This window comes from Ambystoma mexicanum, chromosome 1q (assembly GCF_040938575.1).
Source record: "Ambystoma mexicanum isolate Mex_15411 chromosome 1q, UKY_AmexF1_1, whole genome shotgun sequence".
NCBI classification, from domain to species: domain Eukaryota; kingdom Metazoa; phylum Chordata; class Amphibia; order Caudata; family Ambystomatidae; genus Ambystoma; species Ambystoma mexicanum.
In genome coordinates, this window is record NC_090922.1 from 344,651,028 (window position 1) to 344,723,116 (window position 72,089).

Below are 72,089 nucleotides of genomic sequence, written 5' to 3' on the forward strand. Positions count from 1 at the left end.
TTGGGTCAGTAGGGGCTGGAGTAGTGGTGGACTGGACCATGGCATCAGCCACTGATGGAACGACAGTAAGCTGGCTTGCAGGTATCCGTACCAGGGTGCTGGTGCCAGTAGCTTTCTCTGCACGTCCCTTGCCCTCACAGACAGGAAAATCTGCACCTGAGTCACTCAGGTCCTGGGCTGGGACCACTACAGTCCGGGCTGGGTGACCCTGAGCCTGGGTGGTGGTAGCCGCAGCTGCCCCTGAAGCTTCCACACCCTGGCAGCTCTGGACAACAGATGATACTGCTGGTCCGGGACCCTGGGTGCTGGGGATGTGAGAATCAGTTGCATCTCCCTGACCCTGTTGGGTGGGGGGCATAGCTCCCCCTGCATGGGCCTGAACACCTTGCCCACCTCACCTACCTCATCCACCTCCACCACCTCACCCACCTTGGCCACCTCTGCCAGGTCACCCACCTTTGCCTCCCTTCCCACTTGTTGCCTCCCAGTCATGGCACTGATGGACTAGCGCAATGGGAGGTGCAGCTAACAAATGTGTTGGGCAATTGGAGTGAGGGGGCAGGGTACGTGATGGAAAACGTACCACTGTGCTCCAGCAAGGCTCTATGTAACCCCGTAATGCTCAGGCACCCCAAAAACAAAAATGTACGTGTACGCAACCGCTCGGTAGCCCATGTGTAAAGGAAAAACACCACGCAGTACACTGTGGCAACCAGCTACGCAAAAAATGCATACGCGAGGAACACATAGGGTACTATGACATCAAAAATGGGGTACGCGACACACAGGGGCAACCACAGTATGAAAAAAGTGTGTGCGACTCACTGTCTGCCGCGTAGGCAACTCCCCCGCCAAAAGACAAAGTACGCACTCGAACAGTAGTGAACAATTTGCGTGGGACCCCAAAATACTTCGAAGTCCATGCGTCCATCCACAATGAAATGCACGTGCATTGTAATATTGTCTGATGCACACCTTTAACCCGATACTGGACGGCAATTCCCAATGTTCACCACATGTAACGTAACTTACGCGCTTAGGGCCTTTCCTCTGATTACACGCTAATGTGCTGTTTCCGCACGTCCAGAGTCACTCTGTTTCCGGCTGGCCATGCGAAGAACACAGAAGACCCACACTCCTGCCTTCCAGCCAATTTACCTGCCTCCAATTGCCCCGAGCTGCCTCCTACAAGCCATCTGCTGCTGCCAGCCCACTCTGTGTGCCTGCTGCCCACGTGCCGTGCATTTTCGTGCCTCCTCATCAGCCATTGCCAGTAATCCTGTCTTTATGACCACCTTTGCTGATCCTGAAGACTCCCGACTGCCATACCACCGCTCCACAGCCCAGCCCCAGGACCACCTTGCCCGCCCACACCTGCCTCGGGGGTTGCCATTTCTGACCCAACACCATCTTAGGCAAGAGGCGACCCCCCTGGCAGAGAGGCAGATGGCTGTCAGCTTCTCACCCAGGGAAGTTGGCATCCTGGTGGAGCAAGTCCTGAGGCATCATGATGCCCTCGTCCCCGGACCATCGCAAGTCGGTAATGAAGGATGGAAGAAGATCTGGGCGGACATCGTGGGTGCCATCAACATGGAGGGGGTGGCACCCCGCAACTACCGACATGTCCATAAGCGCTGGGAAGACTACAAGTCCAGGACCCTCAACAAGCCACAGCGCTTTGTCAAGCCTGGTTATGACCAAAGGGGCGCCAGGGCCGGTTGACCACCGACGAGATCAGGGTCCTGGAGCACATCAACCCAGCGCTGCACGCCCAGGTCTTGGAGTTGGTGCTCCGCCTGGTGTCCATGTTTTCTTGTCCACCTTAGTGCATGTGCATGCTGACGTGTGGTTGGAGTGTGCACCTTGGCCTTATGTCTGGCATGCCTCCTGTACAGATGTCTGTGTGCATGTCCCAGTCACAGCTGCATGTGAGTCCATTGAAGTGTGTGCAAAATCAATGCTGTCTGTGTTGCAATGCGTGATGTGCGCCAGCATGTAACGACGTACACATGTTTGCATCCCTGAGTCTGGACTGGGGCATGCCAGGGATGTGACACATGGGTGCTTTGGGCGACATCATGGACATGCATGGCGTACATGTGCATGTGTCTGAGTAGTGAGTGTGTGACTGGACAACACTCTGTGATGTTTGTTACTAGGGCTTTGGATTGTGTGATTGCCTCATGCTGCCAATTTGACCTCGATTGCACTCTGACGTGATAGCTCCATGGCCTGCCACATGACTGTCAGGTGATGTGTGTGAATGAGATGTGTATTTCCCATGATGCGTGTGAGCTGAATGCACAATTGATTGGCTGGCAGTGCCTTATCCAAGGATGTGAATGTTTGTTGTGAATGTCAGACATGATTGTGCATGTGTGTGAATGACACTTGCCTGTGTGTTGTGGACAGTGATGATGGATGTGACCTTTGACAGTGCCACTGATGTACATTTGCATTGTGACAAACACACATATGTCCAGTACCCTAATATATGTGTTCTATGTTTTCCTATCCACAGTGATGATGGAAGCAGAGGGCGAAGTAGGCACTGTGGAGCATGGCATCAGGGATGCCTCCACCAGGCGTAGACGCAAGGCCCAGTCATCCTCCCAGGGTGTAACGCTCACCTGATTCTCGCAGAGGCGCCGGTCTTGACTGGGCGACTACCGTATCTTCAAAGGTGATGTGTAGCACCCGGTTGGCTCTTTGGGCTGGACCTCTGTGCACTGTATGCCTGACGTGTAGAGTAAGATGTCTGCAGATAGAAAATATGGGGTTAATGAACTGGGGTTATTGGGGTGTCCCTATCTCTTTCCTCTTCTCCTCTCCTGTAGACCCCCAAAGGTTAACGCTCTCACCTTAGGTAAGTGAATGCCGAGCTCTCCATCTGCCTCGGGGCAGGGTGCTGTAACCAGTTTCTTCACTGGATAGGTAGCGCAGGCCTCTTGACTTCAGAGGACTGCTGTCCGTCGTTTACTGCACGAACGGTAAGTTTCGAGTCATTCAAATGTCTTTAAAGTCTTTAGTAATGATGTCTCTTGTTTTGCAGGGTTCCGGCGATGGCGGATGACGGGCTGAAGTGAGTTGAAGATGGAGCCCGTGTGATGAATAGAAGCGCCTGGAAGCACGTAAGTAAGCGCTTGTTGCCTGCTTCACGATGCGCTCTAACTGTCTTTTTATTTTGCAGGTACGAGTTTGGAGCGGCTGCAGGGTGCCGGAATACCCACTGGATTAGATGTGGAAAGGAGTAATGGCACGTGAGTATTAAAGTTCCCCAATGTCTTTAAACACACCTTGTTTTGTCTTTCAGATGCGGGATGCAGCGCCGAAGGCCTCCGGAGCGTGCGAAGAGTTGGTAAGCTTTTGTCTTTCAGATGCCGGAATGCAGTATGAAGACCTCCGGAGCGCACGAAGAGTAGGTAAGCCTTTGCCTTTCAGATGCCGGAATGCTAACCTGTTCTTTCTTGTCTTTATAGGTGTTGCTGAAGACTGGATTCAGGATGGTAAGCCTTTTTCCTTAGGCCCAGGACCGGATGCAGAAGACACGATGAGCGTTCTGCTGCAGAGGGTGCAGAATAACGCAAAGCAAGATTCATCCACCGGGTGTGGTTTAAATAGCCTCCTGTAGTGCTTAGATGTCTCCTTCCACAGCCACGCCTAAGTAAGAAAAGAGTTCCTGGTAAGAAAAGAGTTCCTGCCTTCCAGAAGAGTTCCAGTGTTCTGAATCTAGGGAGTGGCTCCAGCCCCACCCAACAGGAAAAGTAGTTCCAAACAGAAGAGGATCAGAGGCTCAACTGGCAGGCAAGTAAGCAGCATGGTCTGCTGCAGGTAAGTCCACCCAAGCATTATGAGCCCGGCGCTTCCAGCGCTGGGACTGGGCATATTTATGAGCCTGGTGCCACTGGCGCCAGGACTGGGTCCAAAAGGTCCCAATTGGGACTGGTTGGCACTCGGAACCTGGGTTATGGATCTGCTTCCAAGGGAGTTGGGAAAACCCTGACCTTTTGGAAGCAGAGATCCTGACAGTACCCCCCTCAAGGCCCCTCCCAAACCGGGCTTCTCCAGGGGTTTTGGCTTGTCAGGAAATGTTCGGTGAAATCTTTTGATTAGGCGAGGAGCGTGGACATATTCAGCAGGTTCCCAGGATCTCTCTTGGGGGCCGTAGCCTTTCCAGTCAATTAGGTAGAATAGTTTAGATTTGGAGATCTTGGAGTCCAGAATGCTTTTGACTTCAAACTCGAGTTCTCCATCAACTAGGATAGGTTTTGGAGATTTGGTTAGTCGGGTTTGAGGTTGCACGGGTTTTAATAGAGAGACGTGGAAGACCGGATGTATCTTCATGTGCGGGGGCAAGTCCAACTTGACCGCTACTGGGTTTACTATGGTAGTGATGGAATAGGGACCAAGGTATCTTGGGTTGAATGTGCGTGGCCCTTTTAGAGATAGATATTTGGTGGATAACCAGACTTGATCCCCTACTTGATAGTGAGGGGCTTCCTTCCGATGTTGATCTGCTCCTTTCTTGTATTGTTCTTTAGCCCTTTGAAGGTGAGAAACAGCTTCCTTAAAGGCTTGGGTGATTGTAGAATGCAGGTAGTCTACTGCTGGTGTTTCAAGATCTTGGAGGGGATCCAACTCCGAGGTTCGAGGGTGACTGCCGTACAAAAGAAAAAACGGGGTTTTCCCAGTTCCCGAATGGACAGAGTTATTGTAGGCATACTCGGCTAGCCAAAGGATATCTTTCCAAGTTTTTTCAGTTTGTTGCAGCATGCAGCGTAAATACTGTTCCAGAGTTTGATTGGTCCTCTCGGTTTGTCCGTCGGTCTGAGGGTGGTGACTGGTCGATAGTCTCACATCAATTTGAGCCGACCGACAGCAACTTCGCCAAAAATGAGAAATAAATTGACTACCTCGATCCGAAATTAGAACCGAAGGAAAACCGTGCAGTCGGACGATGTTTTTGAGAAATTCTCGGGCCAGAGTTGCTGCTGTTGGCAAGCCTTTGAGCGGAATGAAATGCGCCATCTTGGAGAATAAGTCCACGATTACTAGAATCGTATTGTATCCGGAGCATGGAGGTAGATCGGTGATGAAGTCCATAGAAAGCGTATGCCAAGGGCGAGGTGGGATGTCAATAGGGCGTAAGAGGCCTGCTGGTCTTTCCTTTTGACTCTTGTTTTGGGCGCATACTCCACAGGACATTATAAAGTCTCTGATATCTTTTTTCCAAGACGGCCACCAGAAGTAGCGCTTGATCTTTTCTGAGGTCTTGGCTATACCGGGATGACCTTCCATTAAAGAGTCGTGATAACAAGAGATTACTTTTTTCTGTAAATCTGTGCTGGGTAGGTATAATCATTCTTGGAAATACAATAAGTTGTCCTTTACTGCAAAGTCCTTTCGCTGCAGATGCCAATTCTGTATGTCTGCTGGAGTTACAAGTTGCCTGGCTTTATCCTTAACTTCCTCTATGGATTCTGTGGCGATTACACCCAGAATTCTTTGTTCGGGAATGATTGGTACAGGTTTAGGGTTGATCAAGTGTTCTTCCACTCCCATCCGAGAAAGGGCATCGGCTTTACCGTTCTTTGTACCAGGTCGATAGGTAATTATGAAGTCAAACTCGGCAAAGAATAATGCCCAACGGAGTTGTCTAGAGGATTGGGCTTTTGCGGTTTTCAAATATTGCAGGTTTCGGTGATCCGTAATCACAGTAACGGTGTGTCGGGCCCCCAGCAGATAATGCCGCCAAGCCTTAAAGGCAGACTTGATAGCCAGAAGTTCCTTGTCAGTAATCGTGTAATTGATTTCAGGAGGCGAGAATTTGCGGGACCAAAATGCCACGGGATGCAACTGATTGGTTACCGGGTCCTTTTGTGATAGAACTGCCCCCATGGCAAGGCTTGAAGCATCAGTTTCCACGATGTAGGGGAGTTCGGGGCGAGGGTGTTTTAAGATTGGTGCAGAGATAAATTTAGTCTTCAAATCCTGGAAAGCTTGTTCCGCCTCGGTAGACCATTCAAAACGTTTGTTTTTCTTTAACAAGGCAGTGATGGGCTGGACTATTCGAGAGAACTCGGGGATAAACCTGCGGTAAAAGTTAGCGAAGCCTAACATGCTTTGCACACCTTTTACGGAGGATGGTGATGGCCATTTGAGAACTGCATCGACCTTCTTTGAATCCATACGCACTCCGCCAGGTGATAATATGAATCCCAAGAATTCAACTTCAGTCACGTTGAAAACACATTTTTCCAATTTAGCGAAAAGTTTGTGTTGACGCAATCTTTCGAGGACCATTTTCACGTGTTTCCGATGTTCAGATTCCGATGAAGAATAAACGAGGATGTCGTCAATGTAAACAACAACACATACATCTATGAGCTCTCTGAGGACATCGTTCATAAAATATTGAAAGGCGGCCGGGTCATTGCAAAGTCCGAAGAGCATGACCTGATATTCAAATAGCCCATACTTGGTGCGGAAGGCCGTCTTCCATTCATCGCCCTCTTTTACTCGTACCAAGTGATAAGCTCCTCTAAGATCCAGCTTTGTATATATGCATGCTTTTCTGACTTGGTCCAGGAGTTCAGGGATCAAAGGTAACGGATATCTATTCTTAACGGTGATCTGGTTCAGGGAGCGATAATCGATACAAGTTCTAAGGTCTCCTTCCTTTTTTGGAACGAAGAACAAAGCTGAAGAAGCAGGGGACTTGGAAGGACGAATAAACCCATTTGCCAGGTATTGATCCAGGTATTGTCGAAGGTGAAGGTTCTCAGGCTCGGTGAGGGCATAAATTCTACTACAAGGAGGAGTAGATCCAGGTATCAGGTCTATCTGGCAGTCATAAGACCTATGAGGAGGTAGAGAGTTAGCCTGATCCTTCCGGAAAACATCTTGGTATTCTAGGTATTCGGGAGGTAACTGGGGAGTCTCTGAAGAAATTGCGGCCAGTGCAACACCAGGTGGAGGGTGACAAGTAGAGACACATTCTGGAAACTGGACCGTTCTTGCTCGCCAATCGATCAGAGGATTGTGTTTCTCTAACCAAGGTATTCCTAGAATAATCTGAAACTGAGGGGCCTTGATCACATCGAACACGATCTTCTCATGGTGTCCATCTTGACTTACTAGCGTCACCTCTTGAGTGGTATGCGTTATTGGCCCGGAGGCTATCTCCGTACCATCCACCGTAGTAATGACGTCCTTTACAGCCTTGGGACAAAGAGTTAGATTCATCCTCAAAACCATTTCATGATCCACATAATTGCCGATGGCACCGCTGTCGACGTAAGCTTCAATTGCATGTAATCGATCCGGATTATCAGGGCTAATGAGGACCATAGGTATCACGAAATGCGAGGTCACGGAACTGGTTTTCACGCTCGGCAAGAGGACCTCTATTCTTGTCGGGCGAGGTCGTTTCCCTGCTCAGAGTTTGTAACTTTGGTAACTGCAGCTCCTACTGCCTTCTTGGCAGGTTTCACCGGACAGTCTCGAAGAAAGTGCCCTGAGTTTCCGCAATATAGGCATAATTGCAACTGTTTCCTCCTTTCCCGCTCCCTTTGTGTTAGAGGACCTTTCAGACCCCCTATTTGCATGGGTTCCCCGGAGTCTACTCCTTTGGAAGGAGTTGGCGGTTTGGAAAATACTCGAGCATCAAACTTGGAACGATCGGCCTTCCTGTTCTGCAGCCTGTGATCTATTTGAACGACCAAGTCTATATAATCCGAACAGTCTTGTGGGGGATTCACTACTTGGGCTAAAACGTCTTTGAGCTCTCCACGTAGACCTCTATGAAACAGCGTAATCCTTTTGTCCTCAGGCCATTGAGTTTCCACTATTAGTCTATTGAAAGATGCAATATAAGCCAAAAGGTCTTGATTACCCTGTCGCAACGAAAGAAGCTCATTGTCCAAGGCCTGCCCCTGTGAATGTCTTGCGAACAGTTTTTCCATACTAAGCTGAAAGGCTTGAAAATCATGGAGAACCGGATCATCTTGATGAACTAGAGGGATCGACCAGTCTGCCGCATTGCCACTAAGGTACAAAAGTACAAAAGCTACTTTAGCTTGATCAGTTGGAAAGGCTGCCGGCCGGCATAAGAAGTGCAACCGGCACTGATTGATAAATACTGCAAACCTCTTTGGGTCACCAGAAAATCGTTCGGGCGGAGCCAGAGGTACATTCCCAGGTAGGTTGATCTGCACTGGATTCATAGAGGATGTTGAAGAAAGATTTGCCCCTGATGCGGGTAACGGGGTCTGTCCGGCTTGTGACTGTAGCACTTCTCTAGCAAGATTGTCTGTTCTCTCCTTGGAAATAATTAGTTCCCTTCTTAGAGCATTCGTTTCCTGACGAGCTGCATGCACTTCTGCCCTTAGTTCCCCAAGTAACCGGGCTAGGGGGTCAGTATCCGAGGTTTCCATAGCGCCTGGGCGAGAGTTTTGCGGTAGGCTTTGCGTTCTGTAACGCTCACCTGATTCTCGCAGAGGCGCCGGTCTTGACTGGGCGACTACCGTATCTTCAAAGGTGATGTGTAGCACCCGGTTGGCTCTTTGGGCTGGACCTCTGTGCACTGTATGCCTGACGTGTAGAGTAAGATGTCTGCAGATAGAAAATATGGGGTTAATGAACTGGGGTTATTGGGGTGTCCCTATCTCTTTCCTCTTCTCCTCTCCTGTAGACCCCCAAAGGTTAACGCTCTCACCTTAGGTAAGTGAATGCCGAGCTCTCCATCTGCCTCGGGGCAGGGTGCTGTAACCAGTTTCTTCACTGGATAGGTAGCGCAGGCCTCTTGACTTCAGAGGACTGCTGTCCGTCGTTTACTGCACGAACGGTAAGTTTCGAGTCATTCAAATGTCTTTAAAGTCTTTAGTAATGATGTCTCTTGTTTTGCAGGGTTCCGGCGATGGCGGATGACGGGCTGAAGTGAGTTGAAGATGGAGCCTGTGTGATGAATAGAAGCGCCTGGAAGCACGTAAGTAAGCGCTTGTTGCCTGCTTCACGATGCGCTCTAACTGTCTTTTTATTTTGCAGGTACGAGTTCGGAGCGGCTGCAGGGTGCCGGAATACCCACTGGATTAGATGTGGAAAGGAGTAATGGCACGTGAGTATTAAAGTTCCCCAATGTCTTTAAACGCACCTTGTTTTGTCTTTCAGATGCGGGATGCAGCGCCGAAGGCCTCCGGAGCGTGCGAAGAGTTGGTAAGCTTTTGTCTTTCAGATGCCGGAATGCAGTATGAAGACCTCCGGAGCGCACGAAGAGTAGGTAAGCCTTTGCCTTTCAGATGCCGGAATGCTAACCTGTTCTTTCTTGTCTTTATAGGTGTTGCTGAAGACTGGATTCAGGATGGTAAGCCTTTTTCCTTAGGCCCAGGACCGGATGCAGAAGACACGATGAGCGTTCTGCTGCAGAGGGTGCAGAATAACGCAAAGCAAGATTCATCCACCGGGTGTGGTTTAAATAGCCTCCTGTAGTGCTTAGATGTCTCCTTCCACAGCCACGCCTAAGTAAGAAAAGAGTTCCTGGTAAGAAAAGAGTTCCTGCCTTCCAGAAGAGTTCCAGTGTTCTGAATCTAGGGAGTGGCTCCAGCCCCACCCAACAGGAAAAGTAGTTCCAAACAGAAGAGGATCAGAGGCTCAACTGGCAGGCAAGTAAGCAGCATGGTCTGCTGCAGGTAAGTCCACCCAAGCATTATGAGCCCGGCGCTTCCAGCGCTGGGACTGGGCATATTTATGAGCCTGGTGCCACTGGCGCCAGGACTGGGTCCAAAAGGTCCCAATTGGGACTGGTTGGCACTCGGAACCTGGGTTATGGATCTGCTTCCAAGGGAGTTGGGAAAACCCTGACCTTTTGGAAGCAGAGATCCTGACACAGGGACTGTCATCTTCTGGGAGCGACGAGACTGGTGCTGTGTCAGAGTCAACGGCCACAGCTGCTGAAGGTATGTCCAAGAGGGTGAAGGTGGTGGAGGACTCCTCAGCAGTGGGAGGGACAAGTCAGCCCGCACAGGGGCAAGACACTGCAGAAGAAAGTGGGGAGGCATCCAGGTTGACGTGGGAGGGAGAGGAGGAGGAGAAGGCCACATCAGCCCAGCCCATGAGGCTGGTGGTGATGACGTAGGTGTGAGGGCCGGAGGCAGTGCAGGTCGCTGTGGAAGGGGCTGTGCCTAATCCTGTCCCTGGTACTGTGACTGCAGCAGTACGCACCTGCGGGCATGCCCCACGCCGGACCCGTCCACAGGTGGCGGTCGTTTCCACCCAGACGGAAAGACCAATGCCTGTGGATGTCACCATTTGGTACAGGGTGGAACCTGCGCTAGCCGGTATCATGGGGCAGGTAGACTCCGATTGTGATGATGTGCAGGCTTCCAATCGGGCGCTTGCACGTCATCACAAGGAAGTCTGCCATCTCGTGAACTGGCTGGTGCATTTCCTGGTATAGCAATGGTTGCATGGGCTGGCCACTTATGTGACCCCCCTCCTCGTCTGCCTCCTTTGTGCACCAGTCATCCTTCCTGCCGTTTTCCAGTCCAGATACCACCAGGGCCCCCTGTGCACTTGTCCTAACCCCAGCTGCCAGTCTGGTGGATACCACATCCCTGCCAGGATCGGGAGTCGACAGAGGACCAGCAGAGGTGATCACCACGGACAGGACATGTGGCAATGGTGGATGAGCAGGCAACAAGCAGCAGGGCACATGCATGACAGCCCCAGGGGTTTTCATCATCCCGGTGGCTGTCCCGGAGGCGCAGGCACCAGGCTTTTCGGCAGCGGCAGGCTCGGCGTAGGAGGCGACAGGACTCAGGGCGTCCAACGGAGGTGAGGCAGGTATCGGCCATCGGGCAGGAGGCCCACTTGGACCTTTCTACAATGATGTCTTGGCCAGCAGATCGGAGCAGAGCGGTAGCGGGCACAGGGGGTATGACTCACCATCACCAGGGCAGAGAATACCCTGCGTTGGGCAGAGAGGCGGGCAGGGTTCCTCGAGGAGACTTGCAGGGAGTTTGTGAGGAGCACGTTGGAATCCCTGCAAGCCCTCGAGGGGAGAGCACAGGCCCGCCTAGGCGAAATCGACACAGAGTTCGACGATGCCCTGGCCGAGACTTTGGGGGGAAATGGTGAGTCACAGGACTAGCCCGCTGCCACTGTACATAGTTCTTTAGGTTTAAGTTTCCTTTTGTTATTCTTTTCTTTGGAGTTTTTGGACTTTCCCCCACATATTGTATATAGTTCTTCGTTGTTTTTCTTCTTCTCCATATTTGGACATGGTTTTGGACAATGGACCCTGGATTTTTGTAAATAGTTCTCTTTTTGACCTATATTTCTAATTTTGCCATGGAGTAATGGTTTAATTTTTATTTTTGATTTCATTTTGAGTTACTTCATGGACATGGACCACATCTTTGCTTTCATCTTAATTTGTTTGACTTGGAATTATATTTTCTTTTTGACTATCTTTTCTTTATTTGCTCATTTGATGATGGTTTACTTATTTTGTTTCATATGAGTATGACTTGAATACTGTTATTAATATTTTTTTTATTCAAAATAAAGTGGTGTCTGGTCTCCATGGTTTAGGGCAAGTTACACTCTTGCTTACTTTGTTCTATGTCCATGATGCTGGCCTATGTTGTTTATGTGTATGCACAAATGCATGCATGTGACATGTTTCACTTCCAATGGCATGTGGCATGTTGTGCTGTGCATGAACAATGGATGGGTGTTTAAGGTGCACTTGGAGTGTGGTGGCATTTCATTTCACATCCGCGAAATTGATGTCTATCAGTCCACAGCGTGTTGGGTGTTGGGGGTGTCCCGTGAGGTGTTGCTTACCTGCAGGTTGCGGTCACTGGTGGTGGTGGGGAACATGAGGCGGGGCCTGCCTGCAGGTTGCGGTCACTGGTGGTGTTGGGGGACATGAGACGGGGCCTGCCTACAGGTTGCCATCACTGGTGTGGTGGGGTCATGAGGCGGAGCCTGCCTGCAGGTTCCTGTCACAGATGGGGGCTGGGAACATGAGGCGGGGCATGACTGCGGAGTATGGTCATGGGTGATGGGGGGTCCCATGTGGTGTGGGCTGCTTGCGGGGTATGGTCAAGGGTGATGGGGGGTCCCATGTGGTGTGGGCTGCCTGTGGGGTATGGTCACGGGTGATGGGGGGGTTGCATGTGGTGTGGCTGCCTGCGGGGTATGGTCACGGGTGATGGGGGGTCCCATGTGGTGTGGGCTGCCTGCGGGGTATGGTAAACTGCTGGGGTCTGGCTGTCCGTGAAGAGGCGTCTGCTTCCTTTAGAGTTGTGCGTGTATCACGGGGTACGTGCAGGCCTTTCTATGTGATTTGGCTGTTGCAAGCGGGGTACGTGACTTTGCTGGGGTGTGGATGGGGTACGCGTGGCCCTTTCCACGCGATTTGGCTGTTGCGAGCAGGGTACGTTATTTCGCTGGGGTGCCGACGGGGTATGCGCTGGCCTTTCCACGTGATTTGGCTGGTGCGAGCAGGGTATGCAATTTTGCAGGGGTGCGGACGGGGTACAGGCGGGCCTTTCGATGCGATTTGGCTGTTACGAGTGGGGTATACGATTTCGCTGGGGTGCGGATGGGGTACACGCAGGCCTTTCTACATGATTTGGCCGTTGCAAGCAGGGTACACAATTTAGCTGGGGTGCGCACGGGGTACGCGTGGGCCTTTCCACATGATTTGGCTGGTGCAAGCGGGGTACGCAATGATTTTTCACGCAATTACGATGGGGGGGCTGTGTGCTGTCCCACGGAAGGCACAGGGTCTTGCGCCGTAGTAGCCATTTGAAAGGCTTTTTCCTGCGCACGGGGGGGGGGTGTTGGGGGCGTTACTGGCGCTGCCTTATGTGCATTGCACCACAGCTACTGATGCCTCCAAAAATCCATGAATATGCATGCCGCGCAATTGCTGGTTTGCGCCATGGCTGGCACACGCGTGGTGCACGTTCATTCCCGGCGCACGGAGCTTGTGCTACTTCTGCGCTCGATTCTATGAGTTGGGCCCTTACTTAGGCATTTTAACATAGTTATACAGTAACATCATCAGTGCATTGTTTAATACCACAAATTGGACCATCGAGCCAGCAACACCTTTGTCCCCTTTGCAGGGGTTGGTAGGGAGGGATATGGGTTTTGATTGCACACTTCGCAATCCGTTAGAGGTTTAATTCGACACGCCCTGGAGCCAGCGCGTTAGTGGGGGCTTCTCGTGAGTCCTGGATACATTTCGGAAGGTGCCCACATATTCAGAAAAGTGTTCAGATTCCCAGAGCGGATCGCTGTTATTTTTTCCGCCACTACTATTTCCCAGCATTTCGACCACTATAGCGGAATTGAGGGGCTGTCTGCATTCTTCCATAGACGAGCCATTTCAATTTGCGCCACTAGTAGGAGGTGTGTGCATAAGTGCGCTCTCTGCCCCGAGAGCGGGAATTCCACGCCCCCGGTTTCTCCCAGGAGTATTATTCCAGGATCCCACGGGATCGTTAGCCCGGTGATTGCTTTAATGTGGTCCAACACCTCCCTCCAGTACCCCGCTGCTTTTGGACGGGACCACATTAGGTAAAACAGGGTGCCTCTGGTTGCACAACCTCTCCAGCAGTTTGGGAGGGCATCCGGATTAGATTTATTTAATTGATATGGGGTCACATAGTACCTGTAACAGAATGTATATCCCCCTTCCCTGTTTGAAATGTATTGAGTGCTCTTGTGTAGCCTGGTCCAGATCTTTCCCTATTCTTCTATATCTATGGCTCGGCCTAGGTCCCTTTCTCAATCGAGCATATACTTTTCTTTTTGGCAGGGTCTGTTTTATTTAAGAGGCGATAGAGCGTGGATATTCTCCCCCCTTGGGGTTGCCGATAAGAGTGTAATTTCTAGTGCTGTTAGGTCTCTAGCCCCCTTTACCCTGACTTCTCTGTGCAAGGCCCAATGTCGTAGCTGGGCATAATGGAATCTCTCTGTTTCTACTACTTTACATTTTTCCTTGCATTTTTCAAAAGTTAACGTGGAGCCCTCCTCTAGGAAATCTGATAATTGCTGTAGACCTCCCTCCTTCCATGCTGCAAAGCCATGTGGAGGGATTCCAGGAGAGAATTCCGGGTTAGTCCAAAATGGCACGAGTGGGCCTAGTGTATTTGTATTGCGCTCCTGGCCCAAAGGCACCTGGGCACATTTCTTAATGATTTACAGGTTACAGGTAAGTAGTTAACAATAAAGCCCTGCATAGTACAATAAGCATAGTACCTTACATTTACGGGTTACAGGTAAGTGGTTAACAATAAAGCATTACAAAGTTCAATAAGCTTAGTAAATTACATAATACATTGTGGCATTGTGTGCAGCTAACTTTAGTGACAGTGGTAACATAGGAAATAAAGAAAGTTTACAATCAGGTATACAGTGTATTTACAAGATTTACACAAGAATACGATAAATTATGCAAACATTTTACAAATGATACACATTAAAGGTAGAGGTCGAATTCCGAAATGTCCAGATATGGACCAATACCATCGAGAGGCGTAAGTTATTATGGACCTGTGGCAGCTTGATCCTGCGCAAAAAGCCAAATTTTGGCTTTGCTCTTGAATAATTGATAAGACGGTTCAGCTTCAGTGGGTTAGGAAGTGTGTTCCATAATTTGGCGGCGAGGACTGGGAAGCTAGACCCACCTGCTTGCTGCAGCTTCAATCTTAGCATGTACAGGGAGTGGGCTTGGGCTGATCTTAGAGGGCGGGTAGAGGTATGGGGAGTAAAGCGGTTGGCCAAATATTCGGGGGCATGGTTAGATTGCCACTTATGAGTAAGTGCAAGAGTTTTAAGGGATATTCTGTGAGCAACAGCGAGCCAGTGTAAACTGCGTCTGGTGTCGGAGATGTGGAGTTTCCTGGAAATATTGAGAGCAGCCCTGATGGCATTATTCTGAGTTACCTGTAGCTTGTTAATGTTCCTTTGACTCATCCCTAGGTAAAGGGCATTACAATAGTCAATTTTAGCCATAATGAGGGTTCTGGCAAGGATGATGCAGTTAGCAGTGGTAAGGAAAGGTCTGCATGCAGCAATAAGTTTGTATGTGTAGGCTGATGCAGAAACCACGTCGTTAGTTTGTCTCGTAAGAGACAAGGTGGAATCAAGACCGATACCTCAGGTTTTCGTGTCATTTGATACCTTGATGGTATTGCCGTCAATAACAAATGATTTGAAGGCAGGGTCCAATTTATTGAGTCTGAAGTGGGAACCTAGAATGAGTAACTCAGTCTTTTCATCATTTAGACAGAACCCATTGTTAGGAAGAATTCTCATTTAATTGCTAATTTCCCTTACCTATAGAGTCCCCCAGCAGCTTTGCTGGATTTGAAGGGTTTATTCCTTTTTACTTGCTAAGAGTGATACTCTTTTTCCCACTCTTAGGCATTTTTGCTATGTATGTTGTAGGCTATTTTTGTGTTTAATGCATATGGGAACTTTTCTCTCACCCATAGGAACCATCTTTATGCACATGTGTCCCACAGCACCCTCCGTGCCGTGACACAGGGGTGTCGTAGCGACCCCCAAATATAGACTCCATACCCTGGGACTGACCACTGTCTCCCAGGGGATGTAAAGTCCCCATTGACTTTACTAGTCGATTTGTATGAACTTAACCAGTACACCCCATCTTAATATGGAACTACTGGAAGGGGTTAATAGATTTTCCACTAGGTTCATTTTCGAGAGGGTACCTTAAAGTCCCCCTCTACTAAGTTTCTGGCTGGTGGCAGTGGTTACTACCTTTTATATTCAACCGCGAATATTTCTCTATGGGATTTTCCCATTGTTCGAGGCTACCACTTTTGCTGACAGCCTCTAACATACCGCTGGCTATTTTTGTATTAACTTTACTCCGGTAGGTTTTATTTGCCAGAACTTTGATAAAACTTCTTTCTCGAGTCTTACTCCATTTTCCTAACCCAGGTCGGGGATCCTTTGTTTGTCCTTTTTGCAGGATTCTGCCAAGAAGCCCTCCTTTTGGCGCCACTGAGTCTGGGGTGGGTCTGTTTGGGAGGGGGAGTAGAACCCCCGGACAGAGTTGCCACCGCAACTCAGGTCGCACTCTAACCTGATAGGCTGGAGGGTCTCCCGCCAAGATGACTACTCCACTGTGTGAGTGACAGCTAGGCTGTATGAATGGGTCTCTTTCTGCATAAAAGCAGGGTCCTGAGGACTGGAAGAGCAAGACGTCGCCACTGGAACTACGGAACGGAAGAGAAGCCAGAGACATCTTCAGCATCTACATCCCCGGTGAAGCCCTGCCGGATCGTCTCACCACTTTTCTTCCACACAACGAGAGGAGATCTTCAGCGGAGGAGCCTCCTTCCCTTGAGCTGGTGGGGTCAACCAGTTCACCTATCGCATCCTCGGACCTGCCTTGGTCGACTCGACAGTGCCCGCACTTGAAGAACGGATAGCCAGGCAGCTATCGACTCGGACCGCGATTAAAAGGAGCGTACCTTTTAAACTTCGTTTGGCAGCGCCGCGGCTGGTTCCATACCTGGGTAGTGCAGCGACTCGAACCTTCCTCCACGACGAGAGCCTCTCTTCCTCTGTTGGACCCCTCGACCTGCAGGAACTACCAGGAACAACCGCCACCGCAGGAGCCATCTCTCCACGTTTAAGGTACATTGTTCTGCCAGGCCGCCCTTTCTCCGTTGTAGCCCTAAAGGTGTTTTAAATCCTTTAACTACTTGTGGGGTCGGCCGCCCTCTCTCTTAACATTGTCTTTCGTCTTGCATCTACCTCTTCAAATGTTTTCTACTAAAGACTTGACTGCAGCTACAAGAACATTTTTGCTCCTAAGCTCTTGGTCCTGTACCACTGACTCAATGAGAAATGTGTTGATGCACCTAAATCTTCTAAATCCCTCTTCCTTCCTACTGTTTTAACCTGTGATGTGCCATTTTGCTCAGTTTTCATTCACTTGTCTTTTGGTTAAAGTGTTACTGTGCATTACCTGTTCACAAAACTTCAGAGAAGTGTTGCTAGGGGGTGTCTGAAGATATTTCGGTTTAAACTTGTACTTTCCCTCCCTTTCGTTGAAAACTTTGCTCAGTTTTCACTATACCACAAACTTGTCTACAATTGAATAGGGAGTTGTATATGCTTTTCTTTTGACTAAACTTAACTTACTTTATTAACTGTGATCTATGTGTTGACCTAGAAGTGTATAAAATAAATATATATTCTCTTTTTAAATACAGAACTTTGGTCAGTGTTTCCTTGCTCCATAATACTGTACTACCTATTGTGTCAACCCTGAATACTGCTCATCTCCCTCTTCAGATAAGTCTGACTGCTCAGCCACAGCTACCAACTAAATCTTTGTGGTACGGACTGATACCAAAAGGGATTTATTGCTCTCACCTGTAGTCCTAATCTGGGTTAGTGCACCCTAAGGGAACTGCCCTGGATTCTGCCTAACACCCATGTTGCGCCATCCAGGCCTGAATGACTAAATAGACATCGTTTAGGGCTTTCAAGTCGGTCACATGGTCACCAGTGATAGGGATGAGTATCTGGGTGTCACCCGCATAGTTGGTATAGGTAACACCCAGATAGTCGAGAATATCAACGAGTGGCTTCTTGAACACGTTATACAGTGTGGGTGAAACACAGGACCCTTGCGGGACCCCACACGGGACTGGCGATGGTTCAGCAGACGCGGATGGGGAGACCACCCTCATGGTTCTGTTAGCCAGAAATGACCTGATCCAGGAGGTAGCTTAATCGGAAAAGTGGGCAGCGATTAAGGTGGTGGCAGAGAATTTGGCCGTAACAACCCCATTTCCGGGCAGCTGCTTTCCAATTTTGTGTGGTATTTATCGTCATTGTGAGCGGATCCCAGACCTGCTTGGGCTTTTGGGGTTAGTATGTGCGGGAGGTCTGCCAGGGGGACTGGAGAGCAAGCTTCTTCTATTTGCCTCCAGAGCAGCTGGTCTGATGACTGAACCCACGTGTATGCATAAGATAGCTGAGCTGCTTGCCAGTACCTTGACACTTCCCCCCAAAGCCCCCTCCCGGAGCATAATTTTCTTTGCTATTCTAGGCTCGCCCCCCATATAAACTTTTGTACGTTTCTCTGTAGGGAGAGTAGATAATTTTTTCGGAATATGCATCGATCCCGGAATCTGCCCAGGGAATCGGTAGTGCGGGACTAAGGACCGCCTTTTGCTTCTTTGTGAGATTAATTGCCATTGCTGCCGACTTTTACAGATTCACCATAAACCAGAACACCCTACCGAATTTCGCAATCTCCTCCCATAGGGGGCCCAAAGATGTATTTGGACTTTACATCCCCTGGGAGACAGTGGTCAGTCCCAGGGTATGGAGTCTATATTTGATCACGGTTACGAGGATGTCATCCGTGTATAGCGTGATTTTGTATTCATGCCCCCCCCACTGTGAGCCCCTTTATCTCCGGGTTTTGCCGGATCCTATATGCTAAAGGCTCCATGGATAAGGCAAAAATCAGAGGCAGTAGGGGGCAGCCCTGCCTTGTTCCCCTAGTAATGTGTATTGCTTCTGACTTAATGCCATTAACTCGTAAATGTGTGGTAGGGGTCTGATAGTTAGCCATTGTCTATTTAATGAAATTCGGGCCAAATCCCAAGTATGATAGCACACTACGGACATAGCCTCAGTCTACCAAATCAAATGGCTTGTGGGCATCCAATAAGATGACTAGCATTTCTACCCCCAACCTGTTTGCGCTCTCTATAAGGGCCATAGTACACCTGATGTTGTTGTGTGTACCCCTCCCCGGGATGAACCCCGTCTGATCTCGGGCTATTATGTCCGGGAGATGTGTTTTTAACCTGGTCGCCAATACTTTCGAAAATATTTTCCCATTGTTATTCATTAACGTTATTGGCCTGTAGGAAGCTGGGTGATCAGGGTCATTCCTGGGTTTATGGATAAGTATAGTGAGCGACTCTGTCATTGACTTAGTGTATTGTACCAGTCGTTAGGACGGAGTTAAACAGGGCAGTCAGCCGCAGGGCTAGTATGTGTGAATAGGTCTTATAGAATTTCGCAGTTAGCCCAACAGGGCCTGGGCTGTGCTTTTCAATTATTTTATGGCATCCACAGTTTCTTCCAGTGTGATAGGGTCATCTAGGGATTTGTCAACAGTTGAAGGTCCTTCCCGTTCCCCCTTCTCACCTGAATCTGCAATGGGGCTTTCGCAGATCTCAGAGTCCTTCTTTCTCCTAGTATTCTTAGATTCTTTGAGCTTCTTCTCCTTCTTCTGGTGTAAATAGGGGCAAGCTCCATCGGAGGCCACCGTGACTCATCAAGAAATCTAGGCCAGGGGGAACCCCGAGGAGCAAGCTCCCAAAAAGTCCAGGGAAAAATCCTTGAAGGTAGAAAAAACCTTGTAGAGAAGTATGACTGAACGTGACCGTAGAAATGTAGTTAGACCCTCTTGTTCTGGTATGGCAGATAGTAGCGAAGTTAAGTACAACTTGTTTGGTAGAGTAGGTCTCCTTATCCCTTCTTGGAAGGTAGTAACAGTCCTCCTGATGTACATGGTCAGAAAGTAACAAGATGAAATCTCCAAATTAAGAAGCCAGCAATTCCACAAGGCTTTGCGCTTAACCAAGGTTCAAACCCTTGCGAGAATACGGGAAAGACCCCGACAGAAAGAAGGGAGACAGGATAACTAAAGGCAGATAACTAAAGGCAGCAAGCAGACAGGAGTATGCTCGGAAGGAGTCGTAAGCCAGAAAAGTAAATAGAAGTGAGAGAGAGCCAAAAGGAGCTGAAAATAAGAGACTAGAAAAGGTAGGAATACAGCAGACAGTGTGAGGAGTGGAGGAAAGAAAGACAGAAGGAAAAATATGTCCACCCGGGAACGCTGGTAGAAAGGTAGGAAAAAAGACACAGAAGGGGCACACCTGAGAGGTGGCGACTGAAGCCCTCTGTCATGATCTCTGCTTCCAAAAGGTCAGGGTTTTCCCAACTCCCTTGGAAGCAGATCCATAACCCAGGTTCCGAGTGCCAACCAGTCCCAATTGGGACCTTTTGGACCCAGTCCTGGCGCCAGTGGCACCAGGCTCATAAATATGCCCAGTCCCAGCGCTGGAAGCGCCGGGCTCATAATGCTTGGGTGGACTTACCTGCAGCAGACCACGCTGCTTACTTGCCTGCCAGTTGAGCCTCTGATCCTCTTCTGTTTGGAACTACGTTTCCTGTTGGGTGGGGCAGGAGCCACTCCCTAGGTTCAGAACACTGGAACTCTTCTGGAAAGCAGGAACTCTTTTCTTACCTAGGCGTGGCTGTGGAAGGAGACACCTAAGCACTACAGGAGGCTATTTAAACCACACCCGATGGATGAATCTTGCTTTGTGTTATTCTGCATCCTCTGCAGCAGAACGCTCATCGTGTCTTCTGCATCTGATCCTGGGCCTAAGGAAAAAGGCTTACCATCCTGAATCCAGTCTTCAGCAACACCTATAAAGACAAGAAAGAACAGGTTAGCATTACGGTCTTCAGTGACAGCTCTTCACTTACCTGGTCCATCGGCTGTCACCAACGCCTCGCGCTGCATTCCGACATCTGAAAGACAAAGGCTTACCTACTCTTCGTGCGCTCCGGAGGTCTTCACACTGCATTCCGGCATCTGAAAGACAAAAGCTTACCAACTCTTCGCACGCTCCGGAGGCCTTCGGCGCTGCATCCCGCATCTGAAAGACAAAACAAGGTGCGTTTAAAGACATTGGGGAACTTTAATACTCACGTGCCATTACTCCTTTCCACATCTAACCCAGCGGGTATTCCGGCACCCTGCAGGCGCTCCGAACTTCTACCTGCAAAATAAAAAGACAGTTAGAGCGCATCGTGAAGCAGGCAACAAGCGCTTACTTACGTGCTTTCAGGCGCTTCTATTCATCACACGGGCTCCATCTTCAACTCACTTCAGCCCGTCATCCACCATCGCCGGAACCCTGCAAAACAAGAGACATCATTACTAAAGACTTTAAAGACATTAGAATTACTCGAAACTTACCGTTCGTGCAGTAAACGACGGACAGCAGTCCTCTGAAGTCAAGAGGCCTGCTCCCCTTATCCAATGAAGAAACTGGTTACAGCACCCTGCCCCGAGGCAGATGGAGAGCACGGCGTTCACTTACCTAAGGTGAGAGCGTTAACCTTCGGGGTTCTACAGGAGAAGAGAAAGGGAAGAAGAGAGAGACATTCAATAACCCAGTTCATTAATCCCATATTTTCTATCTGCAGACATCTTACCCTTCGAGTCAGACATACAGTGCCCAGAGGTCCAGCCCAAAGAGCCAGCCGTGTGTTACACATCACCTCTGAAGATACGGTATACGCCCAGTCAAGACCGGCGCCTCTACGGGAATCAGGTGAGCGTTACACCCTCGTAGTAAGAATCCAGTACAACGGTAGGGTGAAAAGATAGGAAAGGAAAATGTAACGGAAGGGGGTAGGTAATGAGGAGCTCTGTCGAAGCATGGAGGAAAGGCAGCAAACCACGAATAAGGCGCAAATGAAAGAAACAGAGAAGAATGAAAAAGTACCTACAACCGAAGCGGAAATCCCTAACGGAAAGAAAGAGGTAAACAAGAGGGAGCAGAGCCGTTGAGGTCCAGAAAGGCACAGAACTGGGTAGAAAAAAGACAAGGTTGAAGCAGGGCAAAAAGTAGCTGGTACAACTGGAACGATGCACTGGCAAGGCATAGAACTCCAAAGATGATTACAACGTGCAGAGTATCCGGAAATGACCACAGAAGTAGAAGCAGCGGCCATATTAGGAGAAGACTAGACTGTGTAGTGCAGTTCTATCCGAGTCATGCATTACAATCTCCACAGGCTCTAGCACTTCCACAGCCGGCGCATGACAGTATGCCTCCTCCTTACTGGCATTTCTCCGTGTTTAGCTGGATTCAGTCTCTGGAAGCGCCAGACCAATCTGGGCTTATGAATATGTCTGGCAGGTTCCCAGGTCCTTTCGGAAGGAGAATAACCCTTCCAATGCACAAGGTATTGTAGGACCCTGCACCTGTACGGGAATCTACAAGTCTAGAGACTTCATACTCCTCTGGATCCGGGGATGTAGTAGTCCTGTGTAAGGGAAGCTTCCGTTTGAGCGGATCATCAACGTATGGTTTAAGGAGAGAGGTGTGGACCACAGGATGGACTCTCCTTGAATGATAGGGTAGTTTCAACTTGAATGCAACAGGGTTGATCCAGGCGGACACAGGGAAAGGACCTATGTAGCGGGGAGAAAACCTCCCGCAGTGCACCCATCGAGGCAGAAATTTAGTGGACAGCCAGTAAGTGCCTGACTTCCAATCAGGATTGGGCCTTCTATCACGGTCAGCCAACTTCTGGGCAAAACCACCATTTTTAGCAGCGCTGCTCTTCCCATCATAGCAAGGGGTAATCTAGACCAGAACACCATGCTATTTTTAATTCCTTCAATTGCTTTCTCCGTGTTATGTTTGTGCTCAGTCTCTATCTTATGGTAAATATGTACGCCCAGGTATCTGAACGTCTCGGTCTGCCAGGGTATCTGCAGGATGGGCAGTTCTTCCAGTGGGATACTTTTATACCTTCCCAGGGGGAACACACTAGACTTCCCGGGGTTCACCGATATGCCCGAGAGGGTGGCATAGCGATCCATCAACTCCAGCACATATTGCAGATTCTCTTCCGGGAAACGCAAGTAGAGGAGCATATCATCTGCATACAGTGATATCAGGTGTGAGCCTCCCCTTGTATGAATCCCCACCTCCCCGTATTGTTGCCTTAGGCAAATTGCCAAAGGCTCTAATGCCAGGATATATAACATGGGCGACCAGGGGCAACCCTGTCTGGCCCCCCTGCGGAGTTGCCATTTATCTGAGATTATAGTTCCTGTTTTGACTCTCGCAATCGGGGAGCTATACAGCATATGGGCCCATCTAATGTATCACGGTCTCATCCTGTATCCTTTCAGGGTCGCCAACAGCCATGGCCACCTGACAGAATCAAAGGCTTTCACCGCATCCAGCGACACGATGGCCAACTCGCCCGGGTCTTCCTCGACTTGATCAATGATGTGATGCAGCCTCCTATGGTTGTCTGTGATATTTCTACCGGGGATATAGCCAGTTTGCTCTGGGTGTATCAGCTTGCCTATTACTCTCCTAAGTCTGTTGGCCAGCACTGCTGTGAGTATTTCACTATCCTGATTAAGCATAGACAAGGGCCTATAAGACCCACATTCCAAGTCCGGCTTGCCCGGTTTCAGGAGCGGGATGATCACTGCCTCACGAAGGGACTCCGGCAGTTCCCCCCGCTCATAGGCTTCATTGAACATGGCCAGCAGCGGCTGGAGTAGCTCCTGCTTATATGTTTTATAAAACTCACTGGGCAACCCATCCGACCCGGGCGCTTTACATGTGGGCAGGTGTTGGATCACTGCCTCCAGTTCGTCCGAGGTGATGGGGGCATCTAGGTCTGCACTCTCTAAGTCATCCAAGGTGGGCAGCCCTATGTCCTCTATTGTTTCCAGTATCTCTTGACCCATATCCTCTCCTGCGTCCTCATATAATCTTTTATAATACTTGAGGAGCTCCTCGTTTACTCCCTCCTGGGTATTACAGATTCGGCCTTCCGCATCCCTGACCTCTCTGATCACCGGGCGGGGGGGTCTCATTTTGGTATTACCAGACCAGTAGTCTGCCCGGCTTATTCCCCCCGGATGTTGCCTCTCTGTATATTTCTTATAACTTAGCATGCATAATCTGTCCCAGAGTTCACTACAGGTCATCTGTAAATCCCTTATCTTGGCGCTGTCCTCCCGGGTGGTCCCCCCACTCTGTATCAGGCTTTCCATCTCTCTTTCTGCTTCCTGCAGTTCCTGTTCTATACCCCCTTGGAGCCCTTTAGACTTTGATATAGCTACCCCGCGCACCACCACCTTAAATGCCTCCCATACTTTTCACGTGGATCTTACACTGCCCGTATTGATATCAAAATATTCTTCGATGGCCTCCCTCATGTCCTCTCGAAATCCCGCATCCTGTAGGGCCTCAGCTCTAAGCCTCCACATCGGGATTTGCGCCCAGGGGGGTTGATGTCGCCACTCTACGACCAAAGGCGAATGGTCGGAAAGTACCCTGGCCTTATATTCTGCGCCCACCATCTCTCCCACTATCTCGGCGGCAGCAAACACATAGTCCAGCCTTGTGTGCAGGTCATGTGGTGCTGCGTAATGCGAGTATTGCCTGTCCGTTGGGTGCAGCCGTCTCCACACATCCTCTAGACCGAGGTCTGTCAACCGTGTCCTCAGTGCTTTAGCTGCCAGCGCCAGCTTATCTGACTTGGCATCTGACCTGTCTATCACGGGGTTCAGGGTGCAATTGAAGTCCCCTCCCTACACTATTGCGCCACCCAACAGGGGGCACATTTTGTTATATAGGGACCTATAATATGCCACTGTGTCATGGTTAGGGGCATACAAATGTATAATGTTCACTTCCCTGTTCTCCAGGAGTCCCACCACCACCACCATTCTACCTTCCGGGTCTATAGTTGATCTGAGCAGCTGAAACGGCACATGCAGTGCCACCCATGTGATCACCCCTCTCGCATATGCCAAGTACGTGGCTCCTATGACGTTACCCTTCCATTTTCTCCTGACCACCTCCAACTTCCCCTTGGTGAGGTGAGTCTCCTGTAGCAAAGCTATGTCAATCCGCATCCTCTTTAGGTACATCATTACTTTATTACATTTTAGATAACTATTGAGGCCCCGCACATTCCAGGCGCCACTCTGAGATTACCCGATGCCATCTTCTCTTCTTGATGCTCTCCCTATCCACCCTCCCCTCTGATGTCTTCGTTGATGGCCCGTTTTCCGCCTCTTATCCCTCCCAACCTCAACAACCCCCCCTTTCCCCAACTCTGCCCCACTGCACACAACCCTTCCCCTCCCCCCACCCTACCCAACCCCAACACATGCCCAGCTCCATCCCTGGATCTCAGGCCCACCCGCGTCTGGTCCTATCTCGTGAACCGAGAACTACGACCCCGCGGGGCGTCACCGATCTAACAGTGACCTAACTAAGTATAGTACTAAGGCGTTCAAGGATTGGCTCCCAGGAGCTCCCACTCATCTGATTAGGATTATTGCATCTAATGGATCCTGCCAGAATATATTTGCTGCAACACATTCCCCACAAGCTTTATTTAATACTATATTCAAGTCCCAATGTCTTAGCTATGTCACTAGAGATGACCCAGCTGCGTGCTACTTATCTTTTGAGGCTCCCGTCTGCATATCCGGTTCTTGAGGGTGACCCTGCATGTCCAGCCAGTCCATGGCATCCTCCGGCGTTTCGAAAAACAGAGTTTTGTTCTTGTAGAACACTTTCAATTTGGCCAGGTAGAGCAACATATAACGGTGGCCGGCCTCTCTCAACCTCCTTTTCACCGCCCCGAAGTTCATCCTGCTGCGCTGTACGTGCAAAGTAGAGTCTGGGTACGCCGTGATTTTCGCCGGCCCCCTTTCGATCATTCCTCCCTTCCGGAAGAATTCAAGTATCTTCTCCCAATCCCGGTAGTTCAGAATCCTGGCGATCAGCAGCCACGGGGGGGTTTCCTGGGGGCGGTCTCCTTGTCAAGGCCCTGTGCGCCCTCTCAACTGCAAACCCCTCGGTCAGTGCTCCGCCAGTTATCTCCTGCAGGAGCATGGTTTCAACATATTCTGTTGGGTTAGGCCCCTCCATTAATTCTGGCAGACCAACCATACAAATGTTATTGCGTCTGGCGCGCCCTTCTGCCTCTTCCGCCCTGTTCTCCAGGTTGCCCACATGCTGCACAAGGGCATGGAGCTCCGATCCGTGGGCGGCGCATGCCACCGTGTTCGGGGCCACCTCCTTTTCCAAGTTTCCAGTGCGCTCTGCAAGCGTCCGCACATTCTGTCTCAACAAATTAACTTCCTCCTGGACCGCTCCAATCTTAAGGTCCAGACCCACTTTCAGTGTGTTCATTGCCAGGCCCAGTTTGGTCTCCCAGGCAACTTTCAAGTCTGCAATCGCTGCCAGCACTTCCTGGATCGTGCCCGGTGTCTCCACTACTGCCGTAGTAGTGTCCTTGCTTTTGCCCCCTTCTGCACCTGGAGGTGTCTTGGCATAGGCCTCCAGCATGGGCTGTTTGTTCCTGGGTTTGACAATTTTAGTGGACATCCTGCTATATTGTCCGGGCATAGGCCAGCAGCGCCACCCTACGTGCGAAAGTCCACGTGGCGTCAGGCCACTCTTGGCGTTTCAGGGGCCGTTTCAGCTGTGTTCAGGTTTGTCCTTATTCCTCGCCCCACACCTAGAATGGGTTGTGTCCTCCCACGTACCTGAACTCGCACAGTGTCGTACCACTGGTCCCTGCTGTATTTCCTTCAGTAGCCAGTGGTCATGTGCACCCACTGACCCAGCGTTCTCCCACTCCGGCACTCTGTTGGCCTCAAGGCCTTCCAGCCCACAGTCCAGCCCTAGGTGCTTTCCTCACGCTCCTTGACTAAGAAGGCCGCCTTATATTATATCTGGGACCAGCAAGTGCCCCGGAGTTAGCCTCCTTTACTGTCTTACTCCTGCAGCCCGTAATGAGTTCCCACCAGACTCAGACCTCGTTCGCACACCTCGGTGCGTTCTAGCACTCGGCTTGGGCTGCTTTATGACCCAGCTTGGGTGCAGCCCCACTCCATCCGTGGGCCAGGGTGCATTCTCTGGGCCCCTTACCATCTCCACTGCACATGCGCAGCGGGCGTCCCCCCGCACTTCTGAGCCTCCCCCAGAGCCTCATATGTGCCCCGGTAGAGCTCTGGGTGTCCCTTTTTAGGCCCCTACATATTGTGATCCCCTCAGCCTCCAATGCTCATCGGAGGTGGCCCCCTGGAGCGGGTCTGGTCTCCTGTATTCCGTCACACCTCACAGCACCGGCAGCTGCACTTTCCACAAGCGGCTTATCTTGCAGTATCATATGTCGTGTGGGGCATCTGCCTTGAACTGTTGACAGCCCCTTTACTTCCTCTTGTTCGGTCCTCGTGCCCAAAGTCTGATTCCCAGTGTTCAAGTATACAGCCACTGCTGCTCTCTACCTCTCGCCAGCCCCAGGGTCCACTGCTACAATGTTGCATGTCCGTTCACTAGCACCATAAACCGAGCGCAGCGCTAATTTGTTTCTTCCCTAGGTGCGCTGACACAAAGTGTCTCATGCAGGCCGTCCCCGCAGGCCCAGTACCCGCCGCCAGTTCCCTTGTGCTTGGCGGGTCTCGTTACCTTCAAGTTATGTATGCCCTCGCTCTGGGTGTGCGCGTCTTCAGCCGCCGTGTTATAGCAGCTGTTCTCACCCGCCCACAAGACTTGTGCGTGGCCCGTTAAGCCCGCCACTCTCTCTCCACTCCCCAGCATCCAGGCCATCCGATTCTGTGTCTTAAGGCAGGGTACATCCATCCGTTGCAGTTTCCAGCTGGGCACTCATTTAGTTATCACTGCGGCGCCCTCATGTATCCTGATGATTCCTTTGTTCTGGTCGCCAATTTGTATCCTACTTCCCCTCCGCCACTCGCAGTTTCCAAGCAATCATACCTTTATATCTGTGCATCTCGCATGCACCAAAAGTTCAGCGAGTGCGTTCTCCGCCTTTAGAATCAAGCATGTTGATTTTCAGTGCTAACAGGCATCCGTGTATGCACTTTTTTACAGGATAATCACAGGATCGCAGGAGCTCCTCCGGAACACGTCCTCTTACATGGCCGTCCTAGCCACGCCCCTCAGCTGCCCTGTGCACACCACCCTTAAAGTAACCCCCCCTCCCTATCCCTCCTCTCCCACCCCCAAACCAATGAACCCATAAGGATGAGAACATTCTACCCAGTGGGCCAACTGGTAGCATTCCAACATCGAGCAAATATGGCCAGCTGGGCCCAACTTGTTAACAGCAGGACATAATGTCAACTCAGACTTATAGAGCAGTATGGAATGTCTAAGGGGCATTTCTTTGATATATTCCAGCCCTGGTATTAGGGGTTCCCATGGTCGCCCCAACTCCAGCCTTCATCCCCCTACTACTCCGCCATACCCCAGCTAGTCATATGTTTCCAACCTCTTTTCCCAATGTAAATTAGGGATCGTAGTGGAGGATCCACTGACCTTAGCTGGTCGCTCGGTACTTTGATAGTTCAGTCTGGATTAGGCTTCCTGCGGGGAGGGTCTACACCGTCTGCCAACTCTTGTCCATGCCATTGCCACCTTATTCTTGGTAGGACCTCGGGCAGCAACTTCCGAATCGGATTCCTCACCCCTCCCTCCCTGACGGCCATTCATTTTTCAACTTCTTTCAGGGAGTGGATCTGTTGCTGGGCTCCCTCCCAAGAATTTAACAGATGTTGGGAAGCCCTACCAGTACTGAACCTTTCTTCCACTCAGCCATTCAGTCAGCGGTCTGAGGGATTTCCTCTTTTGAAGAGTGCAATTCGCCAGGTCTTGGTACACGAGGATGTTAGAGTCCCTGAAAGAAATTTGATGCATTGATCTGGCTTCTCTCTTGATCCTTCTTTTACTCTGAAGAAGTGAACCATGGCGAGGACGTCCGGTGGTGATGTGGATGACTGCCTCCCGATAGCTTTGTACACTCAATCTATTTCCAACGGGTATTCATCTGGGAGCGTTAGTATAAATCGCAACAGGTCTGTCACATAGCCCTCCAGGTCAGAATCTAAGATTGAGGTTGGGATTTCATGGATGCGGATATTATTCTGTCTCAACCTGTTTTCCGCCTCTTTCTGCTTTGCCTCAAGCGCCTCACAACTCGCTTCTAGGGCTGTCAGTCTGTCCTGCCCCTTCTCCCACTCGTAGGTTTGGTCACACATGGCATTCTCAATTTCTGCTGCCCAGGTCTCTACCTCTACGACCCTTTTGTCAAGGGCGTTGATCTTTTTCATTACTTCTTCTGTCCCTTTTTGGATTTCCTTCGTCAGGGCTGTGAGCAGGTCCTTCAGATCAGATTTCATGGCTGACTGCTCTGATTCTGGGGTTTCCGGGCGAGGGTTGGTGCCTGATGATTGCTCCCCTGGTAGATCCCCCTTATCTGTTTTTTCCGGCATGGCGCTGCCCTTCAGTGTAGTAATATCTGTTTGCTTGAATGCTTTTCCACTCTTTGCCATGATTTCCCTGACGTTTAGGCAGGGATTGGGATGAGAGACAGCCCGCTCTGCTGTTCCTGTATGGAATCAGGCAACACCCCACCCCCACTGGGAGCACAGGGGCCGTGAATCCCTCCTTTGAGAGGTTGTTTGGTGCTTCGGGCCATTCAGGCTCCTTATCCCTTTGCCTCTTCCGGGGATGCACCGTGATTGTAGGCCCTGTAGCTTGGATTAGTCTGCACTCCTTATTACAGCCCTGGGAGACTATACGTTGTTTACCTGGTTGGGAGTGGCTCCTCCGCAGGGCTTGTTGATTCACCTATGTTTGTCTGGCCGAGTGCGTTGTACTGCTCCACGGGTTGGGCTTCGGGCAAGCCAGCCACCTTGTTTTGCAGGCATGTCCACTAGGTACCAAAGTCCAGGAGGGGGCTCGGGGCTGTTATACACAACGGTAGCGGTACCCTCAGTCCGCAAAAAGCTTTCTAGGGCTGCTGCTTCTCCCCCAGCCCTGCCACACGGCTACAGTTCCTCGGTGTCGGCTTGGTGTGGAGGGTGTACGGGTTATTGCTTGTAGTATTTCTACCCCCTACGATCCACCCCCGCCACCCGCTCGTCAGGCAGCGTAGAACAGTAAGGATTCTCGCATCCAGTGGGGGATCCTGGCATTAGGCTCGGGTGAATCCTTCCCGTGCCCTCGAAAGCAATAACGCGCCAAACCCTGACGCTCCGCTGCTGTACTCACTGGACTGAAGCTAGTTCCCCATTCTCCATAGGCTCCAGCGAACAGCTAGTTTCCCCCAGCTCAGAGCACTCCGGTGAGATGGTGGATAGCAGCGACGGGGGGCGCGAGCGGTGCAGCGTTCGTACCACTGCAAATAAGTAGTTGGGGTTGCACTACCCTCCCAGTCCACCAATCGTTCGTCCGGCAGGTGCAACTTCACACGGCACAGTAGAGGAGATACGCCGGGAAAGGGGGGTCCTGGGGGATCCGTGCCACAAACTGCTCTGGCACCTGAGTGGGTGTCGCCCAAGGTGGCGGAGGGGCGCTGGGAGGGCTCGCTGATGGGTACTGGTGCTTCAGGGTTGGAAGCAGGTGTAGTCGAGCTCACATACCATTGCTCGTACATCCGAGCTGCTGCTAGCTGCGACACGCTAGGCTCAGGTGCCTGCCTGCTTACCTGGCTCCCCCATCTGCCTCTCAAGAAGGAATTCCAGAAAGTAGCGGCCACCACACACATTTTTGCTCCAGTCTCGGAAACTTGGGCTCAACTATACTCTGTAGCCCCGCCGATTCTCCTTGTCATTTTGCCGGCGATTCCAGCTCCTTCCCTTCGTCATTCCATCTGTTCAGTTTTTGTGGCTTAACGGAATGAGGAGCCGGTGTAATTATGCTTGACGACTGGAGACCATCAGGAGCTTCTAGGAAGTCAAGCCACTCATGGCGTGTCCAAGCCACGCCCCCACAAGTAGCCATTTTATTAACTCAAAAGAATGTGACAGATCCCTCACTATCCCTGACCTAAAGAGCATTTCCGTGCCTGTCAAAACAAGACTAAAGGAAAGCACTCAAACAAAAGAAATGTGTCCCTCACACTTATACATACATACAACTCATAAAGGTACAATTAGGGATGTAACAGTATAACGGTATACTGTTAAAGATACCGTGAACCACTTAATTGAACAATAATAACTGCCACATTGTTTATACCGGTATACCGTTAAGTGTGCTTTTCAATCTGATTTGTAAAGGCTGCAGTAAGCAAATGCTGCGCAGTCTTGGTCTTGCACTGTTGGGTGTGCCGTCTGCCAAGTAGTTTCAGTTGGAGCAGTTTTTAATGCCATTCCATAAACCACATGTGCCTGACACAAAATCAGTATGTTAGCAATAGGAAGAATAAATACAGTGCCAAGAAGGAAAAGGGTTTACTTTGGGTTGGTGGCTTTGGGGTTTATATATTTATAATGGATAATGTTTGCTAAACATATGACAATGAGGGATTTCTCTGGTTCTATCATTGAATTTACATATAATAAGTCACACTGCGAAATTCTCTGTGGGTATTCCCTGTTGCCATACCAAAGGGTAACATGTCCGTGATTACTATTACTGAACACCCTTTGGCCCGCAAGTAAACTAAAGGCTGTAACGGGGAGAGAGAGAGAGAGAGAGAGAGAGAGAGAGAGAGAGAGTGTGTGTGTGTGTGTGTGTGTGTGTTTGTGTTTGTGTTTGTGTGTGTGTGTGTATATATATATATATATATATATATTCAGTTTGCTTTGCCAGTTGCAGCAGGGCTCCCCACACACCCCTCCTCCTCTCCACACGTGTGTTTGTGTTTGGTGGAAGCAAGGGGTGGCATTTCAGTGGAAAGTATGTTGAAAAGCCCAATTCTGGCCCTGGGTGGCTAGTTTTGTTTGTGTTGATAAATCTGACAATTTATGACCTTTTAGAAAATATTTGTTAAGATTAGTTAACTCCACCTGCTATACCGGGATAACCATGATATAGCGTCATTAGGCAAGAAGGTTATCGTACCGTCATAAAACTAATACCGTGACACCCCTAGGTACAATATGGCAATTCAGGTTTAACAGAAATAACAGTTATATTCAACATTAACCTGATAACTTTGTATCCGTGTAGCTTGGGTCGGACCCCCTCCCCCAGATTCAAAAGCAGGATTTTCAATAAATTTCCAAACAATAAAGTTCTCCTTTTGTATAGTCAAGTTCTGTTAGTAAAGTTCTCCTTGCGCCAAATGTTCTTGCACTCAACACTTGACAAGTTTCCACAAAATGCAAATAAAAGTCATGATCTTCCAACTGGTAATCAACAATGCAATAACACTTCTCCTTCTTGGAACATAAGAAATTCAAGAATTGTTCTTAATTCACAACAATGTCTTCGTCAGGATGGTTTTTACCATACCAATTAATCAAACACAATAGCGGTCTTGCCACTTTCTTTCCTTCACAACCTTCAACCACAATGCAGTACTTCAATATCTTCTTCCTGGTCCACTAACCTGCCAGGACTACCACTAAGAATCCCTATTTTGGACAACATCTCCTAACACTACCACAAGTATTTTGTGGTAAGGCTTGCTCAAACATTCAGAAAAGTCTTTGTGCCTCATTCCGAGATTGGAGGTAGTCATGACGCTATTTGCGCCATGACTGCCTCCAATAACAGTACCGGCACCGGTCTCGTTCAATGGGGACTTACCGGTGTAGTCCGACCTTTGCAGAACCGCTAAGTCCCCATTGAAAAAACCATTCCCCATTCCCATTGAGCCCTCATAGGGCTCAATGGGAATGGGGAAGTAGCTAATAACGGTACCGTTATTAGCGCTGAAGTCCCTTAGCGTGTCCCGTCCATAACGCCTGGTAAAACCAGGTGTTGAAGGAGGGACCCGCTAAGGGAACTTGTAGTAGGGCGGTAAGGGATTACCGTCACAGGTCTCCTTAACGGTGCCCGGTATCCCTTACTGCCCTACTTGGAATGAGGCCCCTTGACTTTCAACAACATTTAAGATTCCCACTTCTTTCTGTGAAGACACAATACACATTTGTGCTGTTCATGCCACTGATTTATTTGCACCAGGCAATGCAGGTTATGTTCCTCAACCTCATCGATACCTCTTACAAGGAAGGTTTCTCTCCTGCCATTCTTAACTCTCACTTTCACATCAAACAACTGCTGACAATGTCTCTATCACTCTTGCCTTTCTTTGGCTTAGGCAATGCTTGTTGGTGGGTGGCTTAACTATTGCCTCTTCCTCACCCTAGGAACAATGGTTACAATTCCTCTACAATATTGTTCTTTTATTACATTGCCAGTGCAGGCTATACGTTTGCCAAAGTATTGCCCCCTCTTGACTTTGGCAATGGTGGTTATTGGACTTCTTCAATGCTGTCCCCTCTTTGCTTTGGTAATGCAGGTTTACATCTTGTTGCAAAATGGCCCCCTTTTCATTTTGGCAATAGTGGTTGTAACCTTGCTTTCCTTCATAGTGGGTATTTCGCCCACGTAACCTTCTTACATTAGTTTGGTGTTCAAAATTGTTACTAGCGGTCAGCGTTCGACTACAGAGAGTTCCAGGGGTTCCTAACATAGGCAAAGTCATCAGTCTCTCAACAAGCATCAGCTCGAACCGCTGCCACTGTTCCTTCTGAGCTCCTGACAGCCTCGATCACATTCCCATGGCTTGGGCCGCTTGGGAACAGAGCCTGCCTTGTACCTCCTGCACTCCGGTGCTCGCCAGCCACCGGAACCAAGCATACAATGAAGAGAGTCTCTCTCTCTCACAGGAAAGCTTGTCAGTCTACCACTTCCCTCTTTGTGACCTCTGGAATTCAGAGTTTCCACTCTGAAGACCCTTTCAGGACCAAACTCCATCTTCACAACAGCAGAGGCTCCGGCAGCTTCAGTTTTCTTCTGCTGCAACTGCTGCTCACAACTCCTACTGCTGCTCCCCCTCCTAGTTCTAATGGCCTACACCTGACAGGCCTTATATACTGTGAAGGCATAATGAGGTAGACACAGACAACAAGTTCAGGTATGGTTCACAAAAATATTTATTAAAGTAAACATCAGGATGGAATAAGGCCTAACTTGCCCTATGCTAAGGTGGTATTTACCTACCTTAAGAAAACTAAGGGTAGTCTGTGTCAGAAGTCGAAATCAAATGTCTGCCTCTGTCCAAAACCTATGCTTGCCCTCCCAACTAACTGTATACAGTGTTTAAGGATGTCGGCATCAAAATAAATAGCGTTCCAAATGAAGTTCAGAGCTTCTTCCAGCTCTTGACTTGTAATCAGCTTTGCCTTCCCCAAGTTCAAAATAGTTCACAGGATATTGGGTTTCCCTTCCCCAAGGGTTCAAATCTTCTAGCTCTCTCAAAACAATGCAGTTCTTTGCGACACTTACCAGCTATTTTGATATTTGTTCTTTTCACAAGTTCGCATTGGCATCTTGGTTTCAAAAGAACATAAAACGTTGTTGCACAACATAAACTTCTTGATGGCACTTTCAATGGCTTCTCCATATAGGGCTCTTGATCTAGGCGCAGTTATTGGACCACATGGTCCACCCATTACAGGTCACGCAACAGAGTCCCCTTTCTTGGCTTCTCCTGGCTCTTGCCAATGCATCCGGATAACGTACAGGTCCTTGACCTCTTTTGGCTTTGGCCAATACTAGGTTTCTCATACCATACCCTTCTTGGTGTTATCTTGACTTTGCCAATACTTCTGTTTTACAGAATACAATTCGGAGTATCTGTTAATTTCACAACCTTTCTTCCACTCCACTCACAAGTGCTCAAAAATTGCGTTTGCCCTGCTCGGCATTCAAAAGTGTTTATATTGACTTTCAGTTAATTTGTTTTTCAAATGTACTTGTAATGGTTCTATGTGTGATATTCACTAATGACTTTCAATTTGTTTCTTATTCAAAAGTACTTGTAAAGGCGCTGTGCGATATTCAAAAGCACTTGTAAAGGCTCTCATTGGCCCTCATTACGACCCTGGCGGAAAGTGACTGACCGGACCGCCACAGCGTAACTAGCGTTTCCGCCATTGCACGAAGGAGCAAAGTGCGGCCCATTCCGACCCATCGGGCACGAGGACCACGGCATGGCGGAAGTGCAAAGTCCGCGATGGCGGAAATGACCCCAAAACGGCCCACACCGCCGCCGTACGGCGCCCTAGGTGCAATACCGCCACCCATCTCAGCGGACACCGCAGTGTGCGCCTACCGGAAAGTACGGTGACCGGAAATATACGGAAACGGAAGTTAAAACATGGGCCCGGAACGGGAAACATCCCGCCGTACACCCATAAAACCACGAAATCCACACAACCACTATAAACACTACCCTGAGACACACCCCAACCCGTCATCCACCCTAGCGAAACCAAGAAAAATGGGAAAAGTAGCGAAGAAAGCGTGCGACCGCAAGCGGCAGGTCCACTTCTCCCGTGAGGAACTCACCGTGCTAACAGAGACCCTCCAGGAGAATGCCGCCGCCGTCTTCTCCACGCAAATGACCAGGACGGCACTTGCGAACAAGAAGGCCATATGGGCTCTGGTGGCACAGCGGGTAAGTGCGGTGGGGACCGCACCCCGCACCCCACAGCAATGCCGTAAGCGATGGGACGACCTGCGGATACGCGTCCGCAGCATACTCTCTGCCAACCGCAACATTGCCACAGCCACCGGGGGAGGTCCTGAATCACCCATCAAGTTGACCCCCTGGGAAGAAATCTGTGCCTCCACCATCGGAATGGAGAGCATAGAGGGAGTCGGAGGGATGGAGAAAGGAGTGCAGACATCCGAAGATTCAGGTAGGTGGCCCTAACAAAACAATGCCAAATCCACAATGTCCAATCATGTGAAGTACCATGCGTCCACATAGTGCAACAGAAACACATGTCCAGGAGAACGTCCACACACATCGGCCTGATAGCGCACGTTAAAACCCACAATAAATACATAAATAATTAAAAACCCCTAATACACGCACTACACGTGCAGCAGGCACACCCTAACTGCAGGCTGCCACACAACTGCACCCTCACTCCACACACAAATGAAACCACCTCCAAGGCCCCGACCCAAATCACCCTCAGGTACCACCCCAATGCATGTGATACAATGCCATTCCAATTCCCACAGACCCATCAATAACCCTCGCCCTCCTTTACTCCACCACAGGGTCCGATCCAAACGACGAGCTCCAGGACACCCCTACCAGCACACCTGCAAAGAGGGCCAAGACCAACGGCCAAAGACCCTCCACCTCAGCTGCACGCATCAAGACACGGCAGCAGCACAAATCAGGTGGCAGCACACAGGAGGGAACATCAACAGGCACCCCAGCAGCCAGCATGCCCACACCACCACCACCACAGGTCCCCCCAACGGATGCCACAGAAGGCACTGGCTCCGGTGGCAGCAGCACCATAGGTGACACCCCATTGATGGCAGCATGCTCCGACACAGAAGACGGGGATGTCGAAGTCAGATCCATCCATGACCTCTCCCAATCCCCCTGTCTGTCCGATCCCGTACAACCTGAGGATACCACGCAGGGGCACCCACAAGACGACGACCGGCCATCCCCCACAAGCCCTGTGGCAAGGCAACATGAGGACAACAGCCCCTCTGTGACACCCCCGCATATGGCCATGGCCCAGCAGAGGCAACAGTCCCTCGACCAGTTAATCGTGCAACAGCAGCAACTGGCCACGCTCCTCAAGGACCATGCCGATGAATGTGGGGGCACTAAGGCAGACATAGAAACATCAACTGAGACACTTAGGGCAGAAATGGAGAGAGGTACAGAGACACTAAGGGCACAAATGGAGAGTAGCACCGAGAGCCTGAGAGTCCAAATGGAGAGAAGCACCGAGAGCCTGAGGGGGGAACTGCATGCGACGTCCAAAGACGTATGTGCCGAACTAGCCGCAGTGCGCCGTGTGCTCACTGAGCTCTCACAAACCCTTAGGGACATGCATGGACGTGAGCAGGCAGAGACATCATCCGTTGCAAGTTCCGTCCAGGGCAGCCCCCAACGTAGATCTGGGAGGAACCTGCGCTCCACAGGCAGGGGTGCCCCTGATACCCGCAGAGGGGGCTTGCAATAGCGACTGCCCACTGACAATGAGCATCTTTGGACACTGGTGTTCGGGGGGGAGGTAGGAGGGTGGAGGGGGTGTGTTGGGCTCACTTGGGTGGTGGGTCGATAGGGTGTTCAACATGATATCACATATGCCATAAACAGTGCACGATCAACCAATGAGATGTGTGGACATTGATCTTTGTGTACTAGGCCATCATAGGCGTACAGTCCATATTGTGCATGTCCCAGACACACACAGTGCCACGAGTCCCGTGTCCATGTATCAGCCACCAGGCGTGAGTGCTAGAAGCATACATCAATGAGATGCTGATGAATTTCACGGGCCTCCTGTGCCTCGCCGACTCCTTGAGGTGCTGCCACATCCCCACCCTCATCCTGACCATCTTCAGGTGCATGCAGTTCTGCGTCAGGGGGCATGGGCACATTTCTACGTACGCACATGTTGTGGAGCATGACACATGCCATGACCATCTTTGCAACCTTCTCATGGCGGTACAGGAGTGCCCCGCCAGACCTGCTGAGGCAGCGGAAACGACCCTTCAGTAGGCCGAATGCCTGTTCAATGACTACACGGGTACGTGAGTGGGCATGGTTGTAGTCCTCCTCATGCTGGTCCCGTGGGTTCCGGACTGGTGTGAGGAGCCATCTCTTCAGTGGATATCCAGCATCACCTGTATGTGGATGAGAAACGTATGATGTGGAATGCCATTGCTACGTACGCACACCCCCCCCCCTTCCTGCCAGGTCATTGCCGAATCACATAGCCCACATTATCATGCATGTAATGAGACTCACCGAGTAGCCAGGATCTGTTCCCTGCGTGTCGCTCCATGTAGCGTGGTATTGTAGAGTTCCTCAAGACCATAGAATCATGGGTTGATCCAGGGAATCGGGCACAACAATGTGTAATGATCCTGTTGGAGTCACACACCATTTGTACATTCAGGGAATGAAATTGTTTTCGGTTGGGGTACTGGGCCTCCATGGCATGTGGGACGACCAATTCCACATGGGTGCAGTCGATGGCACCAATGCAACCCGGTATGCCGGCAAGTGCATGGAATCCCACTTTTGTGTTCGTAATTTCCTGCTCCGAGCGTGGTAGGGAGATGTAGTCGTCTGCGTGCTGCAGGAGGGCATCGAGCACTTGCAATAGTGTCCGTGAGAACAGTGGCTGAGAAATGCCATGCAACTGTCCGACTGTGTGCTGGTAGGTGCCTGTGGCCAGGAAGTGTAGTACAGACACCATCTTCAGTAGGGGTGGGATGGCGGTTGGGCTATCTATCATGCTGACAAGGTCAGCCTGTGTCATGTCCACAATGGCGGCTATGGTGTCCCGGTCCAGACGGTAGAGGGTGTGGATCTGCTCATCAGTGAGGTTGAACGGATGTGCTCGGAGGCGTGGGATTGCGGGCTGCCTGCGTGGTGGTAGTGGCTGTGCTGGCGGCCCTTGCTGGCCCTGCCTTGGCTTCCTCCTCCTCCTGCGTCTCCACCGTGCGGCCGGTTGTAGTTGGTGTTCGTCTTCTTCTTGGAGTTAGAGTACTTGCAGTGCTATCAGGTCCCCCAGGGCCAACATCGCGAGTCCTGCCGGTAGCATTTCGGTGTGGTTGTGGGAGGAGACTGGGTGTGCAATTTATGTGTTTTCAGGCTGTATGGCCTCCACCTGTGGTGATTCATTCCACCTGTGCAAACTGCTCTCCCCTTTGGCCGAGCACGTCCCGCGCACAACGCTGCAAATCGGGGAATGGCATCTTGCTATTGCAATCATGTATTTGTACCCGATGGCCGTGTGACATTGGTTGACATGTTCATTCTGCTGTGGTCCCATTGTTTCACATACTATCTGTACAGTCGCGAACAGACTTGTGAAGGGTCAGTGGAACGTAGTACTCGAGTAACGGTGGACCCTCATGCAACACTGTACCGAGTTGCAACGACGGGCGGGGCGTCCCATTTGTGGGTGAAGGCAGTTGCCATTTTCACACACAGCCGCACTCGATGGAATAATTAGTGATTTCAAACGGCCACAGATGCCTCTTCGACGTGATGTTGCAAATGAGGAATTCGAAGGGCGGCGCTTTCGGTTATCAGCTAGCGGCGAGGAGATGCCCACAGGTCTGACTGCAAATATAACGTTCTATTGTTCAATGTCCTTGAGACAGGGGCCATGGCGAGGATGCAATGATTGATATGAATAGTTTGGGATGCGCAATAGCTACGTGGGCGATGAGGCCGGCCGTTCCCAAATACATGTTACTTCACAACACTGGAATTACGGGCTGGGGCACTGTGGATTTTGCAGGCTGCATAACACACAGACTCAATGGATGTTTCTAATGTTATGTGAGTAATTATTCAGGCGTTTTGATCCCGGGATGAGGGAATGATGAATGGATGCATGGGCAGGTGATTTGATACAGAGTTTGCCATGTACAGGGCTTCTTGGGATCTATCCGCCTCCCCTACGCTATGTGATGCAGGGCTGCCATAGTGGGACCATCGTCTATCTGGCCTTGTTGAGCCCTCCCTGCCTCGACGCGCCCTCAGACACTTGTGTCCATGCACGTCAACATTCCCATCTGATGGATTCTGTTTTGACAGACGCATGCACAGGTACACTCGTTTGTGATGGTGTTTGCACCTCGATATAGATGGTTATGAGTCGCTAGTGGTTTTGGGGTGGTGATGATCCTTTGGAGTGGGCTAGCATGCATATGGCTGTGGATTTAGTGTGATCATTGAAGTGAGTTGTTCGAATGTAGTTCTGATGGCCATTCTGTTCTTTTTCTTTTCTTTTGGTTGACAGGTATCTCCTCCCCTTTTGCCACTGCCATCTGTATGCCACTCCTGCAGATGGGTTTTACTCCCGACACCTGCTGCTTCGTGTTAATCAGTGGAGCAGCATTACGATCTTATGGGACGATCGCCAATGGGCCACATGCCCTTACACAGTACTGGTGGCTCGGAGCAACATTTCGGCCTTTCAGCTGGACTAGTGCCTCCCCATTGGGACGGCCCTGCGGTTCTGTGCGCTTCCATGTTGCCTTTTCGTACGTGAATGTGGCTCTGTGTACCATGAGGGAACAGGGCGTCACACAAGTAGTGGCTGGTCATTTCTTGCGGATGCAGCCCACAATGGTGAAAAGTGTTTTGGAGTTCATGGCCTGATGGCTGTATGGGCTTGGTGATTTTGATGTGCATTAAATTTCTATTCTGATTTGGCCCGTGTAGCGTTCTTCTTTGCAAGTGATGTGGCATATGCCTATTTGGGGGGCGATGTATTGTGAGGAGATCTGCATTGGGTTCCAGCTTCGGAGTTTAGTTGCGTGGTACTGTACTGGGCGCGTTTGCCTACGAAGCCCGTGAGGTCAGGGATGGGGGCTGCCAATATGACAGTTTGAATGTTGTCATGCTCAGGGGCGGGGGATTGGGTTTTGTGTAACAGATGCCGGTCAGCCAGGTGGACTGGTGGAATGATGTGATTCTCGGAATATTGCTGGTCACAGGTGCCTGTGTTTGCGTGCGTTTCTTGGTGGGGGACTGTGGTCATGTCCATTGGGATGGCTTCTGTATTCGTGCCATCTGTGCCCTGCAGCTCCCATTGGCCCCTCTTGTGTTTCTTTTGTTCGTTGCCATGCATGGGTGACTTGTACATTTCAATCGTTGCATTGTGACTTCATTGCACCTACGGGGAGTTGTACTTTGTGGGCAGGGAGCGGTGTACAGGCACTCAGTGGGGCCGTTTACGGTTGGTTCGCGATGCCGTACTTCTCACCATGGCGGTATGGTACATTCCGCCATGCTTGATGGCGTTAGGTACATGTCCGCTAGGGTCGGAATTGGCGTACCCTTGCACCATGGTGGTTTTTGCGGTTTGCCATGGCGAGCGCGCGCGTACTTGGTGCAGTTAGCGTTGGCGTTCACTACGGTGTCGCTAATGGCTTCGTACTTTGCGGTGACGGGTCATAATCGCACCGAGCGCTATTCGATGGCGGTCTTGCATTTCCGCCATCGTTTTTCGATTTCCGCCAGGGTCGTAATGAGGGCCATTTAGTTCAGCATTCAAACGCATGCTCAACGCATCTTAGCCTGCCAGCCCGGTGTCTCTCACACTCACCGGTCGGACCATACGGAGTTGCAAGGTCTCTACCGCTACAGGGTCCTGCTTTCCCGTGCCTTGTCTCGTTGCCTTGTCTTCCTCTTCCAGCAGCTCTTCGTGGTGCGGCTCCACTTGCAGGCCAGGATTCCTGTGACTGCTTCACTCGGTCATGCCGGTCTCCCTCTCGCAGACTGCTACTGGCTTGCAGCACACCCTGGCTTCGCTTCCTGCTGCATAAACTCTGCATCTGCACTTGGGTCTTGAGTGCTCCTCTTGCCACACCACTGACCTGGAGTTGCATTCCCAGCTGCTGCCTTGGCCTCCACAGCTGACACAGCCTTCACAGCTGACTCTATTTCCCTCTTGATTCTGGCTTTTAAAATTCCCGCCTCAATGAGTATGCCAAAAAGGACTATACCGCTCACCATTAAAGCGGTAGTGCTGCTTTACTTGTGTTGGCCTCCTCCTCATCTCAGTACTTGGTCGGGTTCGATATTTGTCTGCATTAAATAAATGAGGATGTGCTAGTTATCCTCTTCTTCGTCCCAGTAACATATTGGTGTGTTTTGCAGAATGTTTTGGGGTAGGAACAGGGAAAGGGCTGACAAAAACCTATACAGGCTTTGGGGGATGGAGGGTTCATTGTGAAAGGGAAATGGGGGATACCATGTCTCACCTAACGACGTCCTCTCCCCACTCCCCAAGTCTCCTCCTCCGAGGTGATCCTGCCTTGCATATCCACCCCGAGGGTCGGGATCCAAAAGCGATGGCCTTTCCCTGGCCACCCAAAAGGAGGTTACAGGGGGTAAAGAAGTGAGGACGCTCTCAGGTTCCTCACAATACTCAAAGGTCCCGCTCAGGTGTGGGTCATTAGAACCCCTAGACTGCACATTGCAGTTTAGTGCCTTTTAGTCCGTCTTCCTCGTCCCAGTACTTCGGGCATTGTGACACTTAAAGTCTCTAATGTTCTGATCCCTTTTTATATCACAAATACAGACTTCCACTTTAATGAATTCACTCTTTTTATTAAACACATCTTTAGGGAAGGATTTGGGAAGGATTAATGATTGGTTTGGATTTAAGGGAGGATTATATTCATTGGAAGCCAGGTTTTTTTAAATTATTTATTTTTATCAGCATTTTGCAATATCAAACAAAACAACACCCCTCCCCTGCCGCCCCTTCCCATCTCCTTTCCCTCAAACCCCAATCCTCGAGCTGCTTCACTTTCATCATGCAAGATTGTACAATGAAGTCCTTGATTTTATCATTTGTTTAGATGCCTCAGACAATGTCCAAAATCCGAATGTTCAGCAGACACATTTGAATCCGGTAATCAACCCTCTGATATCCCAACAATATGCCCCATTCTCCTTCTTCCAATTCCGGGCAATCACAAGTAATGCTGCCAATGTCAAAACCATACATGTCTTGAAGTGTGCCCTTCCTTGTGGTGCCATATCATTCGTCCAAAGACCCAAAATACATTTTCCTATCCCCATGGGTGCATTTATCCTTATCCACCTCCTTCATTGTCAAGCACACTTGACCCCAAATGATTTTATGGCCGGACAAGACCACTAAATGTGGATCCAGTCCCCCCGCTCCTTACATCTTTGCCAGCAATCCAGGGAAATCCCCAGGTACTGTGAAAAACCTGAAGGTGTCTCCCTGGCTAAACCCCGGGTATCTGTCATCCAAGTGACCAAGAAACGGCCATCGCTATTGGATCCGGTTCCCGGGGGTGGACTAGTGAGGGAGGATCACCTGGATGAGGGTCCTCGGGGAGTAGGAGTGGGACACCGACGGGTGAGACTCAGCATCCCTCTTCCTTCAACACCTCTTCCCCATCCTACCACGTAGGACATTCGAAAACACTGCCCCTCCACCCCACCATTTCCCAACACAAACATTTTCGCACAACGGACTAACACCAGAGCCATTTACCTGACATGTCCCAATACAGCGGTCAGGCAAAGTTAGGCAACTGACAGAAATCCCACACACCTGACGGCCCTTTCCCTTCCCCACAGGGATAAAAGTTGGAGCAAGAGAGCACAGTACGAGCAAGGCAGACCACACAACGAGACAGCTATATTGACCCGGCAGTTCAAAAGAAAGAGAAAGGCAGCAAATATCGAGAGGCTGACAAGGAGAGACATGACCTTGCCCTTTTTTGACAAAACCCTGCAAACCCTCTGCTGAAGGAATCATAAGACCGAGGACAACAGCCCAAGTGTCCTGCAGCAGATGTGAATGGTACACAGAGCGTATCGATGCTGATAATCCAGCGCAAGGGAGACTCCTGCTTCCGTGGTACCGGCCTTGACTCCAATTGAGAGGAAAGCCAAGCAAGTCATCACAGCCGGTGAGTCGAGGGGGTAGCTGATAAGAACCGGGATGTGGTGAATGAAAGTCACAAAGTGGCAAAATGAGAGAAGTTCAAACAACTATAAAATTGTAAAGGGGAGACCAGCTGCAGAAGGGGACTGGCACCACGTGGGTGCTGTTCCGAGAAACTCTGGTCGATCCCAATCTGAGTAAAATTACAGATACCAGAAGGCCATAGAAGAGCTGCCAATATAGGTAAAAGTGGTCATACAGGAGCTCAAGCACAATCCCAGGACAGTCGAAAGCCTTTGACGGAAGAAGTATAACGAAAGCAAAGGAAGTGAATCCTGCCACAGGAGAAAGCAAGGTAAGTGAATCCTGTGAACATTGAAAGCAAATGTGAATGCGAAGTTAGCAAGAGGGATGCTATCGATAAGGGGGGGCAAGTCTAAACTCCCAAGAAACAGTGTGTTAACAAGAGTGAACCTAGGTGTGAGATGTCCATTGGAACTGTTTAAAAAGACATTAAGATTTGTGAAGGAAGAAAAAGCCATAGTGAACCCGATGGAGGAAGGCTGAAAGCAAAGAGGGGTCTGTGCCCGGAAGAGGGGGACCCAGGGGTGAATTCATCACCCGAGAAATACGTGGAACAGAACGTTGTGCTTGTTAGTAGGTTCCTTTCTTGGTAAACATATCAGGCCCTCGGGACCAAGAAACCACAACCACCAAAGGCCTTGATATCGAAAGCAACTTTTTTAGGATCTAAGCCCAGAATAGGGAGATCCAGGGAGTGAAAAGCTATCTCCCACTACCACAAGGAACAAGGGTCAGCGCCCAGGAGAGGGGAACCAAGGGGTGAAGAATCCTTGCCCTAAGTAAAGCCAGGAAAACAAACTTTCATTTTGTTGAAGGAACCTTTGTCTTTGTTACTTGAATACGCCGGGCCCTCGAAGGCAAGAGACTTTCAAGAGAAACAAGACTTGACCATCGACGGCCCTAATAGCTGCAAGTGGAACTGTCATCTCATGCTGGGGAAGCTCGAGCTCGAGACTGTGCTGTACTCCAAGAACCCACCTTACCCAGTGCTTAATTTTTGTATTAGTTGTAAAGTTGGGCAATAGGTTTCTTAATATCTGCCCTTTTTATTTGACACAACACCAATAGGACTGCCTTATTTTCATTTGATGGCCGACGCTCGTTCCCATTTTAGATTTAGGTTTAGATTAGGCATTTTCCCAACCTGCATAGAGTTTAATAAACACCCTTGAACTGTGATCACTTGTGTCTGTCTTTACTGTAGCCACCATGAGTCCCTTAAAGTACATAGATATAAGCCTCTCCGGGGTATAATGCCATTGGGTGAGGATTGTATACCACATCTCCCTTGATTGGATGGACAGAGTGAGCTTTGGGAGATTGCCCCATAAAACCTCCCATTTCTCCTCTGATATTTGTCGATCCAGTGTACGTTCCCACTTCCCATTATGACCACTTCTCCCGAAAGCCCCTTCAGATATGAATGCATAGAATGCTGAAATAAGATGTGTGTGTATAGTGAGACGTGATACATTTTGCAATTGCAGTGAGTTGTCTGCCAGCAGCTAGTCTATTGAGAGGGTGTATTGCCCAATGTAGCAGCTGGTAATAAAAAAGCCTATCCCATTCTGTAAGGCCAAAAGACTGTTTACACTGCTCAACATTTTTGACTTCCTGACCATGTATCAAATCCTTGAGCCTTAAGCGTCCCACTTTCCTCTGCTTCCCAAGGGTTCTCACCTCCAACCCTGACGTAAACTGGGGATTCCCAAGAAGTGGTGTGAATGGACCTGGAATTGTTGAAATATGCCCCTGTTTTACCACATCATCCCACACCTCTCCCACAAGTGCAGTAATCCGTGATGCCCTCATACTAGGAGGCCGATTCTCCTTGGCTAACCAAAGGCTACATCTAGTGAAACCCCCACAACTGCTCTATCCATGGAAACCCAGAGTTTATTATCATCCCCCAATAGCCATTGTTTCAGCACCCTCAATTGGGCCGCCCAATAGTACTGTCTGAAGTCGTCAACGGCCATTCCTCCCCTATTCCTCAGAGCCATTAGGGTTTGCAGGGCCACCCGCGGCCTTTTATTAAGTCATATAAATGCAGATGATAGGCGGTTGAGTGACTTAAAGAATTCTCCAGGTAGGGATACTGGCAGGGTGTTGAGTAACCGGGGATAGTTTGCCTCGTACAAAGTTGCCATTGACTTCGTAATGTGAATCCCTAAGTATTTGAGGTTCTCTTCCGCCCACTGAAATTTTATATCTCTGATTTATGTGTATTAATTTTTAAACTCGACCCTTCACCAAACAATGCCACCTCCGAGGCTATCGCCCTTAGGGACTCACCGGGTCCAAAGGAGCCAACAGCATATAATCAGCAAATGCCATTGTTTTATGTTCATGCCCCACAAAATGAATGGCTCTAGACCTTTTCTATTAAATAACACAACCTTCCTGTATTATCAAAGGTTTAGCATTGCTTAGTGAATCCTGCCTGATCAGGGCTTATTAAGGTTTGGAGTCTATCCTCCAGTCGAGAAGCCAAAATGTTGGTACCTATTTTAGCGTCAATATTAATAAGCACTATTGGGCGATATGACCCGTACTCTGTCGGGTCTTTGCCCGGTTTCGGGAATACCACCAGTTTGGCCTGATCTATCAAGGCTGTAACATGCCCAGTTCTTTCAAAGGAGTTGTATAGGTGCTTTAGGTGGGGGATAAGTGATTTCCGATACGGCGGCCGTAAAGCCATCAGGGCCTGAAGCCTTGTTTAAGGAGAGTTTTCCAATGGCCACACTAACTTCCTCCTCCGTGATATCTTTCTCTAGATCTTCCCTATCTTCTCTCAACAACATTGGAAGAGTTACAGCTTCCAAATAGGTGTTCTGTGGGTCATCGCGAGGCCTATCTGAAGAGTAAAAAGCCCCATAGAAACGTTCAGAGCACCCTATGATTCCCTCTGTGTCTTCCGCATCCTTCTCTTCCCCCTCCTTAATTCTTAAGATCGTTTGGGCTTCCCCCTCTGTCTCAATTGTCATGCTAGTAGCGTCCCCACTCTATTTCCCTTCACATAATAATACTGATTAGCTCTGAGAAGTGTCCTCTCTGCCTTTCTAGCCATTAGTAACTCGAGCTGCCCGCTATTTGCTCTATGGGTTTTCATTGTGTCCTTCGTTGGATAGTTACCCATCTTTGGCATGATATCCTTAAATTGTGCCTCTAAGTCGTCCTCTAGCGGCCGGCTCTGCTTTTCTCTCACGACCTTGCATGATACAAATTCCCCACTCACTATTGCTTTGAAGGCATCCCACCATATACCCAGGGAGGTATCGAACATCTCATTCTTTCTACAATAGGTCTGAATATTCTCTATCTCTGCTGACAAGACCGTGTCCACTAGGATCCATTCCGGTAATGCCCACTGCCATAGCCCCCTCCGTTGATAGGTCATGTCCAACATCTCGCCCAGTGGTGTGTGATCAGATAGCGCAATCATGCCTAGGGATTCGTGCCGGATGCATACCGCCAATCTGGAGGACACCCAAATATAGTCTATGCGTGACTGGGTTCTATGAACATGCAAATAGAACATAAATCCTGCTTCTGTACGCCTACAAACGCGGCAAATGTCGACTAACCCCAATTGTTTGAACTTTTCTTTAAGTCGTTGGGATGCTGTACCCTGTGGTGCATATTCTATCTATCTCCAAATCCCAGGCCATATTTAAGTCCCCTGTTAATATGACGTAACCCTCTGCTCTATTTTCAAGTGCTGCCAGGGCGGCCCTGAGAAATCCATCTTGCCCGCAATTAGGTGCATACACTGTCGCTACGGTAAATACATCTGTCTTAATGCGAAACTTGACAAAAATGTATTTCCCTTGCTTATCTTCCCTGGAGCCCTGAACCACCATGTCAGGATTATTTCTAAACGCTATCAAAACTCCTGCTTTTTTATCTTTCACATTTGCCTGAAAGATCTGAGAGTACCCCTATAATCGAATACGGAATGTATCTTTCTTGCATATGTGGGTCTCTTGGAGCACGGGAAAGACCAGTTTACATCGCTTTACAGGTGAGTTTAGCCCTCTAATATTGTATGTGGTGATAAAACCCATGATAAGTCCCTAACCTTCCAATTTCCATCTCCCTCCTTTGGCCCCACTGGCCCCCATTGAGAACACCCCTTGTTAGTGTAGCCATCGCCTCTAGAAGTGTCACTACCCTATGTTCAGACTATTGTACCTCTCTCTATCTTGCTCGCCTCCTCGACCCACTCCACACTGCATGTCCAGCAGCTCCCTCACCCATTCCCTCCCCACCCACGCAACCCCTTGCAATGACCCAGGCCGGTTCATGGGTCCTAGTGATATCTATGGGGAAAATCCCCAACCATGATAAACTACCTGGATCCAACCAGCTGCGGAGAGATGAAACTAACCCTCTCTATAAGATCCCAGTTAGGCCCCCTAACCCAACCCCTAACCTCGACCCACCCCATAACAACTTCCCATGCTCAGTTCCTTCCAAGTCTGAGTCTGAGATCACTGCCCTCACTCACCAGTGGACCGTGCCCCCTTCCCCATCGTCCCTCTGTATGTGGCGTGTACACCAGCTTTTCCCAGCCTCTCGGGCCCAGGCTTTTCTATTTTCACGCATCACTGTAGACCACTCCCATTGCCATCTTAGCTGACTGGTTCAGCCCCCATTATCCTGTGTACAGAGTCCGATCACTGCTCTCGGGTGCCACCACATTAAGGCCTTCTTTGCATGTTGTCAGTCTAAACTGCCTGCCTTTCCAGGAAAATAGCAAACCAAACAGAAAAGTCCACCTATATCGAACCTTCTCCTGGTTAAGAATTCTGGTGACAGGTCCCATCGGTCTCCTTTTGAGTAGAGTATGCCAAGCCCTGGGAGAGCTGTACCTCCGAGCCATTGATGGTCAATGACGTGCCTACTCGTGCTGCCCTCAACATTTCTTCTTTCTAGCCACAGGAGGTGAAAGCGGCCAAAACGTCCCTTGGTTGGGCTCCCGGCTCTTTTCTTGTCGACCCCACTCTATGAATCCTGTCTAGATGTATCTCGTCCGAGGGAATCTCTAAGAGAAGGTCGGCACAAAAGGTCTGGATTGATTGCTTAAGGTCTTTGTCCACAATCTCTTCTGGAAAATTCTTAAAGCGAATGTTCGAGCGCCTTGAACAATTCTCAAGATCGTCGCACTAAAGCTCTAAATTGTGTGACATCCATGCTAGTCATTCCAGAGCTGCCCCTGTTTTCAAATCGTATGAGAAGACCTGTAAAGGATGACTTCCTCCCTTTGGCTGGTGGGTCCAACTAGCCTTGAGACAAATTCTATTTTGGCACAACCCCCGACTTGCTGTGTCTTTCCAAAGTTGCAGAAGCCCAAAACCTGAGATACCTCAACCATATGTGAGTATATTGTCTTCCGAAGTGCGAATCCAGCCAAATATTCGTGGGCATCCAGGGGACCCTACAGAAGCAAGAAATCTGCATCCTGAGTCCCCTCACCAGAGTCCAGGACCGAGGGATTAAGGAACATCTAACCAGAGCTTTTCATTCTTTTTTGACGCTGAGAAAAAGGCGCCAAACCACAAAGAGCCGCTGAATCAATGGAAATACATCGCTGCTGAGTCCCTCTCTTAAGTGCTGCTGCAGGAGCCTGCCAGACGTCCTCCATTTCATCACCATGACCAAGGACCAGGAACAAAGGTCTGCTGCACTGTATCCAGATGGCATCCAGCTGGAACAACTTCATCATTTCAAAGGTACTGTGGGGCTTGGGGTATATTATCCATTTGCCATATGGGGTGCTTCCTACCTTTGAAAGTGTGCTTTAACCCTACACTAAGTTGACCTCAACTTACCAGCACTGGCCTTACAGCTTGTGCTTTCTAAAGGGGACTACTCTTGAGTTGCTGTGATTTCTCTTTTGAACACTGACTATTTAAGAACATTTTGCTAAGAAGAAGAGCATCAGAACTTTGGCCATTGACTTTGGCTGTCCTGGCTCCCTAAAGGCCTCCTTCTGAACCTATTGGCTTTGGCAGTGCTGGTGCCCTTGCAAGTTTTAAATGGTGAATACTTTAACGCTGGGATAATAGACTGTCTGCATCCCTTTGGGAGAATCTAACAGTTCTTATAACCTATCAGTCTGTTCTGATCTAACCCTAACCTTTCCTTCCTTAAATAACTTAATACTGCAAAGGTGTTACCAATATAAATGTTATAATGACCTAACGTCACCTCTGGTTGCTGGAACATGTGTAACATAAGAATGAATTACTCACCTGCTTTATTTTTACATTTTTTTAATTGAAACCTAATTTGGGATTAATGTTACAGCTAATTACTGTTTTTTTAAAGAATGCTTTAAATATCTTTGTGTATAAATAAATAATTATAACACTTTAAGTGTGTAGGTGTTTACTTGGATACCTGTATTTACTGATTTTATTGTATAGCTCTACCGCTCATATTAACCCTCTTAAGATAAGCCTGGCTGCTCAGTCCCACTACCAACTTGTGTAGTACAGGACTATATTAAAAGGTGGTTTACCTATTACCAAGAGATAAGTCTTGTGTAGTCCCACACCAGTTGCACTGCTCTAATTCTTACCTAACACTGGTGGCTGGCGGTGGGATTGGTGTAGAGTGGATACAGTGACTATTGGTTGTACTTGTGCCCAAATAAACCATTCACAAGGCTAGCTCCACCAAAAAGAACAGTAAACCTGTGTTACGGCTCCAAGGTTCCGTCCACACACAAGCTTTACAAAATGTGGGTTTTCTAGGGCTGCGATTCACCCAGGGAGGCTCAGAGCTTCCCCATTCTACTCCCATTGGTGGTTCCAATGGGAACGCCTTGCGTTCTTCTGCAACGTTGCGTTTCAGAGCCCTGTGGTGTGCAGCGTCCTCTTGTCAGCTGACGGCAGCAATTAATCACCGCTCTGCGGTCGGCATGTCTTGCTCCCATAAAACCCTGTTGAGGAGAGCAAAAATTGCTTCTAATTAAAGTTGGTTGCCTGTGCGTAAGTCTGTGTTTCGAATTTGATTCCCTGTTTCCTGACTTCTGGCCTTCTAATTGGAATTTCCTCTGCACGCCAATTTGGTATTTACGTTTTCTGGCTCCGTTATTGACCTCCCTTCTGCACATTGGACTGCCTCTCATCTTCCGATGTTGTCTGCGCCCACGATTCCAACTTGACTCAGAACTCTTTCCCTTTCATCCAAGAGCCTGTCCGCTCCTTCCTGTCCAATTCTGCAATCCCTCCTACTCCCCTGGGCTCCGCTCGCGCTAAGCTTCACCGCGGAACTCCAATCTCTCCTGCCTCCGTGCGTACCGCTAGTGAAAGCATGCATTCTACTTACCCGCTCCACGCGGTATTACATTAATAAACAACGCAGTGATTCTTCAGCATTCAACATAGGATTCCCTTGACCAGCAACGGTTTCCATAAACTCTTGATCTCCTCAACACTACGGTTTCGTGGACTACACGTGCACTTCGCAGGACGTTCTGCTGACAACCACCAAGTACACCATCACGGCTCTAGAGCGTCCCTCGTGCCATATGGGAATAGCTCCCTACTAACCTGCCTCACCTCACCTTACGTTTTCCTTGGGAACTGGATTGAACTGGACCTCCATTCTACCCCTCTCCAACTACCAGTAAGAAACCCATTTGCTCAAGCCATTAGCGTAATCTCTGTGTTTGTGTTCCCAGGTTTAGATTATATCCCTTCATCTTGATAGATACTGGTCTACTACAGCCACTCCTTGTATCCAACCAGCCACAGCTCCCACCGTACCACACAGGTAGAATATTCACACCTGCTTTCTCAATCCTTGTGGTTTTCTTACTATTTAGTAATAAGTGTAATTTTTCCTTGCAGCCTGGGTATCGTGGCAGTATGTGCTCCCCGCTCTTTCGCTTGATCCATTCCTCCGGTCTGTCTTAAACCAACGGCAGAGGGATTTATCAAGAGGAAGAACTCCCTCATGTTGAGGAGACTTGGGGTTTTGGTCTAACTAGCGCCTGGGCAGTTTACTGGTTTATGTGGTCCGCCGTCCGCTTGGGTCTTGCACCTGCATGAAACTGGTGAGTACCAACAACTTGTAACAAAATAACGCCAGAAATTGATTATTTTAATGAACAGTCCCAATTGTACAATGGAACAATTGAAAGATTTATGTAGGACAAGCGTACTGAGTTTAAAGGGAAGAAAAGTTGAGTTGATTGCTTAATTGTTAAATCACCAAAACCCTGAGAGTAGGCCCATAACCCCTATTCCCAACCTTGATATGGATGAAATTGATGAAACTGATAGTTTAGAGTTTAGCTCCAATCTGCCAAATGGGTCAGAAGGTGAGGAAGATCTTCAAGGAGTTAGCAACTCCGCTCTTCAGCCGACTCCTATGGGTAACAATGTAAGCCCAGAATATCTCTCACTTGAAAGAATGAGACTGGAACTAGAATTCAAGAAACTTGCAGTACAGTCTGAGGATAAAGACAAAGAGAGAAGGCTCAGAGAGAGGGAAGTGCAGCATGATTATGATATGAAAAAGATGTCCCTTGATTCTGCTTCCTTCACAGGGTCCGCTCGGTCTACCAGTCCCAAGAGACCTCGCTTACCAAAAGAGGCTGTAAGTATGTATGATCCTAAATGTCATATCCGGGCATACGATCAATACCAAACCATATGTGCATACCCCTTTAAGGACGCTGCAGCCGGGTGCCTGGAAGTTGGCATGGCAACGCTGGCGTCCTGTTTTTTCCTTCTCCACATACCACCGATGTTGATCAACGTGACCTTGTATTTAAGCACCTCCCACACTGTTGCCGGTGCTTCTGATTCAAAATCGGTGGCGCTACGGAGAATTGCTTCCTATTGCTTCTTGTTTTCCTGAATCTTTGCCCGCGTTGCCATGCCAACTTCCAGGCACCCGGCTGCAGCATCCTTAAAGGGCTATGCACATATGGTTTGGTATTGATCGTACGCCCAGATATGACACTAAACTTGATGTGTTGGATTGGTTGAGTACATTTCAATTCACTTATGGTTTGCAGAATATTTGTGGGAATGATTTAGTTGCATGGTTCATGTCTAGGCTCCCTCAGAATGGTTGTGATGCTACTATGTGATTGAGTGCTACAGACAAAAAAGATTATGAACTAGTCAAACAGGCTCTTATTCCCAGATTTAGGAAGGCTCCTTCTCAGTACCTTAAAAGGTTTAGAGACTATAAAAGAAAGATGGCACTCCTTGGGCTACCTGGGTACCCCTTGGACTATCTTGGTTTGTGAATGCCTGAAAAACTTAGATGGTTGGGTTAAGGGTTCCTAAGTAAACTCCTTTGAAGGAATGAGGAATTTGTTTTTACTAGAGAATATTTTTGATGCCTGCTCTCCTGAGCTGGGACAGCACCTGGCTGACGCTAAGGAACTTAATCTCAAGAGACTATCTCAAGCTGCAGACTTATGGGTAGCCAACAGGGCCGCTCATAAGGATTCTGGGGCAGCTTAGAAAAAGGATGAGGGGAAAAAGCATAAGAAAGATAGTAAAGAAAATTCTAATCCACCGCCACAAAAACCATAAGGTTACATTTCATGGGAAACCGTACAGGGCTAGTGACACCTCTGGAGCCAAACCAGAGGGAGGTTACCAAAGACCCCCATTTCAGAAATGCTTTGGTAAATGTGTGGTGTGTGGGTCTAGTGACCATGTGAAAGGGGATCCCAGATGTAAGGGTAAACCATCAGGGATCCACACTGTCTCCTTAGCCTTCACTCCTGAGGAGGAAGCGGATGCTCCAATGACAGGTGCTCACTTTCCCTTACTAGCTGATGACCTCATTGGAGTTCAAGAAGCTAGTGTTTCTTTAGTGTCCTTGGGTCTGTGGGAACAGCAGAGTAGAGATGTGTATAACACAATACCTGACAACACAAACAACAGTGAACTGGTAGATGGCCAGGAGACTCCTGCCATCAGAGACACTGGGGCCAGAATTACAGTGGTTGATGAAAGCTTCTTCAAACCTGTGGATGTAGCTAAGGCACCCAAAGGTCCCACTAAACTTGCTGGAGGCCCTATACAAATGGTTTTGCCAGCCCTCATCCAGTGCAATAACATGACTGTACGAATTCCTGTTATCTGAAGTACCTGAGAGTGTTCTGTTGGGTAAAGACTTGAAAACTGTTGGAGTAGTCTGCAGTACCCCTAGGCTTCCTAGCAAAAATAAACAGGAGCTTACAAGACTGGCCAGAGTGGCCACCTTAAGAGACTCTCAGTTTGAAGTCATGGAGAAATCCAGTAACTCAAATCAGCAGACAGGCCAACCTTCCACTCCTAGAAAGAAGAGAGAGACCAAGAAGAGCGAGACCAAGGAGAAAGTCTCTGTAAAGAAAAGAGGTCTCAAACCCAAACCTGCTCTGAAGACAAGGATTTCCCAGAGAGGACAGCCCCAGGTCACCCCAGTGACCCCATCCCCAGTTGAAACTGAGTGGGTGGACGAACCAACTCCTAAAAACCCACCTACTGGTGAAACAAAACTGGAGGAGATTCTTCCTTGCTTGGAAGATCTGGATCCTAGAGACCATCCTGAGCTGCAGACTTTGATTGCAGAAGGTGGACCCTCTAGGGCAGATTTCAGAAGAGGACAGAGAGAGTGTTCCTCTCTAGAAGGTCTGAGAAAACAGACAGCTTCCCAGCTGGAAGGGCAAAAGCCAGGGAAGCATAGACTCTACTGGGAGGATAGACTCCTCTACAGTGAGCCTACATAATCTACCCTAGGGGACTACAGCCGACTGGTGGTACCCCAGGAGGTGAGATCTAAGCTACTACAACTAGCACATGAGATACCACTGGCTGGTGACTTGAGCTCCAAGAAGACCAAAGATAGGCTTTTCCTGTACTTTTACTGGTGCAGGGTGGGTGCAGATGTTGACAAACATTGTAGGAACTGCCACACCTGCCAGATCTCTGGCAAAAGTGGATCCAAGAATGTAGCACATTTAGTGCCCCTCCCAGTAGTGACAGTGCCTTTTGAGAGGGTGGGGATTGACATTGTTGGTCCCCTAGACCTTCCTATTTCCTCAGGCAATCAATTTATATTGTGGTAGACCATGCTACCAGGTACCCTGAGGCTATTCATATGAGGATTTTTACTTCCCAAGCAGTGGCTAAGGCTCTCCTTGGTATTTCTTTTACCAGGTTTGGGTTTCCTAAGGAGGTTTTCTCTGACATGGGATATAGTTTTATGTCCCACTACATGCAGACCATGTGGAATAACTGTGGAGTAATTTACACATTCTCAACTGCCTACCACCCTCAAACAAATGGGTTGGTAGAGAGGTTTAATAGAACAATGACAAGCTTTATAGGTGCCTTAGAAGAACCCCTGAGAAGAAAGTGAGACCTTCTACTGCCATACCTTTTATTTGCTTAGAGAGAGGTGCTTCAAGCTGCAGTGTGTTTCAGCCCCTTTGAGCTCCTCTATGTGTATCCTCTCAGAGGCCCCTTGGCCCTGGTTAAAGAGGGTTTGAAGAGGCCTCCATCACTAAAGTCAGTCTGTGTCACTGACTATGTGCTAGGCCTCAGGAGGAGGATGGTACTTTTGATGACAGAAGCAACAGAACACCTCAAATCTGGTCAGGCTCTGGTCAAACATTGGCATGACCAGACAGCCAACATGGTGGAGTTTACTCCAGACCAATTAGTATTGGTGATGGTTCCTACAAGGCAGAGGGCCTTACAGGACTAATAGATAGGACCCTTTGAGGTTGTAGACAAACCTGGAGAGGTGAATTATTTAGTGGCCGTGGGCAACCCCATGGAGGCCCCTAGGGTCTTTCACACTAACTGTCTGAAGGCCTATGTCTCTAGACCAGAACTGGGAGCTTTGCTTCTAGCCTCTGATCAAGGGGAGGAGGAGAGTGAACCTCTCCCCGATCTCCTCAGGGCACACCCTTCAGATGACACAATTGAAGGAGTCAAACTCTCTTCAGATCTGACTCTGCAACAACAGGAGGAGTGCAATGCTCTGTTAAGTCAGTTTGCCTCCCTGTTTTCTCTGACATCAGGTTTGGCCCATTGGGACCAGCATGATATACTCACTGGTAACAGTCTCCGTGTCAAATGCAGGGGCTACGGAATGTCTGATCATGTCAGAACTCATATAATGGAGAACATTAACAAGATGCTTGACCTCAGGTTTATAGAGCCATCTGCAAGTCCATGGGCTAGTCCAGTAGTACAAGAGCCTGTGTGGACTATAGAGCTCTAAATGCAGTCACAAAGACTGACACCCATCCTTTACAAAGGAGAGATGAGCTGGCAGACAAACTTTGGGCTGCCAAGTTGCTCAGTACATTTGTCTTGACCTCAGGATATTGGCAAATAGCACTGACAGACCATGCCAAGGAGAAAACTGAATTTTCCACCCCAGGAGTCTTATACCAGTTTAGTTATGCCTTTTAGACTAAAGAATGCACCTGCTACATTTCAAAGGATGGTGAACCAGGTTCTGAATGGGTTAGAGGACTTCTGCATGGCATACTTGGATGACATAGCAGTATTCAGCCCCGCTTGGGAAGACCATCTTCATCACCTTGGATATGTATTGCAGGCTCTTGAACAGACCCATCCGACCATAAAGGCAAGTAAATGTCAAATTGGTAAGAGCAAAGTGGTCTACTTTGGACATAAGGTAGGAGGTGGTGAGATTAGGCCCTTGCCTAGTAAAGGACAAGTTGTACAAGACTGGGCCACCCCCACTACTCAAAGCCAAGTGAGAGCCTTTCTAGGTCTCACGGTGTACTACAGAAATTTCATTGAGAATTATGGGATCATAGCTTCTCCCCTGAATGTCATCCCCTCTCCAAAATGTCCTAAGAAGGTCAGATGGAACGAGGAGTGTAACGAGGCATTCACAGGGCTGAAACAAGCCCTCTGGAAAGCTCCAGTTTTAAGAGCCCCTGATTACAGCCAATCCTTCATAGTACAAGCAGATGCTTCTAATTCAGGGATAGGTGCAGTCTTAAGTCAACTGGATGGGCAAGGCAGAGCACACATTTTTTGCTTCATCAGTAGAAAATGAAGGCACGTGAAACAAGGTGGGCAACTATAGAGCGTGAGTGTTTTGCCATTGTGTGGTCTTTGAAGAAGTTTAGGCCTTACTTGTATGGTTCTACTTTCCTTATTCAAACAGACCATCCACCCTTGAGATGGTTAATGCAAATTAAGGGGGGAATTACTTGGATGGTCTATCAGCCTCCAAAAGTTTGATTTTACCATTGAGCATAGGTCAAGATGCAATCACCAACATGCTGATGGTCTCTCCAGAAAGTATGAACGGCTGGAACAAGAGATTCATCCAGGAGTGGATTAAATCCTTCTGTCCCCTAGTCTGGGGGGGGGGACAAGTGGTAGGGAGAATTTTCATTTCTGTGCCAATTCCCTTTAACCTTAGAGACCCCCAGTTCTTTTGCTGTGCTCTGGGCTTTTTAATGTGTACTCCTGAGTGAGTGGGACATTTCTCTCACCTGTTCCTGTACTGCCCCCACTTTTAGCTCCAGTGCCGCCTTCAGTTCGACCATAGCCAATTCCAATTTAATTTCCCATGTAATTTTCAGGTCTGCAATTGCTTCCAGGATCTGTTGATCTTTGCTCGCGGCCTCAGTGCCTGCGGTTGGGGTGCTTTCCTTGCTCCTGGCCCCTTCTGCCATACATGGTGTTCTGGCGTATTCTTCAAGCATGGGTTGTTTACCCTTTGTTTTAACTTGTTTGTTGGCCATCTTGATATTGCTATGCTGGTTTAGGCTTGGGCCCCGGAGTATGGTCTTTAACTCCTCCGAGTCGCTCCACAATCAGCGACAGAACCTTGAATGGGCTAGATTGGGGGTTTCCGTGGTCTGTTAGCTCTGTATCTAGAGTGGGTTGTGTCATCCCACGTAATTGTTTGCAATCGTTACTTGCCGTCATTGTGCCCCGACTTCTAGTGGTTCCTGCCTCTATCAGTGCTCGTGGACTTATCTGGGTGTTACCGTGGGTCTGACACTCTCCGGCAGTGAGTGCCGTCTCGTCGCTATTGCTACTTGCGTGTTTGTATGGTGTGCTTTCCGCTGGGTGCGCCTCACGCCTCGTCCTTTTCCCCCCTCTCATGGACTTGAGGATGCCAGCTTCATCTGGCTCCTGTGATCTCACCTTCTGTCTGCTTGTTGTTGGGAACGGGCTCCAGCCGGTCCCCCGACGCAAGTAATGCACAGGTTGTGCCCACGGCTCATCTCCCGTGCGCCGGGCAGTTTTTTGAGCTGCTGCCGGCTTCCTTGTGTTTTTTGCCCCCAAAGTCTTCGTTGGGGCTTTGTCCTGCGTGCACTCCCATGGCCTTCAGTGCTCCTCTGATAGTCCTTCCATGCAGTTCTGTCGGGGCCTCCCCTGTGGCAGCCTCGGATATGTGTGCACTGCTTGGCTATTTTACTGTTTTGGGCTCTGTCCTCTCTACCAAGTGCGCGGCACAACCATGAGTTAACGGCTGACCTCCTCCGGGCGGGGCCACCTATGCATATTGTTGTGGGCACTGCAAGACGTACCTGCCCCGTGACCCGCCTTGGTCGCTTCAGATGCGCGGCCGCAATCTAGGTGCGGACCGCAGTTAGGGCGCGCGCCACTCCAGGCCGCTGCTTCCTCGGATCGCTTCCCAGCCCCTGTGCCCCTTGTGGCATTGCACCGCTCCGGGCATTCCCCTGCCACTGGGCCCGCTGTGGCTCCTCCTGACGGGAGTGTGTCGGGCTGCTCTGTCTCTCGCCCCACAGGCGTCCCGATGTAGTCCTTCACTGGGCTCCCTGGTGCCTCTTATACGTCTGCCTCTCCTTCGAGCCACACCGCAACCTGCCACATTGTTGCGCGTTGTTGCGCGTTGCCAATGCAGAGGCCGTGCTCACTTGACTGGGTCCCTCCTCACTGCAATCTGAAACCACGCAGCCTCCACGACCCTGACGGGCAGCCGTGTCCCACTGTGGGCGGGCCTCGGGAGCAGTTCAGCTGGGGGTCTCACCCACTATGTGTCGGGTGTGGATCGCTCCACCACTCCCTCAAATTCCAGCCTGTTGGGCCCATGCATGTGGCGAAGGGGTGCTTCTGCACTATGCCCTGCAGCCGGACGTGTCTTCCGCTGTCCCCTTACTGTCTTCGCCTGGGCAGCTGTTTCCTTTGTCTGTGCCTCCCATCCGCCACTTTGTGCCACCATTCGTAGATGTGCGACTCTGGCGAAGTTCATAGCTCTGTCCTCATGCGTCTTGCAGGCTCCAGTGTTTCTGCAGGCATGTGTGCCGCATTCACAGGCGGGCATGTAGTTTTACACAGCGTATGTGCATCTGTGTATGCACTTTTGGCGAGGATCAATTTCAGGATCTCGGGAGCTCCTCCAGAAAGCAACTCCTCACATGTCTCTTGGAGCCACGTCGCCCCCCCCCCCCCCTTATCGTTCATTAAGCTTTCGGGCACTGTAATTAGACCCTGCCATACTCTCCATCGGTATCTGCCATCTTGTGTATTCTGCCTCGGACTCTCTTTCCCTTTTTTGGTCTCCATTCCTCTCAGTTCCTCACGTGCACGCTGGGATGCTCTGCGGATAGTTTACCTCCTTGGACTACCTCATATACTTTAAGCTTTAAGTGCACGCAAGGATGCTCTGCAGATAATACACCTACCCATATCTAGTGCGCCCCTCGTGCCGCCCAGGTAAAGCTTCCTCACTAAGATCCCTGTTTGTTGTTTTGCACCTTCGTTGTGTCCTATCTTGGATTATACAAGCTTCCCTAAACCAACTAGGGTTAAGACACATTCATTTTTTCTTTCTCATACCTTTTTCTAATAGCCTAAATAGTCTCTAATTACCCTCTGCATCTGCAGGAAGATTCCAGTGTGTGCCCCATTGAAAACAAGGGAGAGGGTTGGTCAGGTACTTCCTTTGCTTTTTGATGCTTGATGGTGGTTCCTGTTGATTCAGCTCCTTACGGTTTGTCTTTTCTTTCAGCTGGGTCTGTGGCGGTGCGTTCTCCCCGCTCTTTTGGGTGATCGGTGTCACTGCCTGGTGCAAAATACAGCAGAGAGTCATATCATTGAAAAGATCTTTTTTTCCCTCATAGAGAGGAGGCTCGGGTGGAGGCTCCTGTTAGGCAGAATCATGTGCAGTTCCCTTAAGGAGCACTACAGAAGATTAAGAGTACAGGTGAGAGCAATAAATACCTTTTGGTATCAGTCCGCACCACAAAGATTTAGTTGGTAGCTGTGGCTGAGCAATCAGACTTATCTCAAAAGGGAGATGAGCAGTATTCAGGGTTTACACAATAGGCCTACCGTACTATGGCACAAGGAAACACTGACCAAAGCTTTGTATTAAAAAGTAGATATATATTTATTTTATACACTTCTAGTTAAACACATCTATCACAGTTCTTAAAGCAAGTTAAATTTGGTCAAAGAAAGTATACACAACTCCCTGGTTAAATTGTAGACAAGTTTGAGCAAGAGTGAAAACTGAGCAAAACAGCACAGTGTAAACCAAACACAAATCGCACTCTACCAATTTCTCACAAGGGAGGGAAAGTTATACAGAAATATCTTCTTACCCACCCTAGTAACACGTTCCATAAGTTTGTGAACCAGATTAAGCAAGGCAGTGCATCAGTATAGGGAATACTTAAATGAAAACTGAGCAAAATGGCATTTCACAAGGTTTAGAAGTGGGAAGGAAAGGGTGGTTATAAGAAGTAGGTGCACCAACACATTTCTAGTTGAGAAGCAATCTAGAGAAGGCAGTTCTAACAAATTTAGCCAGAGTCAGTAGGCCTGTGGCAGAGTCAGTGGTACAGGGCAAGGGCCCAGGAGCAAAATGTTCTTGTAGCCTCAATTAAGTCTTTGGTTAACGATTTGAAAAGGTGGATGCAGAAGTTGGAAGACAATGTTAAGAGAGAGGGGCGGCCAACCCAACAGGTAGGTAAAGGATTTAAAACACCTTTAGAGCTACTGTGAAGAAAGGGCGACCTCCCGGAACAATATACCTTTAAAATGAAGAAGTGGCTCCTGCGGTGGCAGTTGTTCCTGGTAGTTCCTGCAGTTCGGGGGATCCAGCAGAGGAAGAGAGGCTCTCGTTGTGGAGGAGGGTTCGAGTTACTGCACTACCCAGTGATTAAACCAGCCGCGGTGCTGCCCGATGAATAAAAGGTACGCTCCTTTAAATCGTGGTCCAGGTGGACAGGTGCCTGGCTATCTGGTCTCCAAGTACAGGGTACTGGCGATTCGACCAAGGCAGGTCCGGGAAGGCGATTGGCAAACTGGTTGACCCCACCAGCTCAAGGGAAGAAGGCTCTTGCAGATGAAGATCTTCTCTCGTCGTGTGGAGAAAAGTGGTGAGACGCTGCAGCAGGGCTTCACCGGTGGTTCAGTCGTTGCAGAGGTCTTTGGCTTCTCTCCTCTTCGGCTTCTTAGTTCAAGTGGCGATGTCTTGCTCTTCCTGTCCTCAGGACCCTGCTTTTATGCAAAAAGATCCCCATTCATACAGCCTAGCTGTCACTCACACAGTGGAGTGGTCACCTTGGCAGGAGACTCTCCACTCCAGCCTATCAGGATAGAGTGCGACATGGGTTGCTGAGGCAACCCTGTCCAGGGGTCCTACTCCCCCTCCCATACAATGAACCCACTCCAGACTTAGTGGCGCCGAAAGGAGGGCTTCTCGGCAGAAGCCCGCCAAAAGGACAAACAAAGGATCCCCGACCTGAGTTAGGAGTTTAGAGAAAGACACGAGAAAGAAGTTATATCAAAGCCCTGGCAAATAAAACCTACCGGAGTAAAGTTAATATTAAAATACACCGGCGGTATGTTAGAGGCTGACAGAAAATGTGGTAGCCTCGAACAATGGGAAAATCCCATAGGGAAATATTTGCGGTTGAATATTTACGGTAGTAACCACTGCCACCAGCCAGAAACTTTTGAGAGAGGGACTGTACGGTACCCTCTCGAAAATGAACATAAGGGAAAAACTATTAAAACTTCCCACTACTTACATAGTAAGATGGGTTGTACTGGTTTAGTTCACAAAAATTGACTAGTAAAGTCAATGGGGACTTTACATGCCCTGGGAGACAGTAGTCAGTGCCAGGATATGGAGTCTATGTTTGGGGGTCGCTATGATACCCTGTGTCACTGCACGGAGGGTGCTGTGTAACACATATGAATAAAGATGGTTCCTATGGAGGGGAGAGAAACTATAGGCATTAAACACAAAAATAGCCCAGAACACACATAGCAAAAATGCCTAAGAGTGGGGAAAAAGAGTCTCACTCTTAGCAGGAGAAAAAAACAAACCCTTCAAATCCAGCAAAGCTGCTGGGGGACTCTATAGGTAAGGGAAATTAGCCATAAAATGAGAATTCTCCCTAACAGCTCCAACCCAAGCTCCTTCAATCAACTATCCAGTTCAACCAGTCCTGGTCTCCTGTCTTGACTGCTCCCCGCCTGATGAGTAACAGGAACAATAAGACTAGAGAAGCACTGAGAATGTCAAGATACAGTAAAGAACAAAGCGGAAAGGGACTTACCAAGATGGGCAAGAGGCAGGTGTGGAAACCAATTGGGCACTCTGTGTATTTTGGTTTCTATCCCTAAACACGATGGCACGAGGACGCCTATACGGCAGGCAGCAAGTCTCTAGTCCCAGTTCCTACCCCGACAGAACGAGGACGCCTAACGTCCTAAGCGCCAGTGGTGGAAGTCTCGAGTTTGTGCGCTGGTTTTGGAATACACTGGTGCTGCACTCGGTTTCCTTGTTGGATCCGGAGAACGGTTCACAATGCGGGTCCGGAATGTGTTTGTGAGTGGCGATTGTATTCGAGTACCAGGAAGCAATATGGGCATTCTTTGTAATGCGGTGCGTGTTGTTCCGTATTAGTTGTTGTGTTGATAGAAACAAGCTTGGAAGTCAATGAGAGGAGGACTGGTCATGTAGTGGTCCGGGTTCATCTTTATGCTGGCAGAGATCAAGGTTGACAAACGACAGGCAGAAGAGTAGACGAGTAACGCTGCGGTTTCTCTGACATGCGAGCAAGTTCAGGGTTGAAATCGGCAGGCGTTTGGGAGTCGGTTGGTGTTCCAGTTTTCAGCTCCGGTATTTCCAAAAGGCAGTAAGGTTCAGGGGCAAGGTAGGAACAGGGTAAAAGGTACAGGATAAGACCAAAAAACAACCACAGCAAAAGCCGCGATTTAACAAAATCAGAAGCAGCGTCCACGGCAACTCGGAAGCATTAAATAGGGTTGCCATGGAGTTACTCAGCTCTGCCCCCCCAGCGTAACGCTGTGCAGCGGGTGTATTTTGGATGCCATAGTCGCCACGGAAACCTGGACCCACATGACCTAGGAGGTCGGGAAGGAAGGGAATGGAGACCAAGTCGAGGTGTAATGCTGTATCCTGCAAGGTATGTGAACCTGCCTAGAAATCGGCTTACTTCTCCTGCGTGTTGTCTCTGTAGAAGACCGTAAGTCAGCCATTCGGGACCTAATCCTGACACTGGGGCACTCGGGAGCCTGACCAAAATGGCTGCTCTCGCTTGAGCTCCGTCAAACCCCTACGAAATCCTGTTAAAATATCCAGAATAATGGCAAGACAGTGAGGCGGAACCGTATATCGGGTGGAGGAAGACCTGAGGTTTCCGGGGATCGAAGCAGTGGGCAGCGAAGGCGAACACCTCTCCTGCGATCCACCAGTGGTAGAGTGTGGGGAAGGCCGCGGGTGCGCTTCTGAGGCACCGCCGAGGAGTGGATGACCCGGACTGAGCTGCGGGAGAGAGCTGCTCAAATTGAAGCTGAGGAGGGTGTCGGAGCGGTACGACGGCTGTAGCATGAGGGACCGGTGGTCGGCCAGCCCACAAAAGTGGTTGCAGGAGAGGCTAGTGATCAAAGGGAGGGCCGGTTGTCCGAGGTCCGGGCCGGTGGGCCCCAGTGTGAGAAACCTGAGGGCATTCTCACAGGTAGTCCTCAAGGATCCTTTGTTCAGGTGGCCAGGGGAGGGACGTCGCTCTTGGATCCCAACCCTGGGAGTGACAAGCGAGGGAGGATCACCTAGGCAGGGGGTCCTTGGAGGCTGGGGAGAGAGCACCTGAAGGCGAGACATGGTGCTCCCGCTGTCCTTGCCCTGATCCATACTACCCTCCCTCTACTGTCATGGGATATTGTTACACCGCTCATGTCTTAACCCATGACTTTACATCAGAGAAGATGCCTGAAGATAAGACACAACACTTCCCCATTATGTACCCCGCCAACCAGCCTACCCTCCCGATACTTCCATGGGATGCTAACACTCTAGTCCTATCACACCACAACTCTTTATCTTGGAAAAGGGAAAGAGAAAACACCAAGGGAAGTCAAACCATTTTCCAATCCTTAAAAGCAACCTAGTTTCCCTTCTTCTAAACACAAACAATGGTTAATATATCTCCCATTGTCCTCTCCTAAGAACTACAAAATCCAGAATTCTTATTCACCAAGACATCCCTCCTTTTCTGACGTGTTCGTACACAAGCTACATACCGGAACAACCGAAAACTACAACTCCCATAATTCCCTTACCCCACTGAGCTACCTATGCACTAAAATTAGGAAGAGTACCTCTAGTAATATGCAGTGGTCCTGTCTCACTAACGAGACCAAGCAGGGTCAAGCGCTCAATAACAATCACACCCATTCTGCCTTTAACAGACATTCCAATTCCGAAAATTACAAAGAAGAATAAAGTTTACTCAAAAACACACTGAGAAACAGAAGACTGACTGCCCCATGATAACACTGGACTGTCCCACTAATACAGACAGGCAAGCTCAGGCAGATCCAGCCCAGACCAAACACCTGCAACCAATTAACAGCTCCCAGGTGTATAAAAGGAGACTGCTGGCAGAAAGAAGGAAGTTGCTTTTGGGAAGATAGGAGGGAGGCTGCAAGGCTGAGTCCGGCAGAGGATCCCTACCAAACTCCCAAGCACTCAGTCAGCAGGGATGGGCACAAGAGAGGACAGCTCTACCTGGGCTGCTGCAAACCAGACTTAGGAAATCAAATTGCCAAGAGACTGATCTAAAGCTGATGAGAGCCAGAGAGAGCGAAGCGAGAGAGATACATTTCCAAGAAGCCACAAGGTTTTTCAAGAGGCAGCCCCCACAGAGTGGAGTAGGTCCCTCCTTTGAGGTGCCTGCTTTTCGCTCCCAGGTAAATAGGAGGAGTTGGGGTCAACGAACAACCAAAGACAAACATAACCTGTGAGTTAGCGAAAGACATGAAAGGCCAGTTTGTGTCAAAGAAAGATTGAAGCCATAACAGTGTATCTGTAACGCTCACCTGATTCCCATGGGGGCGTCGATCAGAACTGGACTGCTAAGGTCTCCACCAGTGTTATTCGTAGTGCAGAGACGGCTGACTGGACCGGCCTTCCTAGCTTCGTCTGCTTGATTCGTAAAAGTAGTTTCCTAAAAGCAGGAGGAGGGGAATTAGCCACCCAGTGGATGCAAGGAAACACTTGTTTAATGTGTTCCCTCTAAGCACCCGATATTCCCCTCTTGTTGTCTCACCTTATTGTTTGTAATGATGAGCTCTCCATCCTGCACCGAGCGCAGGGGCGCGTAGAATCCCAGTTGCTTCACTGGTTTGAAGATCTTGGGCGAGTTTCATGCTGCTGAAGTGCAGAAAAACGCGAAGCATGGGCTGCTGTTCGGGCGTGGTTTAAATAGCCTGCAAAGTAGTCCCAGGTAAGAAGTTCCCCAAAACCACACCCGAGTAAAAAATAGTCCCTGTAATAAAATAGTCCCATCCAGGCCTCACGTGGGCTTGATTCATTTGCAGCATGGTCTGCAGAAGGTAAGTAATGTCTATGAGCCTGGTGCCTATGGCGCCAGGACTGAAGTCTATTATGAGCCTGGTGCCTAAGGCGCCAGGACTGAACCCAGATAGCCCCCAGCCGGGGCTGGTGGGGCCTCAATAAATGTCTGGATGCCTGCTCTTGAGGCTGCTGGGCTGGGTCTGGATGCCCGGGGGTAGGCATCATGACAGTATCTCACAATTGAAGGTTGCGCACGTGCTGATAAAACGCAAAAGAAAGCAAACCAGTAGTGAACTTTAAACATACTGATAACTGTGAAGCCAGTGATACAGAGTAGCAGAGTGGTCCGGCGAAAGGAAATAGCCCACTCGAAAGTCTCTGTGAAATGTTAGATGTCTTGTTATAAATCGACAAAGTGAACAAACTCTGAAATGTGCAATGGTCAAGATTATCCTGTCGAAAGGGGATGTTAAAAGGCAAATGCTTTAAGAGAAAGATTTCTTTCAACTTTTCTGTTTGTCTTATGGAACTACCAAGGCCAAGAAACACTGGGACAAATAACATAAGGGAGAGCTGAAGTGAAAGTCGAAGTGGTCCTGCGGAGGTCTATGGAAAAAACCTTGCCGTTGGGTAAGAATTAGTGCAGTCCAACTGATGTAGGACTACACAAGACTTATCTCTTGTTAATAGGTAACCAACCTTTTAATATAGGCCTGTACTACACAGTAGTGTGACTGAGCAGCCAGGCTTATTTAAGAGGGGTAATGTGACCTGTAGAGCTGTACAATGAAATCAGTCAATACAGGTATCCAAGTAAATATAAACACACTTAAAGTTATACAATACATGATTTATTTATGCACAAAGATATTTAAATAATTCTTTATAAATCAGTAATTAGCTGTAACATTAAGTTAGGAGTCAATTAAAAAAGTGAAAAATAAAGCAGATGCGTAATTCATTCATATGTAACACATGTTCCAGCACTCAGAGGTGAAGTCAGTTGAGGTGAGTATAACATTTATGTTGGTATCACTTTTGCAGTATTGAGTTATTTACGAAGGAAAGGTTAAGGTTAGATCAGAACTGACTGAAAGGTTATAAGAACAGTTAGATTCTCCCAAAGGGATGCAGGCAGTCTATTATCCCAGCATTAAAGTGTTCAACATTTAAAACCTGTAACGGAACACGCACTGCCAAAGCCAACAGGAGACCTTTAGCACGACAGGACAGCCAAAGCCAATGGGCAAAGTTCTGATTCTCTTCTTCTGAGAACAATGTTCGTAAATAGTCAATGTTCAAAAGAAAAATCACAGCAACTCAAGAGGAGTCACCTTTAGAAAGCACAAGCTGTAAGGCTAGTACAGGTAAGTTGAGGTCAACTTAGTGTAAGGGCAAATCGCACTCCCAAAGGTAGGAAGCACCCCAAATGGCAAAAGGATAATATACCCCAAGCCCCACAATACCTTTGAAATGAAGAAGTTGTTCCAGCTGGATGCCTTCTGGATGTAATGCAGCAGACCCGTGTTCCTGGTCCTTGGTCATGGTGATGAAAGGGAGGACGTCTGGCAGGTGCCTGTGGCAGCACTTGACAAAGGGACTCGCCAGCAATGGATATCTGTCAATTCAGCAGCTCTTTGTAGTTTTGGCATCTTTTTATCAGCGCCAAATAAGAACGAAAAGCTCTGGTTAGAAGTTCCTTGATCCCTATGTCCTGGACTCTGGTGAGGGGACTCTTGACGTGGATATCTTGCTTCTGTAGGGTCTTCGGGATGACCAAGAAGATTTGGACGGATTTGTACTTCGGAAGACAATGCACTCACAGATGGTCGAGGTACCCCAGGTATTGGGCTTCTGCAGCAAGTTGGGGGTTGTGCCAAAATAGAGGTTGTCTCGAGGCTATTTGGTCCCACCAGCCTAAGGGAGGAAGTTGTCCTTTACGGGTCTTTCCTGTCGATTCGAAGATGGGGTCAGCACAGCTGCAAGGCTTCACCGGGCACTTTGCGTTGCCAGAGGTTGCCGCTGGCGTCTTCTCTCGTCTTCTGCTTCGGATGTTGTCCTCCAGTGTTCGACTCTGCTCTTGGAACTGAAAACTGCACTTTTTATGCAAGTTCCCATACATTCACAGACCTATGCTGTCAATAACACTGCAGGGTGGCTGTGCCACAGGACAGCCAGCCGGCCAATAGGAACTGGCCAATAGGAACTCGGGCACACCTAGAGACAAAGGACAGGGAAGTTTCGGGACTCTCCCTCACTTCCTGCCTTTCCTTTGACACTGGAGCTTGGGCGGACTTCAAAGGCAAAACACACAAAGGACTCAAACCTGATGCAAATAACAGAGCAAAAGCCGAGAAGAAATTAACTAACAAGAAATGGCAAAAAAAGAAGACAGGGGCCATTTTGAGAAAATGGTCACCCTTGGGTGCAACAGTGCAGCTGACGTATCAGCCTGCAGATACATGTCCCTAGGTAGTAAAAAGGAAACCACTGCCACCAGACATTCAAGTGAGTTGGTGTAACAAAATGTTACATGAGGAATGGATTAAAGGGGTTACTATGTAACCCCCCAGCACTCCACATAGGGTGGTGTGTGCTGGACCCATAAAGTAAAGGTAAGTAAGACAGGGGTCATCTTACTATTCTTGGGAACAGTAGTTCACCCAAGAAAATGTAGTTAAACATTAAGAGAAGTCCAAGTAACTTCTTAGTGGCCCTGCAAAAAAGGTGCTGTGTGTCACAATGCAAAAGCAGATGCCTATGTAGTTAACCAGACTCCATAAAACAGTAAGGAACATAGAAAATCATAGTCAGGAACACACTGAATCTCCTCCGGCAAGATGTTAGAGCGCTAGCAGAACGTACAAGGGACCTGGAAAAAGAGGTGGCCCCATACACAGCTGCATGTGCGTCTCACAAATCAAAGATCCACATCCTGGAACAACGCGTGGGCAATTTAGAAAACAGGGCAGAGGAAACAGAGGGACGCGCCCGGAGGAACAACATATGCATCGTGGGATTACCGGAAGGAGCAGAGGGACCCAACCTCACAGAGTTTATCGAAAAAATGCTGCTGCAAGAAATAACCAGAGGAGTTCTGACTCAAGGATTTGCAGTGGAACGGGCACACAGGGCCTTGACGAGGAGGCCACCACCAGGCCCCCCCCCCCCCTGAGGCCGATAATAGCCAAGATCCTGAACTATCGGGACCGAGAAAAAATCCTACAGCATTTCCGGAAGGGAGGAACGATATAAAGGGCATCAGCAAACATAACGGCATACCCGGATTACACATTGCTGGTACAAAGACGACGCATGAACTACGGTGCAGTGAAAAGAAGATTGCGTGAAGCGGGGTAGAAGTATATGTTAATATACCCACAAAAACAGAGCATTGTTCTTCGACAACCCAGAGGATGCATCAGAGTGGCGTGACACACAGAGCTGCCCACCGGAATCGGGTATCCAGAAGGAAGACGACGTAAGTAAAGTAAGTAAAATGGAGACTGTGGCACCTATGGTGTCGGAGTCACAGACACTGGGACTAGAATATAGCCAGGGAAAAGACCGCTGGAGCAGGGAGGCCAGGGCTGCATAAAAATGGTCCTTTGAGCACGAGAATCTATTGCAAGGTGTAGGAGCCTGACGGAACCAGCTCACACACCCCCACAAATAGACCAGTTAGGTTACCCGTAGATCGGTGACACTCTGCTGGGTTCCTGCGCTTGGCACACCAAGGCAGGACCAAATCCGGGGGAGCCTGAGATCCAGGGATGGAGCTGGGCACCAGTTGGGGACGGGTTGGGAGGAGGGAGGGCTGGGAATGTGTGCAGTTAGCATAGTTGGGGAGGCGGGAGTGGGGGTTATTTGGGGAGTTAATGTTGATATTGGGAGGGGTACGAGCCCACATTCATGCCAAAAAAGACCAGAGAGGAAAACTGAGAGGGAGGGAGGAGTGACACACCACGTATGGCGACGGGAAGTTTTAGAATAGTCACCTGGAACGTGAGAGGCCTCAATAGTTACCTAAAGAGGAATAAAGTAATGATGTATTTGAAAAGGCTGAAAGTGGATATAGCATTATTACAGGAAACCCACCTGACTAAAGAGAAATTAGAGATGGTTAAGAAAAAGTGGAGAGGCACCACCACGGGAGTGACATATTCTGCTTATGCAAGGGGGCACCACATGTACCGTTTCAAATGCTTCAGGCCACGACAGACCCAGATGGAAGTATGATAGTGGTGCGAGGGATGCTGGAAATCAGAGAACTGAGCATTATAAATTTATATGCCCCTAACCAAGATACAGCAGCCTATTTCAGGACCTTATACAGTAAAATTAGCCCGCTACTTGGTGGCGAGATTCTATGGGGAGGGTATTTCTACTGTACATTGTATCCCAAAATGGATAGGTGAGATAGTAAAATAGATAAACCCACCCCTGCCGCGAAAGCATTACAGGCCCTGCTGAGAGATTTTGGTCTAGAGGATATCTGGAGACAGCAACATCCGAAGGACAGGCATTATTCACACTACGCTGCCCCACACAACCTGTACACGAGATTGTATTATATATTTGTCGCCTCGGAACTGGTAGGTGAAATGATAGGCTCAGAGTACAAGGCGAGAATATTATCGGACCACTCCTCCCTGGTCTTGGAGTGGAGACATCAGCCCCCTAAGCGAGAATCCCGACATGGAGGCTCAGAGCCGAGGCCCTGCAGGACTCTGTATTCCGAGAGGATTTAAGGAAGGCGATTATTGAGTATTTTGACACTAACACAGGGAGCATGCAGTCAGAGGGAACCTTGTGGGAGGCGTTTAAAGTGGTAATACGAGACGCGGCCATATCCAAATCCAAAGGGCTCCAAGGGGGCATAGAGCGAGAGCTACAGGAAACAGAGAAGGAACTGGAAGAAATGATGCAGAGGGGGTGCACCTCACAGGAAGAAGCCGAACAGGTGAATTCACTCCAACAAACCAGTAGGGAGCACTGGGATAGATTATGTAAATTGAACTATAAAAAATATATCGAAAGGCAACATGCGGGGGGAGACAAACCGGGTAGGCTGTTAGCTTGGCTATATAAAAATGAGACACCGAGACCAGTGGTCAGAGAGATAAAGGGAGAAGAAAGCCAGAACTGGGACACCCAAGAGGGAGTAAATGAGGGGTTCCTTAGATTCTACAAACGCCTCTATGAGGACAAGGGGGAGGAGATGGGTCGGGAGATTCAGGAAACACTGGAAGACATAGGATTACCCAAATTAAATGATGAAGAACGGTAGAATCTAGATGCCCCAATTGCACTAGAGGAACTAGAGATAGTCGTTCAGCACCTACCCACGTGTAAGGCCCCGGGGTCGGATGGGCTAACAAAACATATAAGCAGGAAGTACTCCCCCCGGTGCTCGCCATGCTAAATGAAGCGCTTGAAAGGGGAAGCTTGCTGGAGTCACTAAGGGAAGCAGTGATTATTCCGCTCCTAAATCCGGGCAAGCCAAGCACGGATTGTGGGTCATATAGACCCCTATCTATGCTGAACCAAGATAGCAAAATCCTCACAGCAGCGTTGGCAGACAGACGCAAACGGGTAATTGGTAAACGTATACACCCCGATCAAACAGGCTACGTTCCAGGTAGGAATATCGCTGATAACCACAGGATACTCCACCACATCATATAACAGACAGAGAAGGATCCCGGCGAGATGGCAATAGTCTTGCTGGATGCAATAAAAGCCTTTGACTCTGTGAGCTGGCCGTGGTTGTTGGCGGCCCTGAAAGAATACGGGATGGGTCCAGGGTATTTGAGGTGGGTCAGGATGGTATACAGCTCCCCAATTGCAAGGGTAAAAACAGGTGCGATAATCTCAGACAAATGGCAACTCAATAGGGGCACTAGACAGGGCTGCCCCTGGTCGGCCATGCTTTATATTCTTGCATTAGAACCATTGGCAATTTGCCTCAGACAACAGTATGGGGAGATAGGGATCCACATGAAGGGGGGACCGCACCTGATATCATTGTACGCCGACGACATGCTGTTGTACCTGCGCTTCCTAGAAGAAAACCTACAGTATGTCCTGGATGTGATGGAACGCTAGGCCACCCTTTCGGGCATAGCGGTAAATCCTAAGAAATCAAGCATGTTCCCTCTGGGTAGATATAGGGGGGCCCCGCATGGCAACCTACCGGTTTTGTCGGTACCCTGTCAGACCAGGACATTTAGATACTTAGGGATTAATATATACCACACGGCTGCAGACGAATACAAATACAACACGGAAAGGGCAGTGGAAGGCTTTAAGAATAGTATGGGGTTCTGGTCCAAGCTCCCCCTGGCCATGGTGGGAAGGGCGGCTTTGATTAAGATGGTGGTTCTGCCCAGGCTGCTACATTTCTTCATGAACATCCCATACATGCTACCCAAACGCTTCTTCATGAAACTACACAGCTTATGCAGGGGCTTCATATGGCATAACTCCAGTAGAACAGGGTAGCCCTTTGGAAGTTGCAATACTCGTGTGATAAGGGGGGCATAAACCTGCCGAACTTTGAAATATACTACCTGGCAGGACAACTCCAGTATGTGGCAAAATGGTTGTCCGAGGAAGACACGGCCGAAGCCAGGCTATTGAGCAATGACATGGCCCCCTTTTTTCTGAGAGAGATGGTATGGCTACCTAAACCAGAGATGCAAGGAAGTGCGAGATTGTTGGAACTGGGTTGGAAAATATGGAGTAGGGCATGCCAAATAGTGGGAAACCCGACCCCCTGCTCCCCGCAGGTGCCGCTAGTGGCGCTATGTGGTGAGGACATGCAAATGATAAAAGGGATTAGCAAATACTGGGAGCTGATGGGCCTCGCGAC